This window comes from Megascapheus bottae, chromosome 27, assembly GCF_031878675.1.
Source record: "Megascapheus bottae isolate mThoBot1 chromosome 27, mThoBot2.hap1, whole genome shotgun sequence".
NCBI classification, from domain to species: Eukaryota; Metazoa; Chordata; class Mammalia; order Rodentia; family Geomyidae; genus Megascapheus; species Megascapheus bottae.
In genome coordinates, this window is record NC_143535.1 from 21,424,170 (window position 1) to 21,496,258 (window position 72,089).

The 72,089-nt window shown below is 40.3% G+C and overlaps 1 long non-coding RNA gene across 1 annotated transcript; it reads left to right on the forward strand.

Moving 5' to 3' along the window:
* The first annotated feature begins 24,856 nt into the window (after positions 1-24,856).
* Positions 24,857-47,330, forward strand: LOC150045748 (uncharacterized). Its single transcript, XR_016532878.1, has 4 exons — positions 24,857-25,375; positions 28,313-28,454; positions 31,055-31,346; positions 46,921-47,330. It is a non-coding gene; the product is annotated as an uncharacterized LOC150045748 (long non-coding RNA).
* The last annotated feature ends 24,759 nt before the right edge of the window (positions 47,331-72,089 follow it).

Consider the following 72,089-nt stretch of genomic DNA (forward strand, 5'->3'; position numbering starts at 1 on the left):
CTCCCATACCTCTGTATACTTAAAATCCAAAGCATAATAGAGAAGCATGTTGGAACTGAGTTGTGACGAGGATGAAAACTTGTCTTTAAAAGTCACTGGTGGAGTGGGTGGGCAGGAATGTGGCCTAGTGGTAGAGTGCTTGCCTAGCATGCATGGGAGCCCTGGGTTTGATTCCTTGGTACCATACACAGAGAAAGCTAGAAGTGGTGCTGTGGCTCAAGTGGTAGAGCTCTATCCTTGAGAAAGCCCAAGGATAGTGCTCAGGCCCTGAATTCAAGCCCCAGAACTGGCAAAAAAAAATATATATATATATCACACCTGTAATCCTAGCGCCTTGGGAGGCTGAGGGATAAAGAAGACTGTGTTCCAAAGCCAGCCTGGACAGAAAAGTCTTTGAGACTCTTTTTTTTGCTAGTCCTGGGGCTTGAACTCAGAGCCTGAGCACTGGCCTTGGGCTTTCTCAAGGCTAGAACTCTACCACTTGAGCCACAGCACCACTTCTGGCCTTTTATGTACATGGTATCATGTGCATGTTAGGCAAGCACTCTACCACTAGGCCAAACTCCCAGCCCTCTATAAGGCTTTTATCTCAAATTAACAACTCAAAAGCTAGAAAAGAGCAGTGGCTCAAGTAGTAAAATGCCAGCTTTGAGCAACAAAGCTAAGGGACCCAGGCCCTGAGTTCAAGCTCTACTACTAAGAAAAATACACACACACACACACACACACACACACACACACACACATTGTTGCACTGCTAAAAGAGGCTGGCCTCAACTTGTATGAGCACCAGCCTTCAAGTAAGAGTTCTCCACCTGTTCATGTAATTGCTATACAGTGTCCTCAAAAGCAAGGTGACAGGGTCAAGCCACACACTATCAGATCGTGAGAAGGTAAGCCAGGAGAGTGGGAATCAGATTGAGGCTTGGGTGGCAGAGGTAAAAATGAAAGGCATACTGAAGTTCAGTCAAAGTGCAGGCATCAAACCGGTGATGTGGAAGCTGAGAATGCAAACCTGGAAAGGAGAGGAAGCAGTGGAGGGAGGGAAATGGACACAGAAAGACAGCAGGCACCTGGCACCCTGGCTCTTGACCACTTTCCAACACACATGGAGGGTGCGAGGATACTCTTTCATCTTACGTGATTAATGCTCCTGTCTCTGAACCAAGTGATGAATGGCTCTATCTCCTGAGTCCATGTTGGGAGATTCTGCCCCTTGACCCTGTATGAGAAAATTAGTTGAAACAAACTCTCACCAGGAAAAGACATGGTGATCAGGGATGAAAATATATTTGGACAATGTAGCAAAGGACCCGTATAGAACATGTATTCATGAGTAGGGCTGTTCTAAGATAAGCTAGTCCTTCTCTACCTCTACTGAGACTTAACTGAAGCCACCCTATTTTCAAACAAATTCTGCACATTTCTGGAGTCTCGAGAGTATAATTCTGTAATCCTAGCTCCTCAGGAGCCTGACATCTGAGTATTATGATTTGAAGCCAGACCAGACAGGAAAATCCATGAGATTGTTATCTCCAATAACCAGCAAAAAAAAAAATAAACAAAAGTTGGAAATGAAGTTGTGGCTCCTGTGGTAGAGCAGTAGCCTTGAGTAAAAGAAAAAGCTAAAGAATAGCACCTAGTCCCTGAGTTCAAGGCCCAGTACTGGCACACACATACATACACAGATACATGAATTGGTTTGAAATCTTCGGTTATCATTTTTTCAAATATTTTCTCTCACAGTGGGTTTAAAAAAAATGGCCATTTCACTTAACACTATTCGCCATGAGAACATTTACCAAGTGTAGCATCAGAAAGTATATTTTCTTGGAAACCAGAAGTCACACAATAGTCCAAGCCTTCCAGAGCACTGTGGAGTGACAAAAATCCCCATTATCATTAAAATCCAATTATTCTGCTTTTTATGTCACCTCCTTTGCTCTAAAGGAGAGCCAGACCAGCTGCCAAGAGCCTAGAATGACACCAATACAATGTGATGAGTCAATCCCTCATGTTTTTCTTTATGAGATCAACTTTTATAACTTTGTAGTCAAACCACCGACAGACTATAAAGCTTGGCTTATTGGAAACAGATACATCCACCATAAGGCACCACTTGTTGAAGACTGAAACCAGCCTCTCTTAGACATCAGTTTATCCTAAGGGAGAAATGTGATGCTTCTGCAGCCTAATTTGTATCTCCTAATGTGTTGGTACCTGTCCCGAGCCACCTTAGATATTGTGAGAACTAACCACACTGAATCCTATCAGAATTTACAAACTTACAGGTTTTGTACCATGCCCAGACTGCTTCTAAAACTTACTGCAGCAGAATTCTGACTTTGTGACTGCAGCCAAATACCACCCTCAAAAATATTTTCTAGTCTATTTGTAGTCATGAAAAAGGTTTCCGCTTTTGTGATCCCACAATACAGGGCTGGAGCCTGGAGGGTAGCTTCCATTTCAAAGGAGGTGTTCAAAGCAGTGGCTTCTTTGGATCTGAGCAGCAGTATGGGGTATATGTATATATCGGGTGGGGGTGCAAGCCTGTTTTTATGTGCTGCTTATTCTACCCTACTCTACTGCTGTTCCTTTGGCTTTCCCCAGAAGTACTGAGCAAAGACTTGGGGAGTCTCCTGGATTGCAACAGCTTTCCTCCCTTTAGGGATGTGTCCTGGTTGGTGCATCACTCTCTTTCCCTCAATATCTGGGCGTTTCAGGTGCAGATGACTGGCAAGTGCATGTTGTTCATGATGCAGACATTGTTAGAACACAGGTCTCCATGGCAACCTTAAGGTTACCTCATCTAATAGCATTCAGATATGACTGGCCACAGAAAGAATCATTTTGTTTTCCTTTTGCAAATGTAAAGCAAGCACCCAGCCATGTCTATAGAGCCAGCAGAGAATATGTTTATTTGTGTTGATGTTCTGTGGCTCTGTTCAGAGCTCTTCGGGGTAAACTTTCTAAAGTTGGAGAGCATTCTGTTCGTAAACATTCACTCCCTCTGTACCTCTCACTCAGCACACAGAGATTTCTTTCCTACAAAAATAAGAGGGCTGTTCCTAGGGGCCGTGTCATTAGTCATCTCTGCTCTACCCATTGCCTAGTTCCAGAGTTATTTAAATGCTTTGAATCCAGGATCCATGTTTTGTTCAGCCTCAAAGGGATTTCGGCCACTCAGCACTTGCTCAGGGCCATTCATGAGAACCCCAGGTGCTCAGGATGGGAGTGAGATGTCCTGTTGCCATGGCGACCTCCACCCCTCCTGTCAAAACTGGAATCACTAAGTCAGGGCAGGCACGTGGTCAGCCCTCTCCAGTTCCCATTAGCCTGACAGTGAATGACATCGTCACCTCTCTGCAATCCCCAAAAGACCTGTCTTTCATGCTAGGCAAAAACTGTGGAGGAAGAAAATGACGTCATTCCTCTATAGCAGTGTTCATCAACTTAAGGGAGGGAGGAGATTGGTCCCTATGGTGTACTTGTCTGGAAGCAGTAATGGTCGTCTTGACTGGGAGAGGAATACTTAGTGGTACTAAAACCTGGAGTCTTTAAAGACCTAAGCCCAAATCCTAGGAGTTCTGTATGTCAGATTTTGCTATCTATACCTCTATGCCCACTAAAGAGACCTGGCGAAGGGGCAAGAAAAGAGAGGTGACAGCCATCAAAGATGGCACTTCAGCCCGTCTGTAGGGTTGCAGACATGCTCTATCAGCTTACATAGGGAATTGAAGGCTGTGGGGGAGGGGTATATGATTATGAAACAATCCTGCTCTAAGTATTCTCTGGTTGATCCTTCTTAGGATCCTTACTTTAGGTGAGGAGGGTTTCTGGAGAAGCTGCTGCTCCCAGTCCTCACTAGTCCTGATAAGTCTACTTTGCCTGATGGCTGGTGTGCCCTGAGGAGGTAGTCAGATTTGGTGACTTTCACAAGGTCGCTCCAATGCCCCAACAGCCACCTCTACTGTCACCTTTTCTCTGATAATGAAGCAGTAGGAATGCAATAGGAAGAGAGGACTTAGAGAGAAGATTGGTGCAGGGATCAAGGGAAGAGAGTCTTTTGGAGGATTCCTGTTTTAGAAGATGTGGCAGATGCTGGTGATTCATATCTGTAATTCTAACTACTGGGGAAGCTGAGAACTGGAGGGTTAAGGTTTATGGTCAGATTGTAGAGAAATGTCCATGAGATTACTACCTCTTTTGGGGTAATTTCTGTTCCAAAAAAGATGTTACTAATCTGTTAATTATCTTTCTGGATTCCAAGAGGATTGCGACAAAAGTGGCTTAGCGGAGAGACAAAGTGGAGGCTTAGATGACATGCCCTTCTCCTGCAGTTAGTCAATGCAGCAGAAGTGGTGTTTCAGGTCCTCTTACAATCCCCATGGGTAGAGGCTGAGGATGCGACTCAATATCTTGCAGTGCACAGGACCTGCCCTCTATCCCCATCCCAACAGCAAATGGTCCCAGTGCTGAGGAAGAAGCTGGAGAAACTCTGCCAAGTTGGAAACCAAACAAAGTAGAGCTTCACAGTAGTTCACATCCCTGCTCTTCTCCGTGGAAGGCGAGTGATGGATTCCTGATTCACTGTGTGAACCAATGTCTACAACTGAATTCCCCAGAGAGCTCCAGGACACTGACAAGCGTTCTTGTGACCAAGAGTTTGCAGTTTATATTAATCCCTCCTGGAAAGACTTTTTGTCTCTAAGTTATGACTTTGGTCGACATTGTCTCACACTGCCTCCCTGTTATTAAAATTCCTTTCTGCACAATTCATGTGAACGTAAATCCTTCCTTTAAAGTCTGACCAATAAGACTTCCAAAAATTAGACTCATTTTAAAAGTTGCCACTTAAAAAGATGCTCATTTCCAATCTCTCTGTCTCTCTCTGTGTCTCTTTCTGCCTCTCTCTATCTGTCTCTCTCTTTCCCTCTTTCCCCCCCTCTCTCTCTGTCTCTCTGTCTCTGTCTCTGTCTCTCTCTGTCTCTCTGTCTCTCTCTCTCTCTCTCTCTCTCTCTCTCTCTCTCTCTCTCTCTCTCTCTCTCTCTCTCTCTCTCTCTCTCTCTCTCTCTCCCTTTCTCCCTCTCCTGCCCACCCACCCAACAGGTAGAAGCAGAGAAATGGGAAATGTATGAGATAATGATCTTGATTAATCCATCTCATAATTAGGTCTATAACTAACAGCCTGTGCCTAATTTGCATTTCTTTGCTACCATCTATCTTCTAATCATATGACCTAAAAGAATTTCTTAAAATGTGATTTGTATGACCACATGGGCAAGGATGGTAGGGGGAACTGGGAGAGAGCAAAGGAAAGGGTGATACTCCTTAAAAAGAAATGTACTCATTACCTGATTTATGAAACAGTAATCCCTCTGGATGTCCCCTTAATAACAATAAACATTTTAATGTGATTTCTATAAATCACACATCTATGAAGAATATGAATAGAGTCAAAATTTGGGATTTTTTTTGTTTTATTTTTTGTTTCTCTTTGGTGGAAATAAAAGGATGAAACATGAAGAAAGAAGAGCTTTAGGGCCCACTGGGAACCAGCCACAGATCACACTGGACCAGACGCCTTCTTGGGCAATCCAGTTCCCATTTTTGGCATTCTCATTTTTTTTCCAGTGCACATGTGGCTAAGCCAGACCAAGGAAAACTTAGGTCAAGAAGACAAGCATCTAGATCCTCTGAATATCACACCCACTCACTTGCTCATCACTATGGAGAAAAGTGATGCCAGGTCAAGGGGAAAATCTGGCCCTCGCCTCTCACTCCCAGCCCAATGGGTTGGGCCAAGTATTTAGTGGTTAAAGGTTCCATATTGAAAAGATGATCTTCTTTTTGAGTGAGGCTCCATGGAGTAAACCTTTCAAAGAATGGACAGATTATTAAAGAAAATGAGTATTAGGAAGCTGAAATGTAATGGTAAGGGGAGAGATGAGTGGGGGAAGGAGGAGGTCAATGAAAAGTAGAGCAGGAGATAAATACAGGTAGAATACTCATTGCACATAAGTGCTCAAGGAAGTGAGGAATGTGAAATGAGTCTGGGGGAAGGATGGACAGAGAGGATGGGGGAAGGATGGACAGAGAGGATGGGGGATAATGATGGAGGAGCTGACTCTGGTCAAGAAGAACTGGGCACTTGAATGGACTTGGTGAATTGTACCACTCCCTCTCATATGCCACTCTGTAAAGTTCAGGGAAAAAAAGTTTAAAAATCTAGGAGTAACTATACAGGCATATAGTTCTGGGTTAAGTGTGATAAAACCATACATTACATTTGGTAAGTTATGGCATATGTCATTTGCTATACCTAATAAAATTTAAAACATTGTTTTCATGTGAGGAAACCAGGTTTATGCAAGCATTTGTGAGGATACAATAAAAATACAAACATCAAACTCAGAAGCAAAATGTTTAATAATCATCATAATAAATATATATATACATTAAAATGTAAAAATGAAATACAATAGATACTCCTTTTAAAAGAACCACTGACTGGAGGGGAGGGCTTCAAATGTTTCACAATGTTTCTGTTCTGGTTTCACATGGTTGTTCCATTGGAGAAAACACATCAGATGTTTAAATGAAGATAAATATAGCAGCCAAGGATTAGATATGTACAGGGAGGAAGAGGGAGAGTGATTCTGAGAAGCTACACTGCCCAAACCCCATGCTACAGTGGAAATTATGGGGGGGGAGAATAAGTGCACACTGATTTCTAAGGAATCTTCTAGACACTGAAGTAGTGGGGGTGCAGGAGATCAACCCCCACAGTAGGAAATGGTAATACCTAGGCAGCCAGCTTTTCTGTGCTAGGGCTAAAGCATTGACAGGGCTATCATATTTGGGGTACATCTTGGATCTGACAGGTTCCCCTTCTCCAAGTGCAGCATGAGTTCTCCAGAGAGAGATCATTTAATACAATTTTTAAAAATTATCTTATTTTAAGTAGTTGTACACAGGGGTTTCAACATGACATATTAATTTAAGGGTACACTATATCTTGATCAATGTCACCTTTCCACTGTTCTTCCCCACAAAGAGGAGTCATTTGATTTGTTTAATTCATCACCTTTCTGCTCCTGTCAAATAGAATCTATTTCTTGATCCAATTGGGTCCTTGATTGCAGGCTGGCCCATCACACCACCCCCAACCACATTCTACAGAAAAAAAAATAACTGCCTGGACCACTTTTTCGTGGGGTTAGCCAGGAGTCAGGTGGCTTTTGGTGTTTCACAGATAGCTCCTCCAGAGAAACATCAAGTTCAAGGTCTTCAACACTCAAGCCCCTCTCACTCCTAACCTGAACTGCTGTTATCCCCATCCAACATTCAGCCCGAGGCTGAAGAACAAGGCCCAGTTGTAACAGAAGGAGATCTTTCCTGTGTTTGCTCACAGAGCCTGTCAGCAACTTATCTGTACAAAGCCCTGGAGGTGCTGAGCTGGCCCTTCTGAGAAGAAAAGCCAACACATCCCCACAGATGTTTTTCTGCGGCTGTTCTGACAGGCCTCAGGGACTTAGCCCTGCCTGGTATCACATAGCATGGGAAGGTAGGGAATTGCCCTCAGGGATCAGGAAACATATTACATGAAATCAAAATAAGTGTGTTCTTCTTGGATTCATCAATGTTTTTCTCTTCTATTTTTCTTTATATAACCTTATCACTTAATGGCCTTTCTTTCTTTCCCCTCTGCCTTCTCTGGCTCCCAAGCCTGCTTTTGGTTCTATAGGACAGACTCAGCTCACTGGGTGGCTTTAGGTCAAATGGTTTCTAGCTTCTCTCCAGTTCAACATTATCTGATAATGTTGAACTTCTTACTAAGAAGTTGTTTGTTTGTTAGTTTTTAACATATTGAAGAAATCCTGTTCCATGCAGATCTGTTCAGATTTCAGGAGACATGATTTAAAAGCTATAATGTTGAAAGGGTATCAATGTATGTGAATTAATGCACCTTCTATCTGGCAAATATCATGTGACCCTTTTACTAATTACAATAAAAAAAGCTACAATGTTAGAGAGCAAAAGTTGCTAGGCCAGTAAGAGTTCCTCAGACAAAGTGAACCAATAGGAAGGACTGGTAGAGAGATAGATAGATAGATATGCATGTGGGATGGATTGAAGATAGAAGATAGATAGATAGATAGATAGATAGATAGATAGATAGATAGATAGACTCATGTGATTACAGAGGTTGAGACTTGAGATGTCTCCCATGTGAAACAACTATGGCTTGATAACCCAGGGATTCCATAGCCTTCCTCTTCCAAGTCTAGAACCAGGAAGTGGATAGTGGAATTGACAGTCTAAGGCTAAAGGCCTGAGAGCCTGAGTCAAGTTTACTGCAGATTTCAGAGTTTGAAGTCCATAAAGCCTGGACTTCTGTCCAAGAACAGGAACAAAAGGATGCTCCATCTCAGAGACAGCGGGAGAGAGAGAGAGAGAGAGAGAGAGAGAGAGAGAGAGAGAGAGAGAGAGAGAGAGAGAGAGAGAGAGACAGAGACAGAGACAGAGACAGAGACAGAGAGACAGAGAGAGACAGAGACAGACAGAGAGAGATAAAGACAAAAAAAAGAGAGAGACATAGAAAGAGAGACAGAGTCAGAGAGAAACAGAGAAAGTGAGAGACAGAGACCGAGGTACCGAGTGACAGAGACACAGAGAAAGCTAGACACTAGTAGGCAAACTGGAGGGCAAATTTCCTTTCTATCTGCTGGTTCACCTGCCAGTCTCTTTTGGAATCTCCCTTGCAGACATACCCAGAGAATATATTATCTGCTGTTGGTGCATCCATTTCTTAAACCAAAGTGACATAAAGCTCACAATTCTGGCAGCACAGTCCATGAGCACTTTCTGGTCACCTGGTTCCCCACAATTGCCACTCACCTTCTCTACCCGCCAAAACAGAGCCCACCCTGCAGACAAGCAGACAGGCACACAATGTGCTCCGAGAAGGAAGTTCTCAGGTCAGTATTCCTGTAATGGAGACATTTATATTCCTGAGTTGAGATGATACTTCCCTGGGAAAGGAATACAGAGACAATGCATAGCAAGGCCAAAGTGGTCCATAGCTTTTGTGTCAAAACACAGAGTGTATATGTGTGTGCACGTGTGCATGTTTCTGTATACAAATGTATGTGTATATGCCTATATGTATCTCTGTGTGTCTGTCTGTGTGCATGCATATGGATGTGTATGTCTATATGTATATGCATGTGTCTGTATATTTCTTTGTGTTTGCATACACACACACACACACACACACACACACACACACACACACACACACACACGAGGTAGAACCCAGGATGGATGAAATGAAAAGCAAAAGGATAATCCTTTGAAATTTGAATTTGATCAACTGTACTAAACCAGACCAAATAATGGTGCCTTGTATTTGGGAGGTCAGTCTTGTGAATATTTGCCTGCCTCCATTCATTCCTCCTTATCCCCAGCAGAGAGATGTTTGGGGGACAGGGAAGTTTGAGGTAGCCTACCTTGTGGAGTCAACCCCTGCAGGATGTAGTGCTCAAACTCCCTTAGGAGCTGGATCTGGCTGGATCTGGCTGGAACATGCCAGAAGACTGGAGGTGGGAGCAGAAAAAAAGGTGGGGTGCCCTCCTCCCTTACAGCCTCTGGCAGTACTCTGACAGAGGCCTGGATTACTCTTTGGCTCCAGGTGTATATGGTCCCAGCCTTGATAAGGTGAGGATGCCCTGAATCCTAGACATGCCAGATCCTATTTTAGTCTCCCACTCCCAGAGCTGGGAGTGGGTTCTAACTGCTGTTAATGTCTGGGTTACTACTTTCACCACAAATTTGACTTTTCTGTACATGCAATCCCTGGTAAGTATTCCTGGCATTACATTCACTCTGTTTAAGCACCCAAGGACAGATAACATCTCTCACCCACTGCCCTTATACAATTTGCACATTTATAGGTCCATATTTTTTTTATTGTTGGCACATAAAACTAATGATTTCATCATAGACCCTCTGAAGCTTTTCTAGCATGAATCTTGAGAGAAGAGGCATCCAGAAAAAAAAATCTCTTCCAAAACTAAATGGAAGGAAGGCTCTCACCAACCAATCGCTTTTCACTTACTTTTGCAGGTGTTTGGCCCCCTGCTCCTGTGGACAGGTGTGGAAATGAAGGCCTAGAAGCAGGCCTACTGAAATCAGCCAGCCTTCCTCACTCACACATGTGCATGATGTTGGGTTGGGGTAAACTCCATGAATTGAGCAGTCACCTCTCATTTTAGAGTGTAGGGGTTTGATTGTTGTTGTTTATTGGATTGTGTGTGTGTTGGTACTGGAGCTTGAACTAAAGGCCTTTGTGATCTCACTTCACATTTTTGCATTTAAAGCTGGAGATCTATCTCTTGAGACACACTTTTTGAAGGTTAATTGGAGATAAGAGTCTTATAGATTGCATTGGTCTGTCTAATTAGCTTCACATAGAGATCTTCAGATCTCAGCCTCTTCCCTATCTGGGATTACAGGTGTGAATGGGAATCACTGCCACCTGGCAAGCTTAGGGCTTTGATTGTTTTGCTTGTCTCTACAATGCTAGACCTGGTGCTAATATTTGTGTTAGTGTGTACATTCTGTGATCATTTTCTCTCTCTGTGTGCGTGTGTGTGTGTGTGTGTGTGTGTGTGTGTGTGTGTGTGTGTGTGTGTATGTGTATTGGAATCCAGAGCCTTGCACTCTGTCTGAACCTCCTGATCAATTGGAGATGGAATCACATAGACTTTTTTTTTCCTTCCTGGCCTGGCTTCAAATCTGGATCCCTCAGGACTCTGCCTCTTGAGTAGTTAGGATTAGAGGTAGGAGACTCTGGCACCCACCTTATGAGTTTGTTTTTAGCTTTTTTGTATCCTGTGTTGATTCAAATGTTCCCCTCCAAAATTTATTTCTTTAGGCCTACACCCCAGGATGGTGATTTAAGAAGTGGGGCCTTTGGGAAGTGGATAGGATTAGTGTCCTTACTAAAGCACATGAGAAGTGATTTTTTGTCATCTTTTGCCCAAGTACTTTTTGCCAAAGCAGGGTGGAACCACAACTTACCCATTGGAAGAAAAGTATCCTCACCAGACCCCAATTATGCCAATGCCTTAATCTTAGATTTCTCAGCACTGAGAAATATGAGAAATGCATTTCTATTGTTTAGAAAATTACCCAGTCTATTTGATTGCATTACAAGAAGTGATGAAATCGGTCAGATTCTAGTAACTGGTTTATAGAGTCGCATTGTATGCACCTCTCCATTCATAGAATGAGAAAGGAGTCATTCCATACCTCTAAAAAAGAAAGATGTAATGATTTTCCACTTGCTGCAGTGTTAAAACTCCACTGAAAACCTAAGCACTTCAACAACCAGCAGTGACTCAAGGTGATGAGCATCCATTTTGGAAACTGTGAGAAATGACGTAAGGAATTTGAGGGTAAAAATACTACTTTCTGATCCCCCCACCCCTCAGTTCTTCATCTCACATTTTGGTTTATGATATTTTCAAATGTTGAAGTCATTTTGTACTCAGAGCAGCTGGCTTTCCATGTATTATGCTAAAGATAGCTTTGCAGAGTGGAAGTCCTGGAGAGGAGAAAGGAGGCCGGATAAAAGTTGAAGCTCATCCTCCTCTTCCATGGCTCACCCTCATCACTGGGACCCAATGTTTTCAGTTGAGCATCATCCAATCCCACAGTCAGATGTAAGGAAATACCATCATTCCAGCTCCCCAGCTTTTCTCTGGAGAAAGAAGCACTGGGAATAAAACTAGGAGGGCAAGTTGGCACTTGAGTAAAGTCTTCCAGATGACCTTCTGTTCTTAGAAGAGATACAGGATTTGGTGGCTCAAGTCAGGGTTCCTAGCCACTCAGAAGGCTGAGTGTGCACAGTACATTCTACAAGTCTCTATCTGTAAAATAACTTAAAAAGCAGTTGGCTGGACTCATGCCTGAAGTGGTAGGGAGCTACCCACACAAGCAAGCCAAGCAAGTTCAAATCCCAATACCAAAGTGTCAAAAGTTATAATAAACAAATCCACGGAATAGAAAAGTTCTTATTCCAGTGGATACCCTGGTATTTGGAAGAATCATATTTGGAAAAAAATATTCCTGGTAATGTACTTTCAATATATTTTGATAAAATATACATTGCTAACAAGTATATTTAATGGTATTTTCAAGGCAAAGGGCAGTTAGAGGATTGTTTATGGAAAATGGATTGCATATTCATAGTCTACTTTTGCTTCTATTGGCTTTCAGTCCATCCTACTTATAGATGGACTGAATGGTATTTCCTTTCTTTGCCAATTATTTCTGCCTGACCAGGCGGCTCTTCTTCATAGTGACGTGCAGCTAGCTTCAACAATGATCTTCCTTTCAGAATCATCAACTACTATAGTAGTCTTTATCATCTTCCCAGTTTTTCCAAAAGACCCACTAACAGATATGGAAGCTGAAGGCTCTGGGGCAAACAAAGGTTTTCAAGTGACTTCAACTTCCTCAAGCAATTTTGCATGGCTAAATGTGGCAAAGGTCTTTAAGAATATCTCATCTCTAGATTCCGGGTGGGGCTTGAGTTAAACTATTTTGACTTAAACTTTCTGGCTGCATTGGGTCTGTTCATTGGTAGTTTTCTGACCATAAACAAGATCATCTTTTGGAGCCTCAAGTTCTTTGTCTATAAAAATCATCAAACTAGGGCTGGGATTGTGGCTTGGTGGTAGAGTGCTTTCCTAGCAAGTATGAAGGCCTGGGTTCGATTCCTTAGTACTACATAAACCGAAAATGCTAGCCTTGAGCAAAAGAAGCTCAGGAACAGTGCTCAGGCCCTGACTTCAAGCTCAAGGACTGGCAAAATAATCATCAAACTATTTTTGATGGAATACTATATACAAGGCTCTGGTCAAATGTATCACCAAAATTGGACCCTTTCATCTTCACAATTCCAAGTGATATGTATGTTCTCCAAATATCTTTTTTTCTATGAATATATTTAGACTAGATAATTAGGTTTCATATTCATTTGGATTCTTTTTTTCCAAAGTTCCTTGAATTTATTTTTAAAAGACATTAATTTATCAGCATTTCTGAAATGAAGAGATGTAATCATCCAGTGGAAATTCAGGAAATGAGATGGCTAGTTTGGATGCTAAAACTGTTCCTAATTGCACTGCCGGTTTGTCTTTCTGTTCTTCCCAAACTCCCAGTTGTTCATGGCTCAGCTTTTCTCTGGCTCTGCAGAGTTGATTCACATGTACTTCTCATGGAGACTCAGCTTTAGATGTGCCCATAATTATGCCTGCTTTGGCCATACATCTCAGGATTATGTCAGAGGATGGGAAGTTACGCTGTCTACTGAGAGATGTTTCTTCCATCTTTGAAGTTCCACAGAGCACAGGTGCAATGGTTGAATTTTGTGTTCCCTTTAAAACTCACGTGAGTATGGATAACTAACTCTTGGTTCCCCTCTCCCTTTGGAGAGTCTGCCTTCCTGCACTGTTCTTGTTCTCTCTCAGTTAAAAACAAACATTTGGTCATGGTAAATCGTATAGGACTCTAGACATTCACACAGTGACTAGTAGTATATTCCTAGGAGAAGACCATCAAAGCTCAATAGTTATGTACATATGGTCATATACAATGATATGCATTGAAATGAACTCCAATAAATGAAAATAAGATGTTTTTTCTTTCTCCTTTGTTGCTGTTTTTTTCCTGTTTGTTTTCTGTATTGTTTCTGTAAGTATCTGTTTGGGGGAGATAAACAGGGGAATACAGAAAAGGTAAAACAAAGGGTGAAATGAGACACTAGGTTGGAAAATGAGTAAGGAAGGGCTGACATTGAACAAAGAGAAGTCTACTCTTTACCTGACATAGAACTGCAACCCTGCTGTACACCACCTTTACAATAACAATATTTAAAAAAAAAACTCATGTTGGAGTTTAAATCCCAGTGTTACTAAGAGTTGGGCACAGCTGGTGGCGGTTAGGAGGTTATTAAGTGATGGAGGGAATAGAGGGGAATAGATAGGACCCATTGTCTTCTGTCAGAATGCAATGGCAAGGTGTCATCTTGGAAACAACCAGTACCATACTAGACAACAAACCTGACAGCACCTTGATATTGAGTTCCCTGCTCTTTAGAACTTCACCAATAAGATTATGCTGCTTATAATTTATTTTAGTTTAAAGGATTTTGTTACAGCAGCCTGAATGGACTGACACAACAGGTATTTATGTTGGCCTGGCCCAGAAAGCAGGGAAGTTGCTCATATCTAAGCCAAGTGCAACTGGCTTGAGTTTGAAATTGGGATTTGGTCATGGATGGCCAGCTTTGATGGTCTGGAATTTCTAGCAGGTGCAGAATGAAGAATGAGCAGTCAAGTCCAAATTAAATGAGAAAAGCCCCAGGGGTGAAGCTAACTTTGCACAAGAGTTTGATGTTAGAAGCAGCTGCAATTTCGAATAAGTAGTAGCCATGTCTACCCAAAGTCCCGTAGTAATCAGGGAAGCTCTCTCTGCTAAAAAGGCAATCAAGGTTTTGAAAGATACTTCTCAGGACCCTCATAATGAGAAGATAATCTGAATGCAAAAGACCTACCTACAAGGGCAAGAAGAAAATACGATGTCTCCCCAAATCCCTGAGAAGTCTAAATCCAGAAGCTTTTCAGAGGTAGAGATCTGGTTAGAACTGGGTCTAAAAGCCACTGGGAAGTTAGGTGTAGAGTGAAAACTATGCTCCCTGAATGTATTTCATGTCTCTATGAGATACAAAGCTTGCTCCATGTGTGTAGGCATGTTATGAATCTCAGCTTTAGTCCTGTCACTTCCTAGCTATGAAATTTGGGAAATATCAATCACCTCTTTGGCTTCAGTTTCTATGACTATAAAATATGTGCTGGGCAGGTTGAAATTCTTTCAGCTGTAGCAAAACCATGATTCTATAAAATACACCACCATTTGTTTTGTTGTCAAGGAAACAGGCTGGAGTTCCATTAACCTTATGACTCCCCCACAGGACTGACCCACTGGCGAAAGTTCCACTTGTTCACACTGTCTGTGGGTCAGGTGAGAGCAACTGTGTGGGAAACAAAAAAGCAGACTGGGAATTTTGGTATCTTATTCCTTAAGCCATTCTTAGAGCAAAATTCTATGTGCCTTTCTGGAATGAGAGACATGAGGTACACAGAAAGGAGAATTAAAAAAAATCCGCAACATAAATACAAAATGAATGAAGGGTTTAGTTTATAAATCATTACTTTTTAATTATTCTCTTTACTCTTTCATTCTTTCTTTAAACAGAAGCATGTGAACTTCAAAACAAAACAAAACAAAAACAAAACCCAAAGCTTATTCAGTCATTTACAGTTTTTTTTTTGTTTTTTATTTTATTTTATTTTTTATGGCAGTCCTGGGGCTTGAATTCAGGGGTTGAGTACTGTCCTGGCTTTCTCAAGGCTAGCGCTCTACTACTTGAGCCACAGTACCACTTCCAGCCTTTTCTGTGTATGGGGTACTGAGGAATTGAACCCAGGTCTTCACGCATGCTAGGCAAGCCTTCTACCTTTAGGCCATGGTCCCAGCCCTCATTTAGAGTTTTAAGAGAATTTTCAGCTGTACACTTTTTTGCATATGTGAAGAAAGCTCTTTTCTATTAAAGTAGTTTTCTTCCTTTCTGTTAATCTTGTGAGAATTGTTTTTCTGAAAAGCTTCTGCTTTAGCCAGGTGGCTTGGACCTTGACCATTACATTTTAGTTAAGTCCTTTCCTTTTCCTGTTGCACTTTAATTAAGATATCCTATTAGAAGCTCTTTGAATTTTAGTGATATTCTGTCATTGAAGACATATTCTTTTACAGGTTGTGAACTTGAGTTCAGCCAATGTGAACAAAGGGTCGGGGCCTATTGGGTTAGGAATTAAGAGGGGCAATATATATATATATATATATATATATACATGTGTATATATATGTGATATATATGTGTATATATACATATGATTTTTATATATGTACACACATATATACACACATAAGTATATATAGTGAAACTTCCTGTGCATTATTATAGAGAAAGTTCTAGAACACATCTACTTTAGCCATACAGAATTACTGATTTTTCACAGGCTGACATGGCTGAATATTCACATTGCTTTGTGATTTTCATAACATATGCTTTCATCTTGGTTGTTCATATCTCTATGGAATTCCTTGAACATAAGCACCACGCTATAGTTGTCCATCTCCTCTTATTTAAAAAAAAATCTAGTATACAGAGTCTGGTACACTCTAGATGCATACTAAGTATCATTATGCAAATGTCTGACTGACCGACTCATAGCTTTTCCGATTCATATTGCATTCACAGTGACCTTTATTCATGGGACTCTCCCAAATATTGGCCACTCCCTGATGACAAAATGCCTTAACAGGCTCGTCTTTTTTTTCCTACTTCTAGTTGGCCACCTTTGCTCAAAGTGAGGGAATTCATTTCCAGCTCCAAGAAACCACAGGCCATAGGAGTCCAAAGTTAATGCTTGCTGAGAGGAATGACACAGAGATGGATGAGATCAGTCTAGTGGCTCCAGTGATGCCTGCCAAGGGGACTGTGAAATTCCATGAAATATCCCCCCCAATCTGCCTCCACCCACCCACACCACCCCCTCCTAGTGCCCACCACTCACTCTGTGGGCAGCTGTTCCATGGGGCTGAGCAAACCACACAGTCAGTGGTTATGTACTGCCTAATTGTTCTCACCCACCTACCTTTGAGGACAGTCCAAGGTCAACACCTGTGGCTAACACTAGCTCACCACAAGCAGCTCCAAATCAAGGGGAAGATGACAGGTGTGGCTGAACGAGCTTTTAGCTTCAGTTCTTCAACAATTGAAAACTGGGTTGTCTGACAAGGAAGCTTGACCTATGACCCTTAGCATATCAAAAACACGTAGTAGTGCTTTAAGGCCCACAAACCTCTCTGTTCTTTTCCAAGGCTAGTAAAACTGCACTGAAGTAAAAAAAAAATCACATAAAACTTGCAGACAGATGAGAATCTTCCAGATTGCCCAGATGTAGATAATTAAAATCATTCAATCATTTTGTCATATATTTTAACTAGGTAGAGACAGAGATCATCAACAACTCAACTAACAAGAAAATGATGACATTCGACACCAGGAAAGTCTCAAGACATTTCAATTCAAACCGTATTTTAACAATCTTAATTGAGGGCCGGGAGTTTGGCCTAGTGGTAGAGTGCTTGCCTAGCATGCACAAAGACATGGGTTCAATTTCTTAGCACCGCATACATAGAAAAAGCCAGTAGTGGAGCTGTGGCTCAAGTGGTAAAGCGCTAGCCTTGAGAAATCCCGAGAGCAGTGTTCAAATCCTGAGTTCAAGCCCTAGGACTGGCAAAAAATATTTGATCAATTACATTATTCATTTGTGTATTTTTGGTAGTGGTACGAGGGCTTGAACTCAGTCTCATGCTCTCACTTGATTTTACCTAAGACTGACACTCTACCATTTGAGCCACAGCCTTTCACGGATTAATCCGAGGTAAAGGTGTCATAGACTTTTTCTTGTTCGGGCTGGTTTTACACAGAGATCCTCAGATCTCAGTCTCCTGAGTAGCTAGGATTACTGACATGAACACCCATCACAATTAGATGCCCAAGTATCGTTGTATTAGAGGTGAAGAGCTGACACCGACAGCCAGGCCCAGAGTCCACTTAAAGTCAATGGCTTGGATTACATTTCTTAGTATTTTTAAGAAAAAAAACCCAACAACATATATTGATCTTTCGAAAAGTAAATAATTGCTCTGTATACCACACATTCACTAAGGGAGAAATGTACCTATTACTTGTAGCAGTTATGAAATTCTCTGGTGGAGAGAGACCCTTTCTGTGTTGCCCCTACATGACTAAGGGGGACGACCTCTGCTGGGTCATTCTCTGAGTGGGAATTGTGCAAGGACCACAGCATTCACAGTTCTCTTCCCAAAGTGTCAAGCCTTCCAGGGAAATTCCAAGGAGCTTGGAACGAGTTCCCTCCATCTTCCCATTAAGCCATCACCCCTGACAGGAGACACCAGTCCTGACTCACTGACTATCTAGAGTGAACTTCCCCCAAACTGCTCTTCTGCAGGCATGGAAACTGGGAAGGACTGGTGCTAAGTGGGTGGTATGTAAAAACGAGACTCCTCAAGCAAAGCCTTCCCCCGTCAGCCACATGGCCTAGGCTTCTGGCCTCGGTGTGGCTGTGTCCACCACTTATCTCCACTCAACCAAAAACTGCTTTTTTCTTTAAATAATAATAATAATAATAATAATAAATTAAGTTCTTTATAGCAGCACTTTCCCTTCCTCTTCCCTATACTCCTTTTTTCCCCTCAATTCCTTTCCTCCTTTTTCTTATCCCTAGCCTCTCATTTTGGTCCATGTCTGCTGATTTACATCTCACGGATGGGTGGCAACCCTGGACTGGAGAGATGGAAGTTTGATCCTGTACTTGGAGGGAGTGCAAGGCTCTGCTTTTGTCCTCAGCTTATTTATTCTTCTGTCTCTGTCTCTATCTTTTTGTCTCTTTCTCCCCACCTCCTTCTATTTGCTAAATCCTGTATGAAATTGACCATGGAGTGAAAAATTCAAATCTCTGGTTAGAGTATAGGAATTATAGAGGCTAACCTCTCTAGTTTAACCTTCCTCTTATAGAGGGAAACAATAATACTTCCTGTGTATTAAAAACAATCTAGGTCACCATATTGTATGCAAGGCTCAGTATTGATATAGATATATACTCAGTATATATTAGCAGCTATGAGCCCATTAAACAATGGGAAACATAAAGTATGCTCTATGTTTAACTTTGTTACCTTTGTTATTTGGAGTATTTGAGTTATTAAGAGATGATGAACATATAATAAATACTATATATTTAAATGACAAAACTTGATGTTCTTTGACATAGTCAAAATTATCTCCATGAAATTGGAGCTCAAGTAGTAGAACACTAGCCTTGAGTGAAAAGGCTTAGGGATGGCACCCAGGCCCCTTAAGGTCAAGCCCCAGTCTCAGCACAAAACTAAAACACAAAATTACAGCTCAAAAATGAAAATTATAATTGCCATAATCATGATTGTGAACATATTCATCACTTCCAAAAGTTTCCACTGCTTCCTTTATAACCTCTGTTCCCACTTACATTCCTAGGCAACCATCAATTTGTTATTGGAAATCATGAATAAATCTAAATTTTATAAAATTTAATAAGTCTAAATCTTATAAAATGTAATATGACAGAAATAATGCCATAAATACCCTCTGTCCTAGCTTCCTTCATACAGCATAATTATTGAGACTTGTCACATTGCTTTGTCAAAGGTCCTCTCCCTTTCCTTTGCCGAGTAACACTCCATAGTTTACCAATTTACCTATTAATGAATTTTAGAGGACATTTTCTAGTTTGAAGGCTATGTGAAATAAAGATTCTATAAAGCAAGCATGGTCAAGTTCTTGTGTAATATGTGCTTTATTTCTCTCAGGTTAAAGAAAAGGAGAAGTTGATAAGGGGGAATCTGACTTTCTAAAGACTTACCAAATTAGCTGGGCACTAGTGGCTCATGCCTGTAATCCTAGCGACTCAGGAGGCTGAGATCTGACGATTGTGGCTCAAAGCCAGCCTGGTTACAAAAGTCTGAGACTCTTATCTCCAGTTAGCCACCAGAAAACCAGAAGTGGTGCTGTGGCTCAAAGTGGTAGAGGAGTGCTAGCCTTGAGCTGAAGAGCTCAGGGATAACACACAGCCCCAAAGTTCAATCCCCCATGACTGAACCTCCCCCCAAAATCATCTAATTATGATGTAACTATTCAGAGTTCAGAGATTAGAGTTATTCAGAGATTGAAACCTGATAATTTTCATTTCAAAATCAAAATTTCTATTTTCTTTGACTACCACCTTGATAATTTAGACTAAACTTTCAGCTAATTCCAATTAGACAAGAGACAAAAGTATGTAAAAATGTATGCTTGAAGGCACTTTAGAATTTAAAAACGCAGTTATTTCCCCCCTCCCAGGTCTATCTGTCTCTTTTCAAATTATATAGTTTCATTCTTCTTGATAGATGAGTAAAATTTAATTGTGTATCTGCAATGCATCTTCTTGATCCATTTATATATTGAGGGATCTTTAGACTGTTTCCATGTACTGACCATGATGAGTAACTAGTGCAGCAATAAGTATGGTTATGCAGGTGGCTTTATAGGGGAAAAAATAATCATGATGTAAAGTGAATCAGGCCCAAAGAGACAAAAAGCAAATGTTTTCTCTCATATGTGGAAACAAGAACTAATTTATAAATGTATTAGTAAACACTTTGGAATTATATGCAAGTGTATACAAATGTATTAACAGAAATGTGGTATTTTCAGAGGACAATTCACGTGGTATAATTCCTTAGAAAGACTAATTCACAGTCCAACAAAATGATGCCCAAGAAATGGTACTTGGAAGATGGAAGGCATGGCTATGGGGAATGGCTAAAGGAAAGAAGAGAGGAAGGGGTGGAGAACATAGTCATAAAACATAATGCCTATCCTACAAAATTAAGAAAATCAAGGGGAAGGGGAGGGTTGGGTGGAAAAGGAAAGAATGAGAAAAGGAGTTATATTAGCCAAAATACATTGTATTCATAAACAGATGTTTGGAATGGTAACTCTTTTGTACGACTACCTAAATATAATAATAAAAAGTAAAATATAAAAAAATTATCAGTGAGAAATTACCAGTCAGAATACAGGGGGGAAAAGAAATCAATTAATAAGATTTACCTGACGTATTCTCTTGCATTTCTGAGAAAACTGTTGTCTAGGAAAGTCGAAATAATCTATTGATAGTCTCATTAGGGTAGGAAGAGACTAGAGTAGAAGTTCATAAGAGGTAATCATTGGTTAGCCTCTCCCTAGAAACAAGAACTAAACAGCACCGACAGACTTCAGAAAAAAATGAATTTCAACTTCAACCTATCTCAATAGAAATATTGGCTTCAGTCATCACTATTATTGACCATAAGAAGGTGGCAGAAGTAAATTTACTCTGCAGAAAACTGATAGTACTCTCTCTAAAATAGACCAAACAAGCTGAGAAGAACAGAATAACTCAATCCTCCAACTTCATTGTGGTGGTATTTACAGAACACCACTCAGTAACAACAGAATATTGGTTATGTTTCAGTGTACACGGAACATTCACTGGAGTAGATCATTTTCTAGTTCACAGATCAAAACTAATGACTTTCAATACTTGAAATCATACCAAAAAATGTCCTCCAACAATAACGGAATTAAGTTGATGCCTTACAAAAGACAACAGCAAAGTCTCCAAGTAATCTGGAAATTAAACAATACACTTCCAAATAATCCATGGGACGGAAAAGGACATTTGTGAGTAATGTTAGCAATGTAGCAGATTAGGAGAGTTACCGATCTTCTTCAAAAGACCAATGACAAAGTAACTAACTAGTGATTGAAATATTTGTAATAAAGCCCTGAGGGACAATGAAAAATTGGTAGCCCTGATGCAGTGACTGATCTTCCCCCACGAGGAAGCCCTGGTTGCCCCACGGGAATATGACACTTCTCCTGGTTCTAGAGGTCCTATGCCAAGTCTTTGTGGCACCATAGGGGAAAGGTGCTGGTTACCAGCCAATCCAGCTGTTCCCAGAGGCTGTGAATAAAACCCTTTTCTCTTTGTCTTCCTCACCTCCAGAAGGAAGATTTTTCAGGATGACCTAATGTTGGAGGACAAGGAAATTAGTCCAGAACAGAATTCTGGGTTATACCATAAAGGCATAGTCGTTAATGATGATTAAAAAAAAACCTTATTCCTATTCTTCTATGCAGCAAGATCGAATATTGGAGAGGATGTTGAACAACTAGAAAGAAGTCTTACCACATTGTGGTTGGGACTGTGAAATGATAAGATGCTCTGAAAGATAGTTTGGAATATTTATTTATTTAGGTCAGTCATAGGGCTTCAACTCAGGGCTTGGATGCTGTCCCTTGGCCTTTTTGTTCAAAGCTAGTGCCCTACCTCTTTGAGCCACAGCACCATTTCTTGGTTTTTGGTGGTTAATTGGCAATGAGAGTCACATGGACTTTCCTGCTTGGGGTTGGTTTCAAACTGCCATTCTCAGATTTCAGGCTCCTGAGTAGCTAGAATTACAGATGTGAACCACCAGCATCTGGCTAGTTTGGTAGTTTCTTGTGAAATAGACTCATACTTGCCATAGGCCTTAGCAATTACATTCCTATCTAGTTATATCAAGACACAGCCATGTATGTCAGCTAGAGGTTGTTACCCCACCCCCACCCCACACACAGATCACCAGGAAAAATAGTTTTATTCGTCACAAATGGGAGAATGGATACTATAAACATCTATTTGGTCGTGGCTGACATCCTACGGTGCACAGAGTAACCCCTTTCCACCAAAGAATTATCTGACCCAAAATATCATGGAGCTAAGGTTGAGAAAACTTTTCCAGTTCCTTAGGAAAGCCTTTGTCATATAAAATCTGTGCAGCATTCAAGTAGCTCTATTCAGAATTGAGTTCAAAAGCTCAATAGTTCTTTGCTCATCTATTTATTTGGGTGGTAATGGGGTTCAGACTTGGAGGGACTCAGGCTTGCTGAGCAGGCACTTTACCACTTGAGCCATGCCTTCAGCCCAGACTCAAAGTCTTTCAATGTTTGAATGAAAAAAAGAAAACAAAACCTGTGATACACTGATATTATGAAATGATGCCCAGAAATAAGAAGAAATAAACCTTGTTAACACACACAATGACTGATATGAATGTTAAATACATTATACTGAATGAAAGAAGTCAATCCCCAAAGTTACATAGGCTATGATTCTACTTCTTATGGAATTCATACATACTTCTTTAATGGCTTCTAGTAAAATGGTTTGTTTGGATCTCACAATAAAGAATTTGGTAAAGGGGTTTGCTTGTACAAATAGTCAGAGGTGGGTAGATTTTCTGTTTATGATTTTTGCCTAGTTGTTGTTTTCACCTCTTTGTGTTTTGGGCAACGGTTTTGTAATGTTTCCAAAAATGGTTCCATGGAAAGCGCTCCAGGGAGAGAATGAGTGTCACTCCACAGTCCGCTAACACCCTGGACACTGGCACTGATTCAGCCTCGGTGACAGTGAGTGCCAGTTCCACACGCTTCTCTAGCAGCTGCAAATCAAGTGTCAACAGGAGACAACTTGGCACCCGCAGGCAGAAGGCTGGGCATTACCTCGCCCACCATGCCACCTAGCAAGCACTGCTCATAGGTATGGAATGTGGCAGCTTGCCCTCTGAGGAAACACACCGCCCAAGCATCTTCATACAGATCATGCAGTTTATTGATGGGATTTGCTGAATATGTCTAAGAAAAACATCTACATTTTCCTGGAAGGCATTAAAATTCTCTCATTTGAAACATAATCATTTGAGAGTACGGAGGGCCCCTGATGATGTGTGATGAGACAGGCTGCAGTATTCAGAGCAAATGCTGTAGTGAAAGACCTCGCCTAGACCCTGAGAAAGGATTTATGTGAGGACATGCTCACTGGTACGCTTCCCAAACCATTGCAAAGAGAGGCACTGAATTCCAACCAGACTTGACCAGTGACCTCAGAAGCAACAGTCTTGTTTCTGGAATGAAAAGCTTCAAGGAATAGCAGTTGCTGTCGGATGATAAATATTGCTGTTTTATTTTAATTTACAAAATTCTGATTTTAGGGCTGGGAATGTGGTTTAGTGGTAGAGTGCTTACCTAGCATGCATGAAGCCCTGGATTTGACGCCTTGGTACCACAAAGACAAATAAAGCAGGAAGTGGTGCTGTGGCTCAAAAGGCAGAGTGATAGCCTTGAGTAAAAAGTTCAGGGACAGTGCCCAGGCCCTGAGTCCAAACCCCAGGACTGGCAAAAAAAAAGTTTGATTTAAATCCTTAAAAGTTACAATCTAGTTGGGTGTTGTTGGCTTATGTCTATAATTCTTGTTGCTTAGGAGGCTGAGATCTGAGCATCAAGGTTTGAGTTAGCTTGGGCAAAAAAAGTCCTTAAGTCCAACTAACCAGCAAAAATAGCTAGAAATGGAACTGTGTCTCAACTCAGTGAGTGCTGGCCTTGAGTGAAAAAGCCAAGTAAGGACACAAGCCCCTGAGTTCAAGTCCAGATTTAACACACACACACACACACACACACACACACACACACACACACACACACACACACACACCCCTACTAGTTAGGAAGACTATACAGTCTGAGGAGGACACAGCTCTGGGGGTTAATGCATCTCTATGACAATAGCACCATTATGACTTTTTACACTTACATGACTGTGACTGTTATTCTTTCAAACAAACTGGTTAAAAGTAGAAGCAAAAAATAAGTTGAGATGGCCTAAAAAAAATGACCAATCCTACTTATCATCTTAAAGATTTTATGAGTAAATAAATGATCTCTTTTGTTTAACCAAGAGTTTTCACCAAACTACCAGGATCCCGATCTTGGTTGGAAATGGCATCTTTTTCCAGCATGTGGAAAGTAGTATAGACATAGTATGTTTGACTCTGTAAAACTAATGTCAGAATTCCAGAGGATCCTTATGGACTCCAGAGGAATGAGTCAACAAAGGGAATTTGAAAAAGAGGTTAGCTGAAAAACTGAAGTAGGAAGAGACTTGATCCATGGTTGGACAAAGGAGGTGTCAGTCATTTCTGTTCAGCAAATCAACCCCCAGCAAATTAGGTCACAATAAATTAGGTCATGGGAAACAAGAACCAAAAGAGGGGTCCTAAAGGAAGCTCAAGGTTTGAAAGGAGATGATGTAAGGCAGGCAGACTTTAGAGAAAGATGCGGCTGTCATTATAGAAGCCAGACCTAACTGCCATGTTAGTATGATGAATGAAGACAGGAGCTATAGAGAAGTGTAGAGCCAGCGTTCATTTCTGGCTGGTGAATGTGCTTCAGTCAAACAAAAACTGCACAGAAATAAAACAGGCAGAGAGGAAAGGATTAAAAGAAGTAGATTTGGGAGCCGTAGAATCTACAGAAGAGAGGTAAAGGAAAAGACTCTCTCAAAGTCAGACATAGTTAGGTGTCCCACTCACCTTAGGGATAAGAAGAGGGACAGAAAGGCTAGATCCAGAGGAGATGAATAGGAATCCACAGATGAAGGAAGGGTTACAGAGAAAGTTCCTACAGGACTGAATTCTCATCCAAGACTGGAGCCAGACCAACCCCAAACCATTGTGGGTTGTGATCCTTTACATGTCATTTAATCGAGGACAAAAGGTAAGGATGAGGTACTTTCTAAGCTGTTGAAACCACTAACTAATGACTATTAGTTATGAAACTTCAACTGCTTTCTTCTCAATTATTTCTAAAATGTGTGTGTGTGTGTGTGTGTGTTTCTGTGTGCATGTGTGTGTATGTGCATGTTGCTTTTGAAAATATTAATGGGGACTTGGACTAAACTTAGATGAAGGGATAGAATTTTCTACACCTTGGTACCAACCAATGGAAATGTCTGAGAGTTCATAGCACTGGGGTAACACAGAGAAAAAATTTCAGACTGCCTTACTTCCTCCCTTTCATGCATTCAGTGCTAAAACTGGAGTTTTAAGGAAAGCAACCAGTGTCAATATAACTGCCACTAACAAGAAGCTGAAGAAAAGCAACATTCTTACAGATAAGAACAGATTAGGAAACAATAGGCAGAAGTTTACTATGCCTATTTATTTTTCTGTACTTTTGCAGACAACAGTTCAAGGAACTTGCTTTCTGTGTGTCAATCTTCTAAAGTTCTTTAAATGGATCATCTCATTAAATTCTTATTTCTTCTTCCTTATCCTTGAAGTTTGTCCTATACATTTTTTTCTTTCTCCTCCCATCCACCCCCACAAGTTGTATAGTTCATTTCCATCATAGTGTCTAGTGAGTGCCACTGCTGTATTTGGTCACCGTTGTCCCTCCATTTCTGTACCCCTTTACCCTCCCAAAGACAGATAAACAATCATGACCAAAAAGAAAAAAAAGAAAAAGAAAAGAACAGGAAAAAAAAACCCTCTTGTCTCAATTCCCTGAAGATCTTTATAGTGCAAACTATAAAAACTTAAAGAACTCAAAGACAACATTAGGAAATTGACTCATATCACAGATGAGGAAAGTGAGGCCCAAAGAGAGCTCATAATTTGTTCTTGGAGGAAATTGGGCTGACTCCTAAATCTACATTCTATATCTTATCCAGGGGAATAACTGGTGTGACCTTCACATGAGACCGAAGTCGCTGGGTTCCATCGCTATTTGGGGAAAGGCTAAAATTGCTTGAGAGGAGTCACTTGTGAGAAGCAACTGGTCAACACTCCATATTCTTTGTTCTTTCCAGCCAATGGCTGTTGCCATGTGAACAGCTCTCATCTGAGGAGGAGAAGGAGGGGGAAGATGAGGAAGAGGAAGAAGAGGAAGAAGAGAAGGAGGAGGATGAATGGGAGAGGAGTTTGCGCTCAAGGAAACAAAAATAGGAGGATTTAATAGTCTAGCCAGTAGCTATTTCACTTTAATCTAGAATTATGGTGGCTTAATTTAATTTTCCTGCAAATTACTGAATTTCTATTCAAAGATTTGCAAAGATGAACTAAATAAAAGAAATTGGATGATTTTTGCTATGGACCAAGGAGGGGTTTCAGAATAAGGACAACTTGTCAAGAAAAAAAGATAGAAAATATCTTTTCTTTTTATTTTTTTAACTCTCTAAAATAAAAGGAATCTGGTTGATACATTTCCCCAGAGAATAAAATGAGGAGAGAATGCATTGACCCAGAGGGATGAGGGAAGCCTGGTCCAAATATTCTGTCTCAATTTCCCTTCTGTAATAAACCTGCTGCAATTTCTCTAAAATCCTTTCAATGGTAGCATTCTAGGATTGTCTAAGAAGTTGATTACAATGAACACAGTTTAAAAGTATGTTCTTTTTAACTGAGCACATTGATGCCCACCTGTCATCCAAGCTATGCTGAAGATAGAGATAGGACGACAGAAATCTCTGAGACAAGCCTGACCAAAACTATAAGATTCTATTTGAAAGTTTAGAGAAAAGTTTTGCAGGCTTGTTTTTCCCCTGTAACTGGTCTTCTGGGTCTCTCTAGAACTGCTACTGCCCAAACTCACTTTTTTTTTTTTACTAAATGGTGAATAGAACTGTTTCCTTTGAGTAGAGACAACCAGTAGCCTCATGGTGTTGTGTGCCTAAGAACAACTCCCTCTGAACATAGACAGAGAAGTCAGAAAACCACTAGACCAACCTGTGTGTTTACTTGTAGATTTATAGGCACAGTCTAACTACCGCAAATGAGGGAAACCCAGCAATCTTTTGTTTCTCTGGCTCAGGTTTACCTCACTTAATATAATTTTTTTCCAAGTCTTTCCAATTCCTTACAAATGATACAATATCATTCTTTCTGATGAATGAGTGAAATTCTTCTGTGTGTGTGTGTGTGTGTGTGTGTGTGTGACATTTCCTTGATCCATTTGTCCATTGAGGGGTATCTGAACTGATTCCATACACTAAATGGTTAAAAATAATAATAAACTGGAACTTGATAGATTATACAAGTCTCTAGGCATTCACACACAAGAATCATGGGAGAATATTTTTTGGAGAGGAACATGAAGGTGTGATTCCTATGTGCTTCTGATCATATAAATTAAGACAAATCAAATGAACTCCGGGAAATAGAAACAAGTTTTTTTTTTCTTTTCTTTGTTGTTGTTTTTTGTTTTCTTTTCCTTTTCTCTTATTTGTTCATTTACCTATGGAGAGTAAGTGTGGGGGGGCACAGAAATGGAGGGAAGAAGTGTGAACATCTACAGCCGTGGAACTCACTAGATGCTACATTGAAAATGAACTATACAACTTGTGGGTGGGAACAGAAGGGAAAGGTTAGGAGGGAGAAAGAGAAGGGATGACAAAAATAAATGTATTCTTTATCTGACATATTAACTGTAGCCCCTTTGCACATTAATTCTATAATAACTAACAATAAAAATGCATGAAAGAAAAAAACCCACTAGGACTATGAGTACTTCGATATGGAGTTTTAGGGAGGAATATATTGAAAACAAATCACCATCTGCACGTGATGTCTTTATCCTAGCTCTGTGTTCAGGAATCTCTGGACTGCAAACTGATGGCAAGCCAGTATTCTATCTCCTCTTTATGTTTCATAACAGGCCAGGGGCCAGATCAGAAAATGTCAGGATGCTTCCGGTCTATTCTGCCTGTCACTTCCATAACCTGTGACTTGTGTTCATAAAGCTGCATCAAGTTCAGAACCTCCCAACTGTGTTGCTGAGATTCTTGGGTAAAAACAAGGTCCTTGCTTTTTCTCATACATCAGTTGCTTGGGGGTGGGGGGAGAGGGGTGGAATGGGGGAAGCTGCCAGGATCGAATGTTTCATATCTGCCATTTCTCTGCAGCTTGGCTATTCCCTGCTGTTATCTTTGGCTCTGTTGCTATGGGCAGGATTTATTTTATTTTATTTTATTTGGTTCTTGCTTAATAACTGCTTGGCTGCTAGAGGTGCTCATTTCTCATTGTATTGGTGGAAGATTAGCAGAGATGTTGGGGAGGTATTTCCTGTATTAAGCAGCAGGGGAGAGCTTGCTGGGCCTGTGCCTTCTTTTGACATAGCATCACACTCCCCACCCCACCCCCTACTTTCACTCTTGGAATGTGCTGAAGCCAGTTATTCGCATCCAGAGCCAGCTACTCCTCCCTGAGTCTTTGCAGAACTGCGCCCTTTTCCAGGTGCCCTTGGATAAACACTTCTTGGGGGAGGCTGCGGTAAGTCTCAAGCAATCATCTCACTTGCGTTTACACATTTGGGACTCACCAGTGAAAGTGCATTTAACTTTCCAGGCTTAATTGCCTTTTACACTACTTCATACTTCAGATTCTCTGACAGTTAACTCACCGGCCTTCTCTGAGAGTCACCAGTGTTACAATGGACTGGATAATCTATGTTATCTGAGACACAAGTTTATAGTTCTGTGTTTAAAGCTATAGACTAACTGCCCATGGGTCTGCCTAGAAGCATTCACAGAAGATTGAAAATAGTTATCCAGAAAAGTTAGCAAAAGAGAACATTTTGACCTTGGTTTGGCTCTGGATTGGATTGAGATTCAAAAAAAAAAAAAGAATACAACCCTGGTGTCCATGACTCATGCTTGTAATTCTAGCTACTCAGGAAGTTGAGAGCTGAGGCTCATAGTTCAAAGGTCAGGATCATAGTTCCAGCATGGGCAGGAAAGTCTATGAGCCTCTTATCTCCAATGAAACACCAGAAAACTGGAAATAATACTGGGACTCAAAGTGATACAGTGCCAGCTTTGAGCTCAAAGACAGAGACAATGCCCAGGCCCTGATTCAAGCCTCCCTCCCCCAAACACAAGATGAATGTGACAGAAGGTTGTTTCTGTCTTTGATAGCATCATTGTCACAATGACATAGGAGAGTCAGAGAAGGAGCCTCTTGATCTAGCTCTTAAGACTGGGAGCTCACATAATCTACCTTTCCCCAGCTTTCTCCTTGGTGATATGGAGGTGATTCTAATTTATAAAATTCTTATAAAGGTTACACATGAGAACACTTTATAAGCTATAAACACAAAGTTACTAAATCAGATGCTCAGATACATGAACACATTTGTAACCCTGCAGATAACTCCATCCACAAGCATAAATATAAGAAAACTGACTCGTATTAGAATAAAGAAAGAACAGAAAGCAAACTCAACAGTCTGGATCAACTTTGATGAAAAGTTGAAGGGGGATACCAGGGTGACAATGAGGAGAGTCAGGAGACATGAGGCATAATGGAAGTATGGGCAGAGGGACTGAAGTAGGGTCACCGGTGGCGGGCAGGATCAAAGTGGCTGGATGGTATATGCTTGCAAGTTCTTGCTTCAGTGTGCTGTCTTGGCCTGAAGCTGATTACATGGCCTGGTTCCAGAAACCTATTGTTAGAGCAAACCCCCTGCTTAATCAAGTGTGGCCTGCTTCAGAAACTCAGGGCTCTGTCACCTAGGGAGAGAAGGGGGAATGGGTTTTCTCATTTTGAGATTGCAGATGTTCCTATCATTAAATAGTCATAATGTTGGCTGCTGGTGACTCTCCTGTAATCCGAGCTACTCAAGAGGCTGAGATCTGAGGATCATGGTTTGAAGCCAGCCAGGGTAGAAGTGTCCATGAGACTTATCTCTAATTAATCATCTAATTAATCTCTCATATGAGGAAGCTAGATCTAAAATAAATATGGAACAAAATTATACAGGTTTAGGCATTCATATACAGTGAGACTAAAGGAGGACACCCTTAGGTAAGGAACAAAAATGCACTATGCCTATGTACATCTAATCATAAAAAATAACATTTATTGAGATGAACTCCAAAAAATGGGAAAAAGTGGTGGCTTTTTTTCCCTTGATTTTGTTCTCTTTTCTTTTTGTCTTGTTTGTCTGTGTCTTTGGTAGTATATGAGGAGGCACAGAAGTGGAAGGATTACCAAATGCTGCAAGGGTCTCACTGGACACTGCTGAAATTGAAATATACACCTGTGGGTGGGATGGGAGGGAAAAACTGGGAGACAACAGGGAAGGGGTGACATTATCCGAAAGGAAATGTACTCTTTGTCTAGCTTATGTAACTGTAACCCCTCTGTTTCATTTCATTTTATTTTACCATTTTCAAATAGACACACACACACACACACACACACACACACACACACTGGACATGCAGGTATTGTTCAATTGGTAGAATGGCAATCTTAGGCAAAAAAGCTAAGCAAAGGTGAAAAACCTTGTGTACAAGCCCCATTACCCACACCAAGAAAATAAATAAATAAATAGATGGCCACAGACTACAGAGTAAATTTAATAAAACTTTCAAGAATCATTTTCTCTTTTCAATAGGTATTATCCTTATTATGAGGCAAAGGCCACCTTCCACCTGCCCAGATCGGAATCCCCAGCACAGGGCATGTGCCAGACCGTGGTGATGAAGGCTCAGCCTATTGGATGCTCCTAGCTAAGTCATTCAAAGAGGAGAAGCTGTGCCATATCCACACTGGTTCCAGTGTCACGGAAGGATGAATAGACCATTGAGAGGCCAAGTTCAGCACTGGGAAAGGTTGGAGTAGTTTGAGTTCATTGTATGCAAGCAGGCCCAGAGGAGTCCTTGCCAATATCTGAGCCCAGAATGAAGGTTGGTACGAGGTACTTATTTGTAAGCAAATTTAGCTGGGGAGGGGTGATGTTGGTATGGCACAATTTCTGGGAAGAATTTGTTTTGCAAGAAGCAGGTGCAGGCAAGTGAACCATCTCAGAGAATTACAGATGTGCGAGTTTCTCAGAAATTGCAGGGGCTGCCAGAATTCACACACAGAAAACAAGAAGCGAGAAGTTGAGTTCCTTCTGGTCAACTTGGTTTCCACAATGGCTGGTTTGCTTATCACCTGGGTTATTTTAGGTTTCTGGGCCTCGTGTCAGGTAGGCCAGATGCCTTGATACCAGGAGAGTGGAAAGACACTGTGTCTTGTCTGTCATGTGGATACAACAATGGCTGCAGAGCTAGAGGTACTAAGTACCCACTGCTCACTCTTGCTGGTGCAGCTACTGGGTGTGCAGGGAAGCCATTGTGCCTTGGCTCTGTGGATAAGATGTGCGTCCATTCTCTATGCTACCCAATATTCCTTAATATAGGACTTTATTATTTTAAAATACAGAACATTCATAGGAATATGCAATTCATGCCTAGGTATCTAGCATTACTCAGCTCAAAAATTATCAATACTTAGTGAATTATTTCACTGTGTTCTATTCCTCTCTTCACATCTTACTTTGTTTTTGTTTCTGCTGGTTGCAATGTTTTGAAGTCCAAGACATATTATTTATCTCATCATTTCTAATTGGTGTGTGTGTGTGTGTGTGTGTGTGTGTGTGTGTGTGTGTGTGTGTGTGTGTGTTATGGTTGGAACTCAGAGCCTTTGTCTCTCTGTTGGCATGCTTGCAAAGGCAGTACACTACACATGAAGGAAGGTCAGCTTCATTGCCTTTGTGAATTTTGTCCTTCGCATGCCATCTCCCCACTCCTCTCCCATCTGGGGCAGGACTTTTAGGTCAAATGAGTGCTTTGACTATGTCAAACAGTGCTGCCATGAGTGAAGAAATTTCAAGATCCTCATCAGAATTTGTTCAGTTAATGCCTAGACATGGGATTTTCAAAGAAAGTGTGCAACAGTACAGAAAGTATGCAATAACACAGGTAAACCCAGAGAACATTATCCTGAATGCATAAGCCAAGATTATCTCACTTATTCATAGAATCTAAGGAAGCAGAGAATAGAACAGTGGTTTCCAGTGGCTAAGAGAATGAGAAATGGAGAGATTTGGGTCAAAATTTCCAAGTTTCAGTTATTCAAACTGAAGTTCTGAAAACTCTAGAACTATAGCCATAGTAATCATAATTATTTAACAATGTATATCTATATATCAAACATCAAGTTTAGTGTAATATCTGCCTTGTGTATGTGGTTCCCTACTCTTTTCATTGGTTGGACAGCCAAGGCACTATGAGAACAAGAAGGTGAATTATAAAAGGGATAACACTGATCATAATGCCCTGTAACTCATAAGCTGCCATGTTGAGTTGAAACAAAGTAACTACAGTTTGTTAATAATACTCTGTTGTAAACTTTAAATTTGCTAAGGAGACAGCTTTTAAAGAGTCCCACCAGAGGGGAGCCTCTATACAACTACGTAAAGATAATTTAAAAAATATTTGAAACAAAAGCACCATGATGGGACACATACTATCTGTCATGTTGTTCACATTTTTTTTTAAAAATCAGGGCGATACATAAAAGGGGTTATAGTTACTCTCATAAAGTAGTGAGTACATTACTGCTTGAACATTGTTACTCCTTTCTCCCACTTTCCCCCTCTCCACCCCTTTCCAAGTTATAAAGTTTATTTCCAATATATTGTCTTGTGAATATCGCTGATACACTGGTTCATCCTTTGTCTCATCATCTTGTTTTTCCCCTTCCCTTCCCTGATCCAAATAAACAAATAGATGCATATACAATACACTAGGTAACAAAATGATACAGTAACAACAGAGAATAAACCATAAAGGGGAAAAATGAAAAAGAGAAAATAAAAGTAAAGAAATAACTCCACACAGTACCTTAAAAACAGCGACCACATGGATAAATGTCTTGTTTCCCTATCCTAGCGCTCACTTAACCTCATCCTATATGATCACATACACATAGCTTTTGAGCTATTGCACTCCTTTGCTAGGAAAATCCTAGATGCATACTGCTTATTACAGATGAGGGAACCTATTTTCCTTTGGGTCTAGTGTACATCACTTACTGTTATTTTTTTCTTAAATCTTTCCATTTCCTTACAACTGGGGCAATGTCATTCTTTCTGATGGCAGCATAGAATTCCATTGTGTATATATTACCATGTCTTCTTGATCCAATCATCCAATCATACTGAGGAGCATATGGGCTGGTTCCATATCTTAGCTATGGCGAATAATGCTGCATTGGACTTAGTTGTGCTGGTAGGTATTGTATGGCCTTGTTTCTGGACATTTGGGTAAATGCCCAGGAGTGCGATTGCTGGGTCATAGAGGATCTCTATGTTTAGTCTTTTGAGGAACTGTCACACTGACTTCCAGAGTGGCTGAACAAGTTTACACTTCCACCAACAGTGTAATAGGGTTCCCTTCTGGCCACATTCCTGCCAGCATCTGTTATTATTATGCTTTTTGATAATCACTATTCTAACTAGACTTAGGTGGAATCTCAAAGTTGTTTTGATTTGCATTTCTTTTATGGCCAGAAATGTCAAGCATTTCTTCATGTGTCTATAGGCCATTCTCATTTCCTCTTTAGAGAAATCTCTAAGTCTTTAGCCTACCTTTCAATTGGATAGTTGCTTCTTTGTGGATTTGTTTCTGAGAGATTTTTTGAGATATGAGGCTCTTGTCTGTTGTATGGCTTGTGAAGATCTTCTCTGAGGGCTTTCTAGTTATTTTTCTAGTTATGTCCTTTGCCATATAGAAGCTCTGCAGTTTAATGCAGACTTTCTTTGATGTGTTGTGTTTCTGGGCCTTTATTAAGGAAGTTTTGACTTGAGCCAAGAAGCCCTAGTGTATCTCCTATTCCTGCTTATAAAATTTTCAGAGTATTTGCTTTTAACTCCAGGTCTTTGATCCATTTGGAATTGATTCTGGACCCATCACTTTTTATCCTTATCTGTGAAACATTTTTCCTTTCTTTCCTTCAAGTTGGATGTCTCAAATACTGATGGTCGGCATCTGTAAATTACACCACAATAAAGTTGGGAGGAAAAAAAATCAATATTTAGCCCCAACAGATTTAGTTCTTGATCTGTTACCCATATTTCAAGAAATTAAAAATAAATTCTCTTAATTAAGTCCTGCTTTGAAGACTAATCTTATTAAGAATTCAGAAAGTCTTTTTTTTGTATCATAAAAGTCAACCCCCTTCTCCATTTGTTATAAGAAGTTATAAAAGTTTCCTTCCCACCACTGCTTTGATGCTCCTAGCTGGCTGAAATGAGAAAAATCACATACATGGAGATGGGGGCAGGGGAGAAAAGAAAAAGGAAAATGATTATTTGTATTGCAACTTGAATATTCAATTGAAATGCCTAAGGTTTTGTGGTTCAGATCTATGATTTCTATGGGGTTGGGAGAGATGGGGATGATTGCTGAAAGAGTGACACTGCTCAAGATGCATTGTGTTTACAAACTGACTTGTCCAATAGCAGTTCCTTTGTACAATTACCTAAAGAGGCTAAAAGATAGACTTTATTTTCTTTTTTGTCAGTCCTGGGGCTTGAAATCAGGGCCTGAGCACTATCCTTGGGCTTTCTCTAGGCTAGAGCTATACCACTTGAGCCACAGCACTACTTCTGGCTTTTCTCTATGAATGTGGTACCAAAGAATCTAACCCTGGTCTTCATACATGTTAGGCAAGCATTCTACTATTAGGCCAAACTCCTGGCCCCTAAAAAAATATAAGCTTTAAAAAAAAAAGACTTCTAGGTGGACTTAGTGACACATATCTGTAATCCTAGCACTGAGAAGTTTGTGATAGAAGGATTTGGAGTCTGAGGCTAGCCTTGGATACTTGGAAAATTTCAAGAACTTCTGGGGTACATAGCAAGACTCTTTCCATACAAACATACACACATGCAACATTTAAAACATGTTTAGTTTTATAGCAAATGTCATCATCTAGGATTGAAAATGCGGAGAGAAGTTTGTAAGGAAGAACTGGGATGGTTTTCAGCATGTTAGATTCGAGGGCTTGACTTGGCACGATTTGCAATAATGGACTCCAAAGAGAATGTACTGCAGATAAAGATTTAGGACCCACGACCCTTCAGTGGCAATTGAAGTGGGATTAGCCGCCTCCCTAGGAAATGGCTGCAGTTTACAACCTCTGCTGTGTCAAGGTTTTCCGGACTTGTTTTTAGCTCACACAAAAGCCTCCCAAATTGCTTTGTTCTGGCATTAAGGAAGTGGCTTAGGAAGGCTTAGTAATGTGGAATTAGGAATTTGGCCTAACATTGCATTTGCCAAGAACACACGAAGAGGTGGGTATTCATTATCTTGCCCATTTCTGAAATTGCATAAATCCCTAAACTCAAGAACTTTCACAATACTGTCTTAATTTATGTTTGTAATCCTGTTTTCCAATGCATACTCTATGCTTCAATTAATAATAGATGTATCGTCAGTACCTAGAAAAACCGACATCCATATCTTTAATAGTCTTCCCTTTTGTATTTCAAAAGATCTGTTCAGATGTCATGTCTTTATTTTCTTTGACCATCCTTAATCAAGAATTTAAAATGTGCAAAATCACTATGCTAGCGATTGAGGTGGATATCAATATGTTTCACCTGCAAACATCGCATCCAGTAATCTATGAAACTTGTCAGTTTTACTATGGAGGAATTTGTGCCACTCTTACATAATTTTTAAAAATTCAGATTTAAGCCTAGTGTGGTGGTTCACACCTGTAATCCTAGCCACTCAGGAGGCTAAGATCTGGGGATCATGATTCAAAGCCAGCCAGTGCACTAAAGAACGTGAAACTCTTATCTCCAATTAATCACCAGAAAATGGGAAATGGGGTTGTGGCTCAAGGGATAGGGCAGTAGCCTAGCCTTGAGCTGAAGAGCTCAGGGACAGTGCCTAGGACCAGAGTTCAAGCCCCATGACTGACAAAAAAAATCAGATTTGAGATCATATCCCAAATATATTGCACTAGAATCTCTAGTGTAGAGTACAGATATCTGTGGTTTTGTTTGTTTGTTTTGTCTTATCTTGCAATGTATGGTGGCACAAGCATGTAATCCTAGTTACTTGAGAGGCTTAGATGAGTAGGATCCTGATTGGAGGCGAGCCAGCCTTGGCCAAAACTTCATGTGACATTGTCTTAACCAATAAAATGCTGGGTATAGTGGCACAAGCCTATTATCCTAACTATGTAGGAAGCCTGCATAAGAGAATCATGATCCACAAAGGCAAAAATCTTACTTGAAAAATAACTAAAGCCAAAAGGACTGAGGGCAAAACTCAACTGATAGAATGCTACTTAGCAAATACAGGAATTTGAATTCAAAGCCCTAGTATGTCCAAAACTAAAAACAGAAACTTACATTTAAAAAAAATGTCTCTTGATACCATGCTTCCATTCTATTGGACATTTGCCAGAAAAGCTATGACATTTGTGCAGCAGTGCTTTGAAAAGACTGAAGCAAGTGCTTCACCAAAGAGAATATTGGTTCCCTTGTTTTTGTTCTTGACCTTAATCTCATCCCTTTCCACTCTAGAAGAGGCACAGATGGTTTGGGGGGGATTTGTACCCTGTGTAAGCTGGAGAGTTACATGCAAGCTTCAGGTATTACTCACATCTTTTCTGTAAACTCCACCCTGGATCTAAAAGCCTGGTGCTATTCCAGCTCCTTACATCACCAGTGACTTTGATTAGGAGCCATAAAAATGTAGGGATAGTTCTGGAGGTCAAGAGCACAGTGGATCTTGCAAGACTGGTAAAGTGGGCAGGTGTCAGTTGGTGTTGTCTGCTTCTCCGTTCCCTACTTTTCTTTCCCACCTTGGGGCCTTTTTTAGGCCAGACATTTTCTCTGAGCTTTGGAGGGACTGTTGGGTAGAAGTGACTAAATATCTTACGCTCTCTGATGTTAAGGAATAAATAAAAATCGAATTGTAGGCAACAATAAGCAAGTAAGTGATTTAGTTATAGAATTTTTTTAGTTGGACAGTTTTCTGTAGACTATACTCTGTGTCTGCACAGGGGGATTTCTCCTACTGTAAGTTTTCCTAGGACCAACTCTGCTGGCTCAGAGCCTTGGCTATTCATGCACAAAGAGAATATCACCTGATGGGCAAATTACCAGAGCTCATTAAAATCCAGGAAAGAGAAAGACGATAATAGTTACCATGAGTACATCTCAGGCTGTGGCTAATCTGAGCTTGGGAAACTCTCTGGGCTGGCCTTAGTCCAAGGCCACAGAGCATTGCCGTTAATCCTCCAGGATGGTGTCCAGAATCTTCTCTGGTATGGGCCGAATGCCTGTTTCTAGGCACAGTGGCCTCCACCCATATTCTGATGGGACAGTAGGGGAAAGGCCAAGTGTAAAGGGAGACAGTTTAGTACAATGGAAAGAATCCTGAGCTGATATTCAGAGAAAGCTGGGGTCCAAATTCACTGTTACCATTAATAAACTGGAACATCATGGACAGGTGACTGGCCCAGTCCCTAGGTTTAAGATTCATTCCAGTTCCAGGATTAATTATCTTAATCACAAAAATAAACAATAGAGCCTGGTGGATGTATCACCATGAAGAGATATGGTTGTCATGGGACCATAACATAAACTTTTATGCACATAGGCCTTTGCTGCCCACAGCATATTCTCTGGAACTAGTAGCATTGTCTCTTTGGAGCTCTTGCAGAATCAGGGGCTCCATCCTCTGATTCCAAATCTGCCTTTTTAACAAGATGCCAAACCAATTTCATTGCACATCAAGGTTTGAAAAGGACCAGTTCAGTAGGCACAGCATCCCTCTGCACATCAAGTGAGCACATAACTTTCTTAGGGTCCTCAAGACTTCAGAAAAAACCCAAACTCCTTCAGAAGATTCAAGGGAAGCTGCTATCTGATCTCTATCACTATCTCTAGCTTTCTTTCCATCTGTGAAAGGCAACCATGAGAACTTCTTGTACTGCGCTAACCATCAGATATGAAATTCCCTTGGGTCAGAATATTCACCACAGAATCATCCCTCTTTATTGGCTATTCAGTGTTTAGGGAGTCGTTTTATATCAGGTACTCTTCTGGGAACAGTACTCAAAGAGTTATCTTCAAAGCTGTCCACAGTTCAACTTCCCATCATCTCACAAGGAGGGCTTCCTTTAAGCCAAAAGTGATGGTTAATCCTGATGATTGTCAACTTGTAGACTGAGAAGCACCTAGGAGATTTGCAAAGTACACCTCTGGTTGTATCTGTGAGGACATTCCCAGAAGGAGTTAGATCACCAAGGCTTTGGTGAATTCAAACTTTGAATAGACTATTGGGAAAGCATAGAACTGTGGAAGATGGAGCCTGTTTGGAAGAAGTGAATCACCCAAGATGTGCATTTTGAGTATAGCTAGGCCTCAGCACTGTCCTTTTTTTTGCCAGTCCTCAGGCTTGAACTCAGGGCCTGAGCACTGTCCTTGGGATTTCTCAAGGCTACAGCTCTACCAGTTGATCCACAGCACCACTTCTGGCTTTTTTCTATATATGTGGTACCAAGGAATCAAACCCAGGTTTTCGTGCATGCTAGGCAAGCACTTTATCACTAGGCAAAATTCCCGGCCCAGCTTCCTCTTTTTTTATTTGTTTCTTTATTTTTATTTAATTTAAATGTAAAATATCTTCCTCTTATTACACTCCTTTCAGCTTCCTGGCAGCCATGAGGTGAGCAGCTCTGTTCTATCACCCGCTTTGGATACTATGTTCTGCCTTACCACAGGCCCAGAAACAAGGAGCCAGCTACCATGGACTAAAAACATAAATTAAAATTCCTCCTTTAAAATGCTTCTCAAAGGTATGTCACAGTTGGGGAGAGGGGAAACGGGGGGAAGAAGCTGACTAGCACACCAGACAATATTGAGTCCCCATGTTCCTCTATCAAGTCATCTGCATAACTCCTTTTGTGATGCATCATATTTTTCTGTAGTTACAGCTGTTCTCTCTACTTCCAATTGACTGAAAACTCCACAAGTATAGGTCCAAGTGTTCCCTTGTTCCTGTGTCCTTTAGCACCAAGCCCACCAGCCTGCACAGAGAAGAGTTCCATGCATAGTCACTGCATGAAGGGAAGGCTTCACCAGACAGGAAGGAGTAGCTAAAATGCAAAGGCAGAGTCTGGAAGGTGCCAATGAGAGTGTGCTGCCTTTCCTAACAGATGTGAGGAAGCAACGTTTACCTTGGACTCCTATTTCTTTGATCTAAGCTTCCAAAGGGACGATCTATGCCCAGAATGCGCATGCTTTACGGAATGTAAATTGACATGTGTTGCAGAATTCCTATCTACAAGATCTGACTCGAATCCAGGCCTTACTTTCCCTTTCAAAAAGAAAACTATAGAGATCCCAGGGTAAAAGTAAAAGAAACTCCAGCAGGGGTTGGACGTGTGCTGCCATCTTCCACCCTATGGGAAGCTCTGAAGCTTGTTTTCTGGAGATGGGACTGGAATGGAGCCAAGTGGAGCCTTGAATTGGACAAAGTAGTCCCTGCAGGACAGCAGAAAGTTGAGATAGGAGCAAAAGAGAAAAGATCAGAGAATGATGAAATTAGATTTTACTTAAGAACAGTAGAGCACAATGGCTTATTTTAAATTGATAAATGAAGATCGTCAATTAAAAAAAATAATTCTACCTCCCTTCCTTTGTAGGGGTAGCTATGAAAATCTAAGGAAATTTATATGTACTACCAGAGCCCACAGGGGCTAGATTCTAGAGCCGTTTGACTTCCTCACTTAGCTCAAAGCTAAATGTCAAATAATAGGGCTAGTATTATCTCATTGTCCTCCCACCCTTACTTACCCCAGCTGTCTGCATCAGTGTCTAAGGCGAGAAGGCCAATGGTACCAATCCCAGGTTGACTATGGAGCAGATTAAGCTCTGACAACTCTGCCGACCACTGTAAGATCACAGGAACACTCTTGACTTCCAGCCCACTGTGGTTTCCATTAGCTGCTCACGCGCTGGCATGAAAACCATAATGAGGTCAGGCAAACTGCTCTGTAACCTAGAACTCCGAGCAACATTGGCCAGGACTGCAGCTGACAAATAGCCTGATACAGCCCAGCCAGGAAGGTAAGAGGCAGGTCATACCAAATCAGGATGAAGGCCATGCCTCTCTGGTGTTCAGAAAACCTTGGGCTAAATCCCTTCTTCAATAACAACTTCTCTTGTATAAACAAACCAAGAGAAAGCAAATTTGGTTTCTACGTAGTTGAATTGTTTTATGTTAGCTTTTCTGGTTGTAGAGTTGCTGGTGAGTCAGAAACAATTTCAGGAAATGCTGCCTATGTCACCAGCTGGAACTCTGCTTCCTGGTCTCAAGAGACCTTACGTGCATGCGTACGCATTTGTGTTCATATACTTCATATCACAGAGTGGTATGTCCAATAATTTATCTCAGAACTCTCACATAAACTCATATACACACAACCATGATATTCCCACATATATTGGCATATCCACATTTGCACACACTAACACTTAGATTCACAAACTCACTTTCATACATGCATGCATTCTTCCCCATAGACTGACGAAAACAGACAAGCTCCTACACTCATAGAAACATGCACTCACAAACTTTTCCTAGCAAATTTACATGCACACTCATCCATACTCATACTTCTTTATATCTCACATGTACACTGACACATGCTCTTGCACTAACACACATTCATGTTTGTAAACTTTGTCTCTATCCACAAAATGAATGTGTTCCTGACATTAAATATGATCATGCTGTGCTTTGCACGAAAGACATCTGTTGCAACAGCCCACTGATTATTTAGATATTTCCAAATATCTGCATGTTTGGCTTTGTGGACATCTGAGGATTTGGCTGAGGCAAGCTTTTTCTGTACCTCCTTCTCTCTGGAGATGTGTGAATCAGTTATATCTAATCATCTCTTCCCAATAAGACAAGAGTGGGGAGAGAGGTCAATGAATCCGCCCCATTGCAAAAGGTATGTGTTATAGCACTGATTGAGAGGACCATAGAGCCGATGGGATTTTGTAAGTAAAAACTTCAGTCCCCATCTCATAAGGAGTCACAGAAGAGAAACCAACAGACTCTTCCCCACTCTTCTGCCCTCTTTCTCAAGTCTCCATGAAGGCTCTGAAAGCCTGCATACCCACTAACACACACATTTTAGATCTCATCCACTTTCTCAGGGAACTGCAATCTCAGTAGGATCCAGAATTCTGGGAAAATCAAATGGCTTTCTATCTATGGGAACAAAGTTCTAGTGATATATTAACCCCACTCTTTGGGTCTTTATAGAAGGCCAATATTTACTCTTTATCTGTTTTTGTTTGTTTAGTGTTTGCTTTAGTGTGTCCATTTCCTTTTGGTAGCTAGCTATCTGCCTTAGTGTTTCTTTGCTCAGCTTGTAAACACAAAGACAAGGGAGACATTCTCCAGTCAATGATGAGTATAAGATTCCCAGAAGCTCCACTAAGCCTCTAGCTGTTGGGAACCTAGGGCAGGGTCAGGCTGACCCATGAATCTGCATCACTGAGTAAGATAACTACACAAAGAAATGAGATGTCATGTATGAATGCCATGCCTAACTCTGATCTATATCACCAGTATTGTGAATCACTTTCTGCTGAGACTTGATTACCATTGTGTTTTTGCTTTATCACTCTCTGCTGAGATCTACAGTGAGAGTAAACACATGGACCTCCCCCGCCCTGCCCACCTTTGTGCTGATAGGGTCCTGCACCCTATATTAGCTGAATGTACTTCCTCAAGAAACGAGTTCCTGCCTTGATGGGTCTCCCTGATGCGTCTGATTGTCCTCCAGTGAGGAGGGCTGGGTGTTGGCTGTCAGTCGGCCCTCTCCTTTCTCAGCTCATCCTGGTTGGAGTGTGTTCTCTCTATCTCTCCTGTGGGTCATGAGGACCCGAAGACTAAAAACCCCGACATCTAGCAATGCTCTTTTAGGTCTTGTAAACTTTCATGATGAAGGTGAATGGAATTGTGATAGCCTTTCAGAAGAGGAAGGTAAATGATTTGCTTTTGTGCACTTTGTCTCTCAGTGCTGTTTAAACGCAAGCAACAAGACAACAAATGACAATGACAGCTCTACTCCAGAAGGACAGCTTGACATAGATATCTTATAATAATTTGTGTGTGTATGTGCAGATACTGGGGCTTGCACTTAGAGCCCAGGTACTGTCCCTTAACTTTTTTTTTTTGGCTCAAGGATTGTATTCCAGCATTTAAGCTATAGCGTTATTTCTGGCTTTTTCCTGGTAAATTGGTTATAAGAATCTCCACTTAGCTAGCCTGGGATGGCGTTTTTTTTTTGTGGGTCATGGGGCTTGAACTCAACCTGGGTGCTGTCCCTAAGCTCTTCAGCTCAAGACTACCACCCTACCCCTGGGCCTGGGCATTGCCCCTGAACTCTTCAGCTCAAAGTTACCACCCTACACTTGAGCTACACCCCACTTCCAATTTTCTAGAGGTTAATTGGAGATAAGAGTCTCAAGTTATTTTGTGCTCCAGCTGGCTTTGAACTTTGATCCTCGGATCTTAGCCTCCTGAGTAGCTAGGATTACAGGTGTGAGCCATCATGCCCAGCTTGGGCTGATTTTGAACTACAATCCCCAGATCTCTACCTCCTGGGTAGTTTGTTATAGGTATGAACGAGCATACTTATAAAACCTTGGGTCAATTTTTTTAACTAAGTTTAACCCTAAAATAAACTCACTTCTTAGCCAGGAACAAAAAGGAAATCCAGATCTGTTCATGGAATTCCACAAACACTACAGGAAGATGAAGAGTCTTCCAATTCTTAAACTACAAGAGCTGCACTCCAGGCTGCAGGATATGTAGTGAAGTACTGAAATATAGCTTCACTTGCTGCTCACCTACCACTCAGTATGTTTTCTGACAACTTGATCATCAGTGAATGAATGGATGGACTTTCTGTCCTTCTTCCCCAGTGACATTTGAACGTAATTCCTTAGACATTTCCATGTCTTCCAGGGATAAGTCCAGATAAGATCATAAAGGCTCTTTTCACCATGATCTCCCTGTGATGCTACCTTTGCGAGCATGTGATCATTTCTGGTAGAGAAGACGTTTCTCCTTTTGTGTTAGTGGTTCTGGAGTTTGAACATGGGGCCTTGTGTTTGCTAGACAGGGGCTCTAAACCACCAGAGTCCCACCTCCAGGATTTCCTTTCCTTTCTTCCATCTTCAGTGACCTCTTGAATATACACCTGTCTAACACAGAAGGTTCTAGTTGTTTCTCGCTCCCTCTACTATGACAGCTGATTTCTTCCTACCCATTCAACTGTACAACCCTTAAGACAAAAAACATCCTGTATTGGCCTCTCACCTCCAAAGTACGGCAGTTTCCCGCTTCCAGGAAAGACAAAAAAAAATAGGTGTGAGCATTCCCGGAGTCAGTATGTTTCTTAAAAAATGATGGTCTGTCATGCAATATGAAGATTGGGAATTAGTGAGGGAAAGTACTGGATCTAGGGCCAAGCTAATTAGTTATATGACCTTACAAAGGGTTTGTAACCACAATGTGCCTCAGTTTCCTTATCTGTGACATGAGTAATCATCACTGAGAGTGAAACAAGTCTTACACGTCAAGGACGGGGACATGTTAGGTTCACATGCTACATTGCCTAGTGTTCTTTGTGAAGGAAGTAGACCCGCCATGGCAGGAAGCCAAGTGCAATCTAAAGGCAAACATTGCCCATTGCTTACCTAAGATTCCCTTTCTTCTTATTCTCTGACAGGACATGCTCACAGCTTCTAGCATGACATTCAGTGTCTCATCTTGTTTGAGGCCTGTCCTGGCTCCAGTTTTAATTCCTTTCATTTTTCCACTCCCTCCCACAGGTTCTAGATCCCTTGGCTTTGAGCATCCTCCACACACATGGCACCATGGGATGCCTCCTGTCTGTACTGCTCTTGCCATCTAGAATGGCTTCTTCTCTATTCTGCCTCAACTCAGATGGCTGTGGGACCAAACAACACCTAGCTTTCCTACAGAACCCAGATTAAAATATTACCATATGGATGAAATTGCCCTAGAGTTAGTTAGGGACACACAGAGAGATACCAAGCAGACCAAATGGAAAGGTTAGGTGAGAATCCAACATAGGGCAGTTTTTGTCAACAAAGGAAAAGCCATGTGCCAACTTCCAACCTCCAGAACTGTGAGAAGAAACTTTCTACTGTTTAAACCAACCAGTCGGTGGTATCCTGCTTTGGTGGCCCCAGGCCGCTAATACAGATGCCCATAGCATAGTGTTGCTTTAACACCTATGCCACTTTGGCAACTTCTATCAGGCAAGGCTCAGACACCCTTCATTCTTTACCCCAAACCATGCACCTACTGCATGTATCTATGAAGTATGTGAATAAAGCTCTTCACCAAGATTATATTATTTTAAGAGTGGCCAGTATTTTCTTCTTCTTTATGGAATGCTTCACTATAAAATGTTTACATTGGTTTATATAACTTCACTTTCATTTTCCAAATCTCGGAACAAACCAGCTGTCTTCAAACATGTGCTTTTCCTATCTGTGGCTTTTCCTGCCTCTTGTCTGGGGACATGCCTTTGAGTATGTGAGTTGGTGGCTAGGCAGGTCCAGTGGATGAGAAGTGTGGAGGCAGAAAGGCTCTGGGAACTTCTTTATGAAGAACCAAGAATAGATGGAGTCTGAGAACAATCCAAGTACAAAGACTGATATCATATGATGATGGGAACTGTGAAGAGCTCTTACGCTTGGCTAATGCTACACTTGTGACCGGTTGCCAGAGAATATGATGTTTACCACAAAAGAGGAGAAGGAGAACCATGTTACTCACAGAGGTATCTGCATTTGTAGTCTGTGGCCTAGGAGAAAATCATAGCTGGGAGGTATAGGGGACATTGAGAATCATTAAAGTGGGTAAAATAACATCTGTGGGATGATTTCAGAGTCACTGAAAACACATGTCAAAGAATTTAGCACATACTAAATATTAAATAAATAGAAATTACAATTATCAGTTACTATCCCATAAATACTTGGGAATTGCCTCCTCAAATCCACAGAGGGAATGGCTCTAAACTATTACTGCTTTTATATAGAGAACATTACTCTCGTGGATGAAGAACTCAGTAAACTGGGCTGTAAATTACAGGAAACACTAATTCTCATGTTGAACAGAAATGGTTTGGGATAGGTGAAAGTCATTGTGAAATGACTTGAAAGTTTCCTAGCATCTACAATTTCACAGCTGAAAAACAAACCATGTAGGAGACATTATTTTATAGACACTTGGAACTTATAAACACTGTTCATTCAACCACAACAGCTCTATGAGGTAGGCAATACTATATGAGAACTGTTCCGACTTCATCAGATTGGCCATAATTATCTGTGGAAATTCATGAGGTGCACACATTAGCAAGCAGAACTGAGACCTAAGCCCAAGAATGGACTAACCAATCCCATGCCTTTTCCCACCCATTTCACAGCAATGAATCTCAGATCTTCCACTTCCTCTCCTGTAGTGTGTTGCATTTGTGATAACAGGTGAACAGAAGGCTTAGAAGTGTAGCTTTGGGTCAGGCTTAGGTAGAATGACACATACCTTGGACATATCTCAGCCTCAGTGTTCTTGCAACTAAATAAAGCTAATAACAATCTCATGAATTTGGACATCAGACTACGTACTTGGCATCCAATAGGGATTTTCTTTAAAGGAAGTAATTTCTGTAAGAATCCACAACGTGTGTGTGTGTGTGTGTGTGTGTGTGTGTGTGTGTGTTTTCTGTTTCTCAAGCTCAGAGTCAGGTATTTACGCTGTTGCTTTACTCTTTTGCTCAGGGGTGGTGCTCTACCACTTAAGCCACAACTCCACTATATAATCTACTAATTCTTTAATGTGAAATCCCTCCACACTCTCAGGTCAGTGAGGCAGCACAGCCAAAACCTTGTGGACTATGAGGATTGCCATGGAACAGTGAGTCAGAGCTCATTTCCAGGTGGCTCCAGCTAACACCTTATTTTAATTACCTTCCAAGTAGATACCTCCCAGGTTAAAAGAATTGCCTAAGGTCTTACACAAAGTCCAAGGCCAGATAATTGTTATGAGAGCCAGGTGGGTTGATGACACAATTGCTTGAAAATTCTGCTTGCATTCTTCTCACCCTGGGCCATGCTAAAGTTGGAATTGTCAGATGGGAGAAAAGAGGTTCATACCCAGAAGGTGTGAGCCTCAGGAGCCTCAGTTTGTCCTCGAATTAGGAATTTTGGAGGCATACATACCTTTATGGAGGGCTTTCAGAAATGGAGAGATGAGCCAGAGTCCTCCTGATACTATACTCAGGCTCTCTTCCCCTTGCTTCTCCATTACTGTGTAATTTCTGGGAAATGTTTGCTTGTCCCTCCAGGTGTCATCCAGACAGGAAGTACACATGTGTGATCAGCAGAAGGAAACATGACAAACAGAGGAAGAGAGAATGGATCCAGGAAATAAAAAGAAAGCCAAACAGACACATATGCAGTTCATCAAGAAAGGGGCAAAACTCCCCAAGCCGTGTAAATGTGTGTGAGTGCCCAGGGCACATCTGAAGCAACTGTTTTTCTATGTGCCTTGCAAATTACTTTGTGGTTTCGGCAGAGTTCCTTTTGGGTGATCACTTTTAAGCACCACCTAAGCCCATCCCAGTTCAGCCCTTGGAAAATAATGTTGGGAGACATTTCTGCACATGGGTACAATGTCACTTTATAAAAAAATCTCATCTCAGAAATGGATGCAGGCACAATTCAGATACACTGATTCATATTCATATTGCATATTCATGTTGGGTTTCTACTGCACCAATCAGCTGGAAATATGGAATAAAAATCAGTCAAATAACTGACACATTTGTTGGGAGGGTTTTTTCCTTTTTCTTTTTAACAGGTGAATGCAGACTCTAACAACTTTAATTGGGTGACTTCAAGTCACAAAATACTGTATCCTGCAGTGGCACATGCCTCCAAGGAAGAGGCTGTAATGAAGGAGCTGCAATCAAAACATAGTTGCCACCCAGAAAGTGAGTGACTGCTGTGTGATTGCAGGCATGTGTTAGGGCTGATGGTATTCTAAGAATAAAAATAACAGAGGGAACACAGTTCAGCAAATACACCAATGCTGAACACTTTCCCTTTGAAGCCAGAACTTCTTTGACCCTAAGAACCATTGATCTACTGACAAATTCCAAAGCTTCTACAGAAGGATCAGCAGAGATGGTTCCCAGAGAATGTTTTGGCACTGGGTAAATCTATCTGGTCTGTAAACTGAAACAATCCTAAAACTCAATGAGACTGTCAACATTCACCTTTTACCTGGTTCCCTTTGAAAGCAAATCTATACCAGATATTAAAGAGGGAGTGAGTTGGTGGGTAAAAAATGATGAGCTAGCTGCATTGCATACCTTGAAACAGGTAGCAAGAGGTCTTATCTAATGGTAAGGCTAAACAGGGAATTGTTTTCATTTATACCTTTAATGGACCAAAGGTTTCCTTCCCTCCCCACTCCCTCTTTCCCTTCCTTCTTTCCTTCTTTCCTTCTTTCCTTCCTTCCTTCCTTCCTTCCTTCCTTTTTTCCTTCCTTCTTTCCTTTCTTCCTCTCTTTTTCTTTCTTTCCCCTTTTTTGCCTGTACTGGATCTTGAACTCAGTAACTCATGTTTCTTCTTAGCTTTCTTGCTCAAGACTTGCACCATTCATTCTCTTTCCAGCTTTTTGCTGAGCAATTGGAGATAAGAGTCTTATGGAGTTGTCTGTCAAGGTTGGCTTCAAGGTCGCGATCCTCAAATGTCAGCCTCCTAAGTAACTAAGATTACAGGTACAAGCTACCCTGCCTGGCTGGCATGGAAGATTTAATGAGAATTACCTGAGCTACAGGTGTTATGCTATAATAATACTTTGGCCAGTAGAAAAACACAGTAGTTCTGAAAGTACTCATATGACAAATCATCTAAGAGTGGCAGGTGAAGCAAGGCTATCAAGACAGGCTAGCAGAAACAGTACCTGTGAAAAGTCTAGTAGGAAATCTCTGAAAGTGAAATCTCTGAAAGTGAGTCCAGGGCTGGGCGGCATGGAAGGGCTTTATATAGGGTTTGGGGCTCTAAGCATTTCCAAACCTCAGCTCATAAATCTTTGTGCATAGAAAACACAGGATATGAAAAAATAAGTCCAGAATGACCCACACTATGGACTGTGCACTCAGGATGTTCCAAGACCTTGTGTAAAACTGTGCCCTAAGGATTCCATTTGGCAAACATAGACTCAAATCCCTAGTATATATGAAAGCCTGGGTGACTTCAGAGAACAGTAGAAACAAAGGTCTTTGTTTCAGTGTTTAAGACCCTTTCTCCATCCGGGCTTCATAAGTATGCATTCCAGAATACTAGATCCTGATGGGAAACTTTTGGATAGGATTAACTTTCTAGTCTCAGAGTATGATTAAAATATCTTTGTAGCCTAAAAGTTTTTTTTAACCATCAATATGAGAAGATTCATTTTATGAGTAACAATTACATGCCCCTTTCATTCTTAATGCTTCTGTAACACTAAAATTCTAGAATACCAGATCAACCTGCAAACCCAGTCCTAAATGAATAAACCTCTCATTATTTAAATAAACCAAGGAAAGGATCCCTGGGGGAACAGTAACTTCCCAGCCTGCCACAAAGATATGGTGAGTTGGAGGCAATCCTTTTCAAATGGTGCTTTAGAGATCTTTTGTAAGGCTAGTAGCATTCTATCTTACTGCAGTGGTTGAAAAAGGCTGGTATCCATTTGTGATTTAAAACTTAATCTTATGTTGTGCTTGTGAGGAGAGGATGGAAGACTCCAGAGGCAGGGGTTAGTGAAAATGTGAGGTCTTCAATGGTGTAGAGTCTTTTCTCTGGAGAGATTGTTATGAAAAGCACAAATCTGTCCCTTCCCACACTCATTCCTTCTCCCCATTCTTAATCCTATGCTGTTATCACTAGCTAGCTCTGACTGTTGAAATCTGCCATGAGGTGACACAATTAGGAACTAAGCCTGCACAGGGACCCTGTTCCTAAACCTCCAAAACTGAGTACTAAGAAAAAAAAAACTGAGTTTCCCATTTGTATATTATCGGCCTCAGGTGTTTTAATACAGAGGCACAAATCTGAGTAATACTGAAACACCAAGTTAACCTAAGGTTACACACACACACACACACACACACACACACACACACACACACTCATGTTGCCACTGTATACTGTGAATCTGCAAGCACTGAATGCACTCACTGTTTCTCAATGTTACTTGACCATGGAACCCTCTCCTTGTAAAAGTGAGTTTCCAGGATGAAGCTTATGGAACACACTTTGGGAAACAGTATATTAAAGACCAGAATCCCACAATGCATATTTCTACAGGCCTTGCCCAGTCACAAAGTGAGAAAGTCCTTCAAAGTGATTCCAGATGACGTGGGCCCTTGGCAATTCTTGTGCTACTATGAAAACTCTCCCTTATGATGAAAATGTCCATGACTAATATTCATTATGTTTTCTCCAAAGATGTTTTCTTGTGGTCACAAGACTTCCTACTCAGATTTCCTGTTTGGATGAGTTCTTGGGTTGTGTCCCCAGTTGTATGTTGGCATGTTACTTTGGGTCAAATGTAGCTTGATTGGCCCACTGAGAACCTAACATCTTTTTTCCCAAAGGGGGTGAGGGATAAAGGTTCAGTCCTAGGAAAGGCCACTTTGCACAGAGACAGATGTACTTCAAAGCTCCAGATAACTGTCCCCTCCATTCCAAGCAAGGGACTGGTCTCAGAAGAGAGCTGGGGAAAAGTCCCAGCTGACTCGGCACTCTTGACACCATCCCAGCAAAACAACCCCAAGGACATATTCCAGACAGTGGATCAGCATCTTTCCATGTGCAGAAGACATCACATGAGGTCTTAGTCAGCCTCCATTCCAAGTCCTCCTGCTCCAGGGGCTGCAATAATAAGATGGAGGCTGGTTTCTTGCAGGCATTGGTGGCTCCTCCCCAGCTGGCAGCTTTAGCCTTCCATTTTCAGTGAGAGCCTTGCCTGTATCAGAAATGTCAAATCTTATCCCAGAGACTCAGATGTGTTGACTCCTGGTTTCTGTCATGTTCTCAAACATGTGATGTCTGCAAACCACAATCCATCTGTCCCTGTGTTTTCTTGTTGAAAACAGCACCTTTTGCAAATAGTAATAAGAGAAGACAGTACCATGGCTGTTCTGGAAGCCAGAGAGTGGAGAGGGGGCCTGAGCTAGAGCCCAGACGTTTCCACCTGGTGGCCTAAAGGGTGACCCACAGGTGAGCTAGACCCTTCCTATAAGGACCAGGGCAGCTGCAAAAACACCCCAGTCTGTCCCTGGAGCTCAGAGGGGCTAGAGAAAGGAAATAGATGAAGTCATTGCTGGCAGAGTCTTGTGTCACTCTCCAGTAATTAGGACCCTTGCCCAGCCACCTCGCAGACCCAGCCTAGCACACCAACAGGTGTGTTGTCCTTCACCAGCTGGTATAACACAACCATGCCAGTTCTCAGGCCAAAACAGCTCAGAGCTATCCAAGACTAATATGAGAGCCAAGCCAGGAAGAAGAGGGAAGGGTCTCCTCAGTAAGATGAAAACAAATGACACAAGGGCATTGTGTGTGTGGTTGCCTTGGAGAAGAAGATTCTGGAAGGTGTGAAAATAGCAACTGTGTCAAAATACTTTCAGTGAGTTTTATTCCTGCAGAACTAGGTGGTTCCAAGGAACATGGTGGGTGTTCATCACCACAGTGCTGGAACAAATGGGAGAAAGACCAGAGGAGACTTTTTTTTGGGGGGGGGAGGGTCTAACCCTAGAAGTCCCGTTAAGTCAAGGAACATCAGAGGCACAAGTCCTCCAGTATTTCTTTCACATTTTTTATGTGACATCTCCATTCATTATTGTGCTAGGTGGGATCATTTATTAAGCACATCTTATTATGGGAAATCATGAGGATTGCCACACTCTCCAGCGATAACATTAGGAGCTTAGACCCAAACCCCAGCTTCTCTCACCATATCGTCGATGTCTGGTTTCCTCTCATGTCTCCAATTGCAAAAGCCTTCAGTAAGGAAGCTGATAGAGGATAGAGAAGATAGATGGCAATACATCCTCCAATACTTGCTAACAGGCTACCATGGTCATCTCCCTCTGTTTGTATCCCAACTCCTTGTCAGTTTAGGCCGCAGGAAGGACAAGCAAGGTTTTCTGTGTGAAAACCAGGAGGAGCAGGTAGGAGGTGGGCAGTAAAGGGAGGAGAGAGAATTCAGGCAGATGTGACAGGTTCATTCTTGCCTCTTTTTCACCTACTCGACCTGGGAAATGCCTCATGTCAGAATTCCTCAAAAGTTCCAGGATAGAAGTTGTGCGCACACATCATTAAGGTCAACCAGAACTTCAGAATGTATGCTCTTCAGTTATGCACAGTAAAGCCACTGCTTTCAGATTTATTGCTGGATGGTCTAATGGCCTCTTTCTCATCACTTACATGCCTGCAATTGTCTTTTGAGTGGGGTAGCTATTTTTCCCCAAGGACAGAATTACTTTACTTTTAGATGCAGAGGTGTAGCTTGAGTAGTAGAGAAGCCAGTCTTGAGCAAAAAAGTCAAGGGAGAACACAAAACCTGTTTTCAGTACACACACGCGCACACACACACACACACACACACACACACACACACACAAATTATGTTAGTTTCAACATCTTAATTGGTTTTATTTACAGTTCTAGAATTGAGCAACACTTCATAAAATAGAATAAGTGCTCCAATGAACACAGCAGGGGAAGTTGGGTTTATGAACAGAAAAGGTCTGAACAAAGCAGAAATAAATGACAAAAAGCAGACTGGCCATTTCAAACACCATCTGATTTTAAGGCAGGGACAGAGGGTTAGAACAAAAGACAAGCAACATCAAGGCACTGGTGACTCACACCTGGAATCCTAACTACCCAAGAGGCTGAGATCTGAGAATTACTATTGAAAGCCAACCTGGGCAAGAAAGTCCATGAAACCCTATCTCCAATTAAGCACCAGAGAAATGGAACTGTTTTATGCATGTTTCTATTTTCAGTCTGGTCAGTCATTGAAGCTTAATGCAGAAACTTAGTCCAAAACAAGAGCATCTCAAACTGTTCTTAGCATTGTATTTATGCCCTATTTTATGTCTTTGGGGATGTTTACTGAGATGTTAAAACATCTGCCAATATTGCCAAACAGTCAGACCATTGGCCTTTCAGGAATGTGTGTATATTTAGCAATTGAGTCCTCTTGAGCTACAGTCCTGTGATTCTCTGTTGTTAGTGTGTCTCAACAACTTGACCACTCGTGGCTCTAGTCCTCCCTCTTAATAACGTCTTGCTCTCTCAAAATTACGTTTTGCTTTCTTCTTTTTAGCCTTTTCCATTACTTACCATTTGTGCCATGCTGCTATGATTTAGACTAAAATGTTATCACATTATCGCTCTTGACATCACACACGGCTTTCCTGAGCAATCAGTTTGCACTGAGGAAGATGAGGTCATCTTCCCCAAAATCAAGATTTTAGAACCCAGGCCTAAAGTCTAGGAGTCCATGTTAGATCTGACCAGTCAATTCCCATACGCCAAAAAGTAATAGAAGGGACAGAGAAAGGAGATTTATTTCATAATAGCCATGGAAAGAGAGCATTGTATTTTTTTTAGGTGCAGAGAAGTTTTTTTTTTAATTGTTATCATAGAACTGTGCAAAGAAGTTACAATACCATAAGTTAAGTAGTAAGTATAATACTTCTTGGACATCACACCTTCCTTTGCCTTCTCCCTCTTCGGGCCTCCCATTCTTGCCCATAAGTTGCATGGTTTATTTTTTACATAGTGAGTATGGAATGCCATGACTGCATTTGTTCACCCTTCCTCCCTCCATTTACATACCTCTGTTTTGCTCCCTAAAAAGACAAAACAAAACAAATGAACAAACAAAACCATGGCTGGGAGTTTGACCTAGTGGTAGAGTGCTTGCCTAGCATGCACAAAGTCCCAGGTTCAATCCTCGGTACCACATACACAGAAAAGGCCAAAAGTGGTACTGTGGTTCAAGTGGTAGAGCTTTAGCCTTGAGAAAGCCCAAGAACAGTGCTCAGGCCCTGACTTCAAACCCCAGGACTGGCAATAAAATTATATATATATATATACACTTATATATATATAAGAAAAACAACAACAAAAAATAAAAACAAACACCAATAACAACAATAAAACACATATTGCCATCTCAGGGAATTCCTTTTGGTAAGTATGGATGTTCAGAGGCCTTATGTGTTTGGGTTCTTTCCCTAAGTATATCCTCCTTTGGTTTGTTTGAGTGTAAATGAACACAGCCCTGTCTAAGTTATTTTGTCCAGTTGTATTTCAGATTCAGCTTCCACATATTAAAGCAAACATGTGTCTTTGTCTCTCTGTGTTCAGCTTACCTTATTTAACCTGATTTGGGAAGGCAGCTCTTTAGTTCATAGTTCAGGTGTTCTAAAAAAAATTAAGGATACAAATACTGGACTCAGATTAAATGGAGGAGAAATGGGGCAGTGAGTGAGAAACATATGCCTTGTTATAACAGTCCCAAGTGACAAATATGACCTGGGTGGTTACTAGACTTAGCCTTTGTCTCTAGACAAGCTCCTGACAAGTTGTCATTACATTATCATTGGGAGAACTTGCATGGAAGGTGATCATCTGATTTTTGGCTCATGACAAAAGAAAGGATTGCCCGTTTGAGGGACAGATTTCCTTCCATATACGATAATTAGCAGTGAAACCTCCTCTTTCCTGGAGCCCAAGGTAATGTAAAGTGACTAAAACTGAATTCATCCTATTAAATGAAGAAAATTGAGAAGGGGAGGTTTAGGAGGATATGAGAGAATAGGAAAAGGAATTAAAATGATCAAGATGCATTATATTTTTAAACTAATGCATCAAATGGTAACTCCTTTATACAACTACTTACTACTTAAAATAATTTGAAAAATCTACAAAATAAAAATAACTACAGCAAAGACAAGCTCAGAGGAAAAAGTAAAGATACAAAGCCCAGGTACTTTCAGTTAGTTCACAGGGCCTAGCAAAAGCACCTTTTTTTTTGCCAGTCCTGGGCTTGAACTCAGGGCCTGAGCACTGTCCTTGGACTTTCTCAAGGCTAGAGCTCTACCACTTGAGCCTCAGCACCACTTCCGGCTTTTTTCTATGCATGTGGTACGGAGGAATCGAACCCGGGTTTTCAGGCATGCTAGGCAAGCACTTTAACCACTAGGCCAAATTCTTGGCCCCAACAAAGGCATCTTTTAAGTTGCCTTTTACACCCTCAACTTTCTGTAGTAAACACTGAATTCAGCTGAAGTGTATTACATATTATATTAGTCCCTGACAGACTGCCATGAAAGAAACAAGATAAATAAGACCAGGAGTCCTAGCCATAAAGTTCTAGGGAACTCAGTGGCTGAGAAGAATCTGCTATCTTCCACTTTTCCTTTCTCATCTGTCCCAGTGAGGTTTAATGTCTGCATGGCATGCACATAGTAAGTGCTCAATATATGGTTGGATGAAATGAGTATTCTGTTCCTACTAATTCTGGTTTTAGAACTGCTTAAAAACTGAAAGTTCCTTAAGTGAAACCATAAGAAAAGACGTGGGTTGAACATGAAGAATTAGACAAAGGTCTTGAAATAATACATTAATTCTAAACTTTGGGCAAAAACAATATACTGACTAGACATCTTTTAGTCTTCTAATTCTGAAACATTAAGATCAGCCTGCTTGAGGGCAAGCAGGAAAAAAAATCCTGCAAACACCTTGATCCAGCTCCTTTATATCAGCTATATCTATGTCTCTCCCAGACTTGGATAGGGTGAGTGTAGGTATGGAGGGGGAGAGGTGGTACCTTTTGTCCCTGTAAGCCATGCTCTCCTTCCTGTGGTACACATTACAGTAGGTAAAGGAGGTACTCCACCACATAAATCTGATTCCAGGCCATTCTCCTCAGTACAGGACTCAGAGCACATCAGGTTATATCTTGGCTTCCTTGATGGGTGGAACAATCCCCACTAGCCCAATCCCACAGTGACCTTCCCTTATTTATCTATCTGAGTCTAGATTGTCAAGCCCCTTTTTAATTCATATTCTTTCTGATTCAACTGGCTCCTGAAGACGCTTTGATACTTTCTCTCTTGGGGTTAATGACATTTCTTCACCCTCTAGATCCTAATGGCTTTCAACTGTTTCCCCAACATGATCAACTAAATAAATTTACACAATATGCCTGGCCAGCATAGTCACTGACAGCCCTCAATACCTGAGGCCAAGGTAAAAGGCATCAGGCTACTTAACTGCCTAGCACTCTTAGCTGGGCTTGAAGAGTGAACTCTAATCCTTCAGGAAACAGCTTCCTTCTGTTTTGCCCCCACAGCGTTCCTTTCACCATACAATCTAGGATTTCATCCAAACAGTCATACAACAACTCTTACAGTTTGGCTCAGCTCCTAAAATAACCAGAAAGACCTTTGGGGGTCAATTGTGTCAAAGAAAGATGATCTGGCAATGCTGACTGAGATACCAAGGTAGGTGAGAGAGGGGAGGAACTGGAGACACTCAGGTACAGATAAAGTATAGAAATGCAAAGTTTTCTGGCCTTAGATATAGCCAAGAATAGCAAGCTGTGACAAAGGGAAGAAAGCCTTGGGGAACAAGGAAGAAAATAGAGAGATAGCAGCTAGAGATTTAATACTACCCAGTTCCACACTACCTCCTCTCAGGTATCTATTTCTGGAACAGGCACCCTTAAAAAAGTGGTGATATACAAAAGAAAAATAAGAGGCCCAGGTGAGTGAAGTGAAGAGCTATTTAGAGACCTTTGTTTTAGGTCATCTTGCCCAGGTGAAAGTGAAGAAAGAAGAACCCTCTGTGTCTCCATTAAGAAGCTGGTATTGGCTGCAGCTTTTCTTGTGTCTTGTTTTTGAGAATCTAAAGCCCCATAGAGGACCCAAGTGGAAAAATACTCAAGGTCTTGACTCAGTGTAGTTAAGCACTTAATTCACAGTGGCTTCAGGCCTTCTGGACCCTAGAAATAAATTTATTTTCATAATGAATGGATGCAACCTGTCAAGGTGAAAATCTCAAACACAGCCCTAGAAATCTGAGACTTACTTTTTTCTTTTTGGATATCAACTGGAAGGTTTGCTGTAACTCATTCCTTCATCTGCTTCCAGAAGTAATTTTACAGTGCCAACTTCATTTCCATGAAGGAAACAGAAGGGTAAATAAAATGATTTGTTCCTGCTTTTAAGTTCTCAACACCCTACGAGCCTCCATTTTTAATCTGTAAGATATCAGACTTGTAAAGACACTAAAAATCTTCCAAATTCCATTTTTTTCCTAGCCAAAAGGGGGATATTTTGGGGGGAAGAATATGTAGTAAGTTTTGCTGTGGTCTTTATTTTCACATATGAAAATCAAATCTGTTTTCAGTCATTTAATGCATAACTTTTTCTACTGTTGAAATAAAGCCAGTGGTACATTTTAGAGACAAAGCACCTGGACCTGAATGGAAAGTCACTATGGAGTTTGATTCATAATGACTTATCACAAAATTCATATACCTAGAAAGTTCTCTAGACAAACAGGATAAGCAAACGGAATATGAGAGGAGGGAGGGGGGAAATAGGAAGAAAAGAATAGATCACAATGAAAGGAAAGAGTAAGCAAAAACTGTACATGCCGGAATGCAAGCACATACCCAGAAAAACAAAGAGAACAAAGGAAGGAGAGGATAGAAGCAATTAAAATGTAACCAGTCCTAGAGATGCATGTTAAAATTATCCAATAAAAAATAATGAAACTTAAGTGACATCCAAGAAGAGTGTACACCCCATAGGACTCAACCAATAAAGAATCGGGGAGTGAAGGCACATACAGACCAAGAGGTATAGATGCTTGCCTTAACTCCTTTGGATGTCTCTGCCCACTGGACACCCCATTAAGTATTAAAGTCTTTCACTGTATTTCATGTCTCTGAGTCCATTCTTTGTGTTTCTCACACTAACATTGACAACTTTGATGTTTTTAGAAGGTGTTTACTAGTCATTTGGAAGTTACCACATATTTGAGTTTGACTTCAGGCAGCCTTTAATCTGAAAGGAAATTTTTAAAAATATTTTTATTGTAATTAATAAAAGGGTTACATGATATTTGCCATATAGAAGGTACATTAATTCACATACATAGATACAATGAAAGGAAATCTTGAGTTCATTGTATTGCCCCAAATAACATGGCTGTATCTTGGCCTCATGTCTGTCCCTGATTAATGTTTCTAGATGCTACTTTATCTTCCCACCAAATCAGAATAGCAGAGATCTACTGTTTTCCACATTAAGGATGAACCTCTGTGTCAGATAGTGCCTGAATGCTAAATGTCTCATCAAAGTCAGGCATATTGACTTAGATACCTAGAAAGAAAACACAAAACTCTGAATGGATGATAGAAAGCAAGATATAGTAGATGTTTTGTAGAGCGAAGAAAGACTCTGCCTTACATAGACCTAAAATAATCAAAAGGTATTCATAGTGAAGAATGGAAAATTGGTGTGGCAAGAAGTTACAGAATTTTCCTAACTCTGACTGAATGCGACAAAAATAGGAATTTCTCATCTTAGTCTTCATGGCTGAAGACATGCACATGAGAATTAAAGCAAAATTTCTGAGAATGAAGAAGGAGAGAGTGTTTAATATTTTAATGTGTGAAAGTCATAAACTTTATAAACTTTATTTCCTTACTAATAACTGCATAAGACCATTGTGAATATTCAGTGAGATCATGTATACAAATTGCTGAACCCAATGTTTCTCAAATGAATAGAAGTTTAGAACTTGGTGAATATCTTAAAAAAGACTATACTACATGCCTTTATATATACACATATATTAAATACTTTTATATATTTTAAATATTAAGGACCTTTGACAAAGGGTGAACTAATTCAGCAGTGATACTCACTAGATACTATGTTGAAAATGAACTACAAAATTTTGGGGAAGGAGGTCAGGAGGGAAGAAAACTGAGAGAAATGGTAGAAGAGGTGACACTATTCAAAAAGAAGTGTATTCAATACCTGATATATATACCTGTAACCTCTCTGCATATAACCTTTATAAGAAAAATATTTTTTCATACATTTTTATTGTGATTAATAGAAGGGTTACATTATATCCACCAGATAGAGGGTACATTACATCACGAATATTGATACCCTTTCTCATGTCATGGTCCCCATTTCCCTCCTCCCTCCCCCTGCTCATCTTGATTTCCCCCCTTCCCTATCCTATTTCAAATAACCAATTAAGCATATATAAAATATATCAGATAACAAGGTGAAATACTGTAACAATATGAGATAACCAAGGGACAGCAAAAGAAAATGAGAGATAACATAGTACATTAAGGACAACAATCACTCATTACATGGCTTTTGTTTCTATATCCTGGAGGTCCTTACATTTAGCATCATTCTATATGGCCTTATGTATCTAGATTTTGTTCTATTGTAAATCTCTGCTAGGAGAGCCCAAGGTTTCTACTGATTATGACAAATAAGGAAAACCATTGAGCCTACGTTCCTTTGAGTCTGGATTACTTCACTTAATATGATTTTTTTCTAAGTCTTTTCATTTCCTTACTAATGGGGCGATGTCATTCTTTCTGACAGCAGCATAGAATTCCATTGTGTATAAATATTATATCTTGTTGATCCACTCATCACCTGAGGGGCATCTGCGTTGGTTCCATATCTTTGCTATGGTAAATAGTGCTGTAGTGAGCATCATTGTGCTAGTGGATTTAGTATGCCCTTGTTTCTGGATGGTTGGGTAAACGCCAAGTAGTGGAATTGCTGGGTCATAGGGGAGCTCTATGTTTAGTCTTTTGAGGAACTACCATACTGCTTTCCATAGTGGTTGAACGAGTTTACACTCCCATCAACAGTGATCCCTCCTGGCCACATCCCCTCCAGCATCTGTTGTTATTAGATTTCTTGATCCTGGCCATTCTCACTGGAGTGGGGTGGAATCTTAGAGTTGTTTTGATTTGCAAGGAAAAATAATTTTTAAAGAATCTTTGGTAAATGAGGAGGGTAAACAGATGAAGAGATAAGAAAATCAAAATTCATAAGTATTATATAGGCCAGACAACAAATCCAGGAAGCAAAATCTGAAAAACGAATACCTATCTTTCTTCTTACTACTTACTTTTAGATGCAAATTTACAAGAATAAGAGATGATAACTTTATGTTAAGTAGAAAGAGGATAAATATTGTGTTAAAGGGAAGTTCTAGCATCATTTCTTGTCCTTGAGTTTGGGGACATTTCTACCAATCTTGTCTATGGGTTAGTGTGTATTCTCCCAGCTTTGAAAATATAAAGGCTACACCTAGGCAACTCCAGTTGCAGTTTTTAATTCCCATTTCCTGAGTGTGGAATGAGAAACATTTGTCCTTTTCTTGGTTTTACTTTTTCTATTTCTTGCTGCTTTATTCTGTTATGTTAAAATAAATCCTCTCTAAAACTTCCACATAGTGAGACTCTATTTATTGTATAACCTCTAGAGTTGCTTTTCACAGGTAGGCCTCAAAGGTTCTGTAATTTGTGGATGAAACCTGGAAAGTTGACAGAAGTCTTCCTCTATCACATGGTGACATTTCCAGCACTAAACAAGCAATATAAATTTTTCATAAATGAAAATTGTTCTCATGTATAACAATGAGTTATCTAAACAATGAATACAACTTCTTTTATATACATGTTTAAAGTAGACAACTTGCGTGTGTGTGTATGTGTGTGTGTGTGTGTGTGTGTGTGTGTGTGTGTGTGTGTGTGTGTTTGTCCTCGGTTGTGTGGCTTGAACTCTGGGCCTGGACATTGTCCCTGTGCTATTCAGCTCAAGGCTCCTGCACTACCCCTTGAGCCACCGAACCATTTCCTATAACTTGCCCTTTAAGCAGTGCATTAGCTGACTCCAATACACTTTTTTAATGTTTTTATTTACTTTTTCTTGGTCATGAGCTTGAACTCATGCCCTGGGCGCTGTCCTTGAGCTTTTCTATACAAGGCTAGTACTCAATCACTTTGATCCACAGCTATACTTCTGGTTTTTCTAGTCGTAAATTGAACAAGAGTCTCACAGAATTTCCCACCTGAGCTGGCTTTGAATCCAGATTCTCAGAGTAGCTAGAATTACAGTGTGACTCACCAGCATACAGCTTCCATATATTTTTTATGTGTTTTAATTTTCTTTACAGGCAAGATATTTCCTAACTTCCTTTGTGATTTCTTCTTTAAATTTGGGCTTTTTTAAAATTGTGTCATCTACCACAAACCAAGCCATAGTAAAGCCACAAGCACAACCATGTGCCATTCCAGCATTGTGGAATCAACCCAGATTCCCCTTAGTGAATGAATGAATCAAGAAAATGTGGTGTATCTATACATAATGGGATTTGATGTTTCCATTAGAAAGAATGGCATTACCCCATTCATAAGGAAATGGAAAGACTTGAAAAAATATCATATTAAGTGAAGTAAGATAGACCCAAAGGAACATAGGCTCCATGGCTTCCCTCATTTGTAAGAACTGGAAACATGCCTATAAATCTACAAGTAAACCCAATGGAGAATAAAAGACAAAATATTACACAGGAACCACTTCCTTCCTCCTCCTCTTCCTCCTCCTCTCCTCCTCCTCCTCCTCCTCCTCCTCTGCCTTCTCCTCCTCCTACTCCTCCTCCACCTTCTTCTCCTCCTCCTCCTCCTCCACCTTCTCCTTCTCCTTTACTTTTGCCAGTATTGCAGCTTGAACGCAGGGCCTGGACACTCCTTGAGCTTTCTCAAGACTAGCACTCTACCACTTGAGTCACAGCACCATTTCCAGCCTTTTCTATGTATGTGGTACCAGGACTTTGTGCATGCTAGGCAGACACTCTACCTCTAGGCCACATTCGCAGTCCAAACCCTACACTCGGACATTCTTAAATGGGACTCTAGGACAAAGAGGACAGTGAAACCAAAGAGGGTATTCTTAGGAGAGGAGCATAGGGCTAGATAGCCATGTGCATATGATCATATAAAATGATGCATATCAAACACCAAGAAATGGAAATAAGAGGTGTTTTTTTTTTAAAAATGTAATTGTATTGTTTGTGGTTCTTTTATTTTGATTTCTCCAGTGTTTTTTATTTCTGTACTGTTTGTCTAACTGTACTCTTTAACTGAGGGAAAATCCAGAAACAGTGGGACTAAAGGTAAGCCAGTTGACAGTGATGCTGGATATCATGTTGGAAATGAACTATACAACTTGGGAAGTACGAGGGTCAGAAGTGAAAACAAAACTGGGAGACAATGAGGGACGAAATAATGCTGTTCAAAAAGAAATGTGTTCATCTGATTTATGTAACTGTAATCCTTCTGTACATCACAATTATAATTTTAAAATGCCATCTAATCTCTAGATACTGTGAGGGATTCTTAAGTTTTCTAAATTCAATTCTATTATGGTTGAAAAATATACTTTGACTCCAAGACTTGTTTTAAGGGTTATCATATTCTCTATTCTGGTGAATTTTTCACATGTAACGGAAAAATATGTAATAAGCTGCTTAATATATGTTAATTAGAGCATGATGATTCATAGTGTTTTAAAAATTATCTTTAAAGGCCGGGAGTGTAGCCTAGTGGTATAGTGCTTACCTAGCATGCACAAAGCCCTAGGTTCAATTCCTCAATACCACATACACAAAAAAGCCAAAGTGTCCCTGTGGCTCAAGTAGCAGTGCCCTAGACTTGAGCAACATGTGTCCAAGGACAGTGCCCAAGCCCTGAGGTCAAACCTCAGGACTGGCAAAAACAAATTGTTTTAATGATTTTATCTACTTATTATCAATACTAAACATCTTGAACTTTTGAATGATAATTATTGAATATACAACAGGCATGGGGAAACATCCTTGCATGTGGAAAGCATTGTTGAAGCTACAAATGGTTCCCAGGATAACTAAGCAAGAGAAGATCTTGTCATTTTGTATCCGTGTTCTTTGCTCTGAGTCATTGTCTTCTAAGGTCATCCTAGAATCCAGGTGAACTGAACGGATGCATAAACATCTTGTGACTGCAGTTGAAACTATCCCCTGGGCTTTCTTATCTTAACAAGGCCCTTCTTTGACCAGTCCTGAGATGTACAGAACCACAGCTCAGGCCACAGCTCGGGCCGCAGCTCGGACTACACTTTGGGCCTGTCCAGTTGCACATACCTCTCACTCTCTGCCCTAATTCCTCTGCTACTTAGACTTAAAATTCATCTCTGTACTCTGAAGATGGAATGATTAATCATCCCACCTGTGATGCCTAATAAATCTTTCTTAGGCTTTCATCACTACTCAGCTCTTTATTTGGTGTATTAGGGCAAATGGCTGGACTTGACATGCTGAAACCTTTAGAGCTTAGCCTACAACTTGAGTTATAATGTGAGTTATTGCCTTTCAGTGCTCTTTTTTATGCTTCATGAATGTTAGAATCCTGTTGTTAGGTATAAATGCATGTGTAATCATTATATCTTTCTGATATTTTGACCTTTCATAATTGTAAAATATTTATTTCTAAATATTTCTAGAAATATTTATTTTCTAAAAATTTTGTTTGTCAAGAGCTTTATCTTGTATGGTTGTTGTTCTTAATGTACTATGTTATTTCTCTTCTCCTGTCTTGCCCTTTTGTTAATCTCATATTGTTACTGTATCTGACTTTGTTACCTGGTCTATTATACATACATTTATTTGAAATAGGAAAGGGAGTGGGGGGGTGTGGGAAAGAAGGAAATGGGGACAAAAACATTAGAAGGGGTATCAATGTGTGATGAGCAATGCATCTACTATCTGGTGAAGGTAACTGTAACCCGTCTATACATTACCTCGACAATAAAACATAAAATTAAAAAAAATTGACATTAATATAACTACTCTAGCTCTCTTATAGCTGTTATTTGTATTGTTTATCTGTTTCAATCCAGTTGCATTTTGAATCTAAAGTATTTGTTAATTAGTATATAAATAAATCTTTTTGTAGTACATGTGACAATCTATGACTTCTTTAGAGTGTTCAATTTAGGAGCTACTTTATGTGGTTGCTGACATGGATGTACTTACCATTTGCTTACTACAGAGCTCATATATTTTTTGTTATTGATATTCCTCTATTCCTCTTTTATGGCTGTTTTCACATTGCACAAATCTGGTGTATCATTTTAATTTTTCTCTTCTTTTTTTTTTTAAGAAAATGACACTGAAAAATAATCCAAAAATCTGAGCCTGTTAGTCACTGCATAGATACAATTTAAGTTATATCTCTAGCCTTTTTGATCTTTTACCATTTTGCAATATGGAAGATTAAACTCAATGCCTCCAATGTAAATGCTCCGATCATTTCATTTTACCTCCTGCTCTTCTATTTTAGCTTATTGTTCAGGTATGGACTCACACTTTGTCCCAGCCCAGACTTAGACCATGATTTTCCCCTATATGCACCTCCTAAGTAGCTGGATTTGCCAGCCAGTACCATCCCAGGTAAATATTTTGTTTTTGAGAAAGGGTCTTGCTAACTTTGCATAGGCTGGCCTCAAATTGTAGTCTTCAAGGCCAATAAAGGTTCAATAAAACTTGGTTTTCAGAGATGCTAAAAGGGAGGTTAAATCTCAGCAAAAAGTTATCTGTACATCCTTGTCCTTATCTAATGTTGTAGCAACTTCTCATGAATGAACAGTTCTCAAATTGTCACTGGTTGATTTTCAAAGTCCCAAAGCAGTTATTTTTAATCACTTTTCCAGTTTTATGCTTGTGTTTTGGAGGAAGAAGATTTGCTCACTCTGAATTTTGCTATAATAGAGAGTTCTGCCTATAAATAAATATTTCAAGTCAATTGCTTCAAAATGCACCAGCATTTTTTTCTATTGTATTTCTATTTTTCTACAGTAATTTTCTCCTTTTTTAAAGAGCTTTGTTTTTTAATAAAAGATGTTATTTATTTTCATGGCTTTTTTAACCATAATGATTAAAAGGTCATCTTCAGATGACTGGGCAAATATCTTGGCTAGCAATTCTTTAGTGTCTTCTGGAGATTTTCTTTTGGCTGATATGAATCAAATAAAAAGCCTCAAAGCATGTTAAGGAAGGGCATTATTACTGAGCCTACTCCAGGTCTCCTTTCAGAGCCTGTTGCTCACATCACTATATTGGCATTTTGATATCACCATTAAAATCACCCTGGTTTTGAGCCATATGCACTTTTCCACAATTGCTGGAGATTGCTGGAGAATCCAGCAATTGTGGCTTACTTTCTGTCACATTACCTTATTCCATAAAACGAGTTAAGGATGTTTAAGTATCTATCAAATTGTATATAATGTACATGTGGCAATTTTTACAATGTGTATATTTCTTTCATTCTTCGGTTATGTACAATTCAATGTGTGATTTATGAAAATTATAAAATGCTCCACTATCTAAAGCCCTGTGCATTTTGAAATCAATTTCATGTATCGCATACAATCAACCTCCTTTTTATAGTTCTTTCTCATGAATAAACTTTAGAATCACTGAAGGATCTGCCAAAAATATCAGTGATTAGCTTCTACCCTAAATCCATCTAACTTAAAATTTCTGGAGATAGTTCCAAAGCATACTTCCTATTTTGGTTGTCTTTGTTACTTTAGCCTCATTGATTTGATATGTACTTGAAACTAAGAACTAATGCTCTCTTAATAATACCTTGAATTTTCTTTTTAGATTGTCTTCTTTTTCCTCTCAACAGTTCAACTTTAAATTTTTCAAATAATAGGACACAAAAAATATCAGATATATCAAAGAGACAAAACCAATTAAACTTTATCCAATTAAAAGATTGGTGCTTTGAAAGACACTAATAAGGGACTGGGAGTTTGGGCTAGTGGTTGAGTATTCATGCAAGAAACCCAGGTTTGATTCCTTAGCACACATACATAGAAAAAGCTTGAAATGGTGCTGTGGCTCAAGTGGAAGAGCTCTACCCTTGAGAGAGCCCAAGGACAGTGCACAGGCCCTAAGTTCAAACCCCAGGACTGGAAAAAAAGATAAAATGATTTGTAAAAAAAAATCCATTGTGTACAAAACGACATCACCCCATTTGTTAGGAAATGGAAAGTCTTAGAAAAAAATCATATTAAGTGAAGTAAGCCAGGCTCAAAGGAAATTAGGCTCAATGGTTCCCCTCATTTGTCATCATCAGTAGAAACCTTGGGCTCTACTAGCAGAGATCTGCAATTGAGCAAAACCTTGATACATAAGGCCATATAGTATGAAGCTAATTGAAAAGACCTCCAGGATATTGAAACAAAAGCCATACAATGAATGATTGTTGTCCTTAATGTACTATGTTATCTCTCATCTCTTTTGCTGTCCCTTGGTTATCTCATATTGTTACAGTATTTCACCTTGTTATCTGATATATTTTATATATGCTTAATTGGTTATTTGAAATTGGATAGAGAAGGGGGGAAAACCAAGACGGGGTGGGGGGTGGAAAGGAGGGTAATGGGGACCAAGACATGTGAAAGGGTATCAATATATGTGAATTAATGCACCTTCTATCTGGCAAATATCATGTAACCCTTTTATTAATTACAATAAAAAATAATATCTCTTGAAAAAAAATCAGCCACTTGCTTTAATCCTAGTAACTCTGGAAGCTAAGAACTGAGAATGACAATTTGAAGCCAGTCTGGGCAGAAAAGTCCTTGAGATTCTGATTTCTAATTAACCACCCAAAGGAAAAATTCTAGAAGTAGAGATGTGGTTCAGGTAGTATAGCACCACTTGAGTGGAAAAGCTGAGGGACAGTGAGTGCCTGGGCCCAGAATTCAAGTCCCAGTACTGGCTCACAAACACACACACACACACACATTAAGGTGCCTAAACTACTTAACACATTTGTTACTGAATGGAAGTCTGCCAAAAATATATTGTTATCTGGTCTCTAAAAAACCAGGCTGTCTAATCTCACCAGCATTAAAACAAGAACCATGCATTCTCATGTGGTTTCCTAACTCCTTTACCATCCAGGACCTGAGGGTAGGGGCACTTGTTTCATGAGGCAGGTGCAAGCATGACACAAACAACTGTGCTAGAATAATCTTTGGTTATATGGTATTTTTTTTGCTTCTTGTTGTTGCTTTTCTTTTCATTTGACTTTGTCCTTGCTTTTTTGTTTGTTTTCTGTTTTTCATTTACTAAATTGATGAGTATTATTTTATGAGCCCTGAGAAAAAAGCTGCTATAATTAGTAGAACTTTGGGTTCTTGGATTCTATTTGGTTCTGGAATGCCCAAAGGAGGTAATGTTTTGAATTTTATTCTATTTATGGTTTTGTGCCAGTACTGGAGCTTGAACTTGACATTCTACCACTTGAGCCACACAATTCCACTTTGGGCTTTCTGTGGCTAATTGGAGATAAGAGGATCTCAAACTTTTCCTGCCCAGGATGACTTTGAACAGTGAGCCTCAGATCTCAGCTTCCTGATTAGCTAGGCTTATAGGCATAAACCACCAGTGCCTGGTTTGAATTTTATTTTTAAGACATAAGTTAAGTGTTAGGATCTCTAATATCATTTCTAATTTAAAACTTCTGAAGTGCTATAATATCTATGTAAGTCAGTTTTCACTTATCCAACCCCTTTCTCTTTTTAATTGCACTGTGTTTTTTTTAACTTCCTCTGTCATCTTTCTTTGCTTACAATGAAAACTTTCTCTCTTTTTTTTGCCAGTCCTGGGGCTTGAACTCAGGGCCCAGGCACTATGCTTGGACTTTCTCAAGGCTAGCTCTCTACCCTTGAGCCACAGCATCACTTCTCTTTTTTTTTTTTTGGTGCCAGTTCTGGGCTTGAGCTCAGGGCCTGAGCCCTGTCCTTGGACTTTCTCAAGGCTAGAGATCTACCACTTGAGCCTCAGCACCGCTTATGGCTTTTTTTTCTATGTACGTGGTACCGAGGAATCAAACCAGGGTCTTGGTGCATGCTAGGCAAGCACTCTACCACTAGGCCAAACTCCTGGCCCAATGAAAACTTTCTTAAAGTCTCACTTTTTCAACAACAGGACATAATCCATTCAATTGTCAGGTAGTTTCTAACAAATAATCTCAAGACTATGTAGCTTACAATAACAGTAGTAGTTGCTTTGTTCATAAATCTGTAATTTAGGCAAGTCTCAGCAGGGGTGGCTTTCAGCTCCATTGGCAATAGATGGAGCAGTTTGAAGACTGGGATCATCTGAGAGCCCCTAGAGCATATGATTGGATGGAGCTATTGCACTGGAGTAATTCAAACAACGAAAGTATGGAAAAGTTGGAGGCCAGGAGCAACATTCTCTATGTCTATGAGTATTCTTTGCAGTGTGGGTAGATTTAGGGTAGCTGAATTGTCTACCTATTCATTTCATGGGTTCCAAAAAGATAAAACTGAGAAAGAGAAAAAGAGAGCATTCTGAGCAAAGTTTGATTGCCTTTCCTGCCACTGTGTGAATAATCATAATGTCAATTTGTCCTTCTTTTCATTGAAAGTGAGTCACCATGACTGGTTTCTATTCAAGAGAAGAAGGGAAATTAGATTTTATAGTTTGATAAGGATGCATTTTCGATCACGACTAACGGGTTAGAGTTTATGTATGAAAAAAATGGTTCAAATGAGATTTCCTTCTCCTCTTTCATGGTATTGGCCTGTCAAGGTCTCCACCGTTTTACCTTAGAGGACTGCTGCACTCTGAAAGCCCATGATGGAAGAAACCAACCCACAAGTTACATTGCAAACCTATTCCTGCTTTGCCCCTCACAAATCAACTGGAACAAGTAGTTTATGCTCATCTCAGTTTGGTCTGTCATTGGAACAGAAGAGAGAGCTGCCATCTTTGTTTTATCTTCTTGGAGGATCGGGAAATAGACCTTTCACCTAAACCCACCAACAACAAGAAATATACTAAAGAGCAGATCAACAGTTTTAAGGGTTTCACTTAATCCAGAATAAAAACTCCTTTCAGCTATACAAGTTAAAGAAATACAATAGATGTCAGGGTAAATAGAGAACATTCCTGGCATAGATCTAATAATGGTTATAGACCTTACACATTGAGTATGATTTCAGACACTGTATGCAGAGTACAGAGAATTTAAAACATTTCTCAAGATGTTCTGTCAGAATATCACAGAAGACTTCATCCCTCCACATCTAAGTGAGTTGCTTTAATTTGCCTTTTTAGGTTTAAATCTGTTTGATATTTGTATTCTACGCGACAATGCATCCAAGTTTAGTATAAAATGTGGTGTTAGCCAGGCACGGTGGCTCATGACTGTAATCCTAGCTACTTAGGAGGCTGAGATCTGAGGATCATGGTTCAAAGCCTGCTGGGGCACAAAAAACCATGAGATTCTTATCTCTAATTAATCACAAGAAAATGGGAAGTGGGGTTATGGCTTCAGCCTTGAGCTGAAGAGCTCAGGGACAGGGCCCAGGCCCAGAGTTCAAGCCCCATGACACACACAAAAGAAAGAAGAGAGAAAGAGAGAAAGAATGAAAGAAAGAAAGAGATACCCAACTGCATAATAAAATTGATACCCTAAGAAAATGGAATGTGTTCACTGTTATTATTTTCTAAACCATACTACGGTTCTTCTTGAACTCATGAACTCATGAGTGAAACTAAAAAGTAAATGCCATCTAAAATAAAGTTTTAGAATTTTAAAGAATTTTTCTTATATATTCATTAACCTTAGAGTGACCGCATGAATTATAAATCTTTGGGGCTTTTCTCTTTTGTATTTACCAAAATAGAAATCAAAGGATGCATTAAATTACAAGGTCATTAGCACCTAGGCCTCAAAAATCTAAATGACTACAGCACCATTTTATAAAGTTAAATAACCAATACGTTCTCCTAGATCACATATAGTTTTCTATGTGAATGCTCTTTTGCTTGTATTTGATCCTCACACTTCATTTATTATTTAAGGTTACTTTTACATTTTCTCACTTTAATTTTTTTTTGTCAGTCGTGGGACTTGAACTCTGGTCCTGGGCACTGTCCCTGAGCTCTTTAGCTCAACTCTACCACCCTACTCCTTGAGCCACAGTGCCACTTCGGTTTTCTGGTGATTAATTGGAGATAAGAGTCTCACGGACATTTTAGTGCCTGGACTGGCTTTGAACCATGATCCTCCTCAGATCTCAGCCTCTTGAGTATCTAGGATTATCGGTGCCACCTTATGTTTCATTTTCAATGAAACCCAATATCTTGGGTCTTTTATTGTTTTGTTTTGTTTTGTTTGCTTTGTTTGTGCCAGTACTAGAGCTTGAACTCAGGATATTGAATTCACTTAGCTATTTTATGGCCTGCACTCTATTACTTGAGCCATACTTCCACTTTTAGCTTTTCATTGGTTAATTGAAGATAAGAGTCTCATGGATTTGTCTATGTAGGCTGGGTTTAAACTGTGATCTTCAGATTTCAGCCTTCTATTAAACTAATAATGCCCAAAACATTGATAAATAATTTCAAAATGCAAAACCAATTGTTTGAAAGCATTGTAAAGCATTAGAAGCAAGTAGAAATCTGTCTGGCATTAACGTGGAAATAATAGAAAAATAATTAGACAAAATACATACTTGACTTGCTTTTCCCAAAGACCTCCAAGTTTTCTTAGTGTATTGGAGAGAAAAGGCAGGAAATCAACTTTCTTAGGTCTCATGAGAGACTAAACTTAATTTTATGAGATAAATGTAGATCATCCATTCTAACCACTCATTTCAACCAACGGGTGAAAAATAGAAGATTAAATATGGCTTCACAAAACATACCCCTGCTGCCATATAACAAACACAGTTTATGTTCTTCCCCTTGGATCGGGTGAGCTCTGTGCTGCTTTGACAAATGAAGTATGATGGAACTGAGGGCAACCCATTGCTAGAGTCCAATAAGACACTGTAACATTCACTTCACTTCCATTCAGTTAGAGCACCTATTCTTAGAACCTAGTTACCTCTGCTTGGGGAACAGGAGATAATAGGATCATAAGGATAGGTTCGTATGAAGAGGAGTCATGGCGAAGGCTGTATTTGAAGCAATTGGCCCAGCCCAATTGAGCCGCCCACTAATCCCAGGAGGAGCAGGAATCAACTGCCCAGACTGACTCCAGGCCAAATAAAAGATTTGCAAACACAATTAAGAACTGCATTTAAGACAAGTCAGAATTACTTATGCCTCACTACAATACATTACAGAATAATAATTAAAGAATTTGAATGAGCTGTACTTCGCAAAGAAGACATGCATCATGGGAAATGAGTATATGAAGCATCTAAAATCATTAGTCATCAGTAAAATAAAATCAAATCACAAAAGTTATCAATACAAGCCAGGTACTGGTGGTTCACACCTGTAATCCTAGCTACTCAGGTGGCTAAAATCTGAGAATTATAGTTGGAAGCCAGCCCTGGCAAGAAAGTTGGTAAATCTCATACCTGCAATTAACCAGTATAAAGGAATACAGAAGTGGAGATGTGGCTCAAGTGATAGACTGCTAGCTTTGAGTAAAACTGCTCAGAGACAGTGCCCAAGCCCTGTGTTCAACAGGATCCACATAACACACACACACACACACACACACACACACACACACACACACAATATAACCCAATAAATCTGATTTAAAAAATTGTCTGTTTGATCTAAGGATCAATGGAATGGAACTGAAGATCCAGAAATCAATCCACAGACCTATGGCCACCTAATCCTTGATAAGGGAGCCAAAAAAAAAAATAGAATGGAAGAAAGACAGCCTCTTCAACAAGTTGTGCTGGCAGAACTGGTTAAGCACCAGCAGAAAACTAAAGTTGGATCCTTCTTTGTCACCCTGCACCAGGATTAACTCCAAATGGATCAAAGATCTCAAGGTAAAAGCAAATACACTGAAAACTTTACAAGAAGGAATAGGAGATACACTAGGTCTCCTTGGCACAGGTCAAAAATTTCTTAATAAAGACCCAGAGGGGCTGGGAGTTTGGACTAGTGGTTAAAGTGCTTGCCTAGCATGCATGAAGACCCGGGTTCGATTCCTCGGTACCACATACATAGAAAAAAGCCGGAAATGGTGCTGAGGCTCAAGGGCTAGAGCTCTAGCCTTGAGAAAGTCCAAGGACAGTGCTCAGGCCCTGAGCTCAAGCCCACGACTGGCAAAAAAAAAAAAAAGACCCAGAAACACAACAAATTAAAGGAAGTTTGGACAAATGGGACTGCATTAAACTTCAGAGAGCTTCTGTATGGCAAAGGACATAGCTAGCAAGTTAAATACAAAGCCCACAAAGTGAGAGAAGCTCTTCACTAGCCATACAACAAAGGCTTCATATCTAAAATGTAGCTACAGCTAAAATAATTGAATCTCTCC